At 51.3% G+C, this 54,665-nt stretch overlaps 3 protein-coding genes and 1 non-coding gene across 38 annotated transcripts; 1 reads left to right on the top strand and 3 right to left on the bottom strand.

The window, feature by feature from the left end:
• Positions 1-2,192: 2,192 nt before the first annotated feature.
• LOC102144847 (aflatoxin B1 aldehyde reductase member 3) lies at positions 2,193-8,510 on the bottom strand. Its single transcript, XM_005544596.4, has 7 exons — positions 8,245-8,510; positions 5,892-6,079; positions 5,598-5,702; positions 4,734-4,830; positions 4,401-4,500; positions 3,704-3,833; positions 2,193-2,598 (listed from the first exon to the last, which is right to left on the bottom strand). The coding sequence occupies exons 1-7, from the start codon at positions 8,456-8,458 to the stop codon at positions 2,437-2,439; spliced, it is 996 nt and encodes a 331-aa protein (XP_005544653.3). The 5' UTR covers positions 8,459-8,510; the 3' UTR covers positions 2,193-2,436.
• SLC66A1 (solute carrier family 66 member 1) lies at positions 7,824-54,364 on the top strand. 34 transcript variants are annotated; one of them, XR_006696211.3, is made up of 13 exons: positions 37,002-37,072; positions 37,468-37,627; positions 38,155-38,252; positions 42,251-42,492; positions 48,405-48,534; positions 49,257-49,344; positions 49,580-49,705; positions 49,995-50,137; positions 50,281-50,373; positions 50,558-50,629; positions 50,982-51,167; positions 53,648-53,879; positions 53,983-54,364. XR_006696211.3 is itself a non-coding variant. In XM_074018292.1 (12 exons), exons 5-12 carry the CDS (start codon positions 48,436-48,438, stop codon positions 53,720-53,722), a joined length of 882 nt encoding a protein of 293 aa, XP_073874393.1. In that variant the 5' UTR covers positions 37,002-37,072; positions 37,468-37,627; positions 42,251-42,492; positions 47,528-47,597; positions 48,405-48,435; the 3' UTR covers positions 53,723-54,364. The 34 variants fall into 34 exon arrangements, 25 of the variants coding, with proteins under 25 accessions (XP_045242927.2, XP_073874356.1, XP_073874379.1 ...); XR_012425150.1 differs by lacking the exons at positions 37,002-37,072; positions 38,155-38,252; positions 49,580-49,705 and adding exons at positions 7,824-8,734; positions 29,923-30,024; XR_012425135.1 differs by lacking the exon at positions 49,580-49,705.
• On the bottom strand, positions 28,678-36,841 carry LOC102142158 (aflatoxin B1 aldehyde reductase member 2). Of its 2 annotated transcripts, XM_005544587.3 has the most exons (7): positions 36,538-36,841; positions 33,164-33,351; positions 32,867-32,971; positions 32,024-32,120; positions 31,713-31,812; positions 30,713-30,842; positions 28,678-29,097 (listed from the first exon to the last, which is right to left on the bottom strand). In XM_005544587.3, exons 1-7 carry the CDS (start codon positions 36,833-36,835, stop codon positions 28,936-28,938), a joined length of 1,080 nt encoding a protein of 359 aa, XP_005544644.3. In that variant the 5' UTR covers positions 36,836-36,841; the 3' UTR covers positions 28,678-28,935. The 2 variants fall into 2 exon arrangements, with proteins under 2 accessions (XP_005544644.3, XP_005544645.3); XM_005544588.3 differs by lacking the exon at positions 30,713-30,842.
• LOC123570826 (U6 spliceosomal RNA) lies at positions 29,788-29,894 on the bottom strand. Its single transcript, XR_006695038.1, has one exon. It is a non-coding gene; the product is annotated as a U6 spliceosomal RNA (small nuclear RNA).
• Positions 54,365-54,665: the final 301 nt, after the last annotated feature.

Genomic DNA, 54,665 nt, shown 5'->3' with positions numbered 1-54,665 from the left:
AGTCCCAGCTACTCGGGAGGCTGAGGCAGGAGAATCGCTTGAACCCGGGAGGCAGAGGTTGCAGTGAGCCAAGATCGTGCCACTGCATTCCATGTGGGTGACAGAACTAGACTCTGTCAAAAAAAGAAAGGAAAGGGAAGTGGAGGGGAGGGAAGAGGAGAGGAGGAGAGGGGAGCGGAACCTCTAGTGTTGGAAGAGGGCCTTGTGGGAGGTGTTTGGGTCATTGGGGCGGATCCCTCATGAATGGCTTGGTGCTATCCTCATGATAATAAATTCTTCCTCCGTTACTTCACATGAGACCTGGTTGTTTAAAAGAGCCCGGAACCATCTGCCTCTTGCTCCCTCTCTTGTCATGTGATATACCCGCTCCCTTTTTCCCCTTCCACCGTGATTGTAAACTTCCTGGCGCCCTCACTAGAAGCAGGAACTGGTGTCATGCTCTTTGGACAGCCAGCAGAACTGTGAGCCAAATAAGTCTCTTTTCTTTAAAACGTACCCAGCCTCAGGTGTTCCTTTATAGCAATGTGAATGGACTAACATAGAAAATGGGTATTGAGGAGTGCAGCATTACTGTAACAATACCTGAAAATGGATGCGGAAGCAGCTTTGGACCTGGGTAATGGACAGGAGTTGGAAGAATTTGGAGGGCTCAGAAGATGACAGGAAGATAAGGGAAAGTCTGGAACTTCTTAGAGACTTGTTAAGTAGTTGTGACCAAAACCTACTAGAAATACAGACAGTGAAGGACAGGCCGAGGAGGTCTCAAATGGAAATGGGGAATTTATTGGGAGCTAGACCAAAGGTCACCCATGTTATCCCTTAGCAAAGAGATTGGCTGCATTGTGTTCTTGTTCAAGGGATTTGTGGAAGGTTCAACTGAAGAATGATGACCAAGAGCATCTGGTGGGAGAAATTTCAAAGCTGCAAAGCATTCAGGATGTGGCATTCTTGTTTCCAAAAACCTACAGTCAGATACAGGAGCCAAGGAATGAATTATAGTTGGAATTCATAATTAAAAGGGAACCGGAGTGTAATAGCTTGAGAATTGGCAGCCTGGCCATGTGATCAAGAAGGAAAGAGCATTTCAGCAGGGGAATTCACATCAGCTGTAGAACAACCACTTGCAAGAAAGATGAGCATGACTAAAAGGGAATCAAGTGCTAAATAGCCAAGATGATGGGAAAAGGGCTCAAAGCCATTTCAGAAGACTTCAGGACAAAGTTCACAGACGCTGCTAGGGCAATGCCGGAGGCAAAGTGAGGCTGGAGCCCCCCGCCACAGTCTCCACTAGGGCACTGCCCAGTGGAGCTGTGGGAAAGGGGCTACCACTCTCCAGACCCCAGGATTGTGGAGCCACCAGCAGCTTGTGCCCAGAGCCTGGAAAAGCCACAGGCACTTACTCCAACCAGTGAGAGCAGCCGTGGGGCTGCATCCTGCAAAGCCACCTAAGTGGAGCTGCCCAAGGCCTTGGAAGCCCACCCCTGGCACCAGTGCGGACAGGATGTGGGAAATGGAGTCCAAGATTATCTTGGAGCTTTATATTTATCATGCCTGCCCTACTGGGTTTCAGACCTGCGTGGGCCTGTTGCCCCTTTCTTTTGGCCGATTTCTCCCTTTTGCAATGGGAATGTTACCCAAAGCCGGTACCACCATTGTATCATGGAAGTAAATGACTTGGTTTTGATTATACAGGTTCATAGGTGGATAAAACTTACCTTGAGTCTCGGGTGAGACTTTGGACTTATGATTGAGTTGATGTTGGAACAAGTTAAGACTTTGGGTGACTATTGGGAAATGATGACTGTATTTTGCAATGTGAGAAGAACATGACATTTGTGGGGGGGTACTGGTACAATGATATCATTAGGGTTTTTTTTCCCCTCCAAATCTCATGTTGCAATGTGATCAATGTTAGAGGTGGGCCTGGTGGGGGGTGTTAGGGTTTGGGGGCAAATCCTTCATGAATGGCTTGGTGCCACGCGGACAGTAATGAGCGAGTTCCGGCTTTATGAGTTCATACAGGATCTGGTTGTTTAAAAGAGCCTGGAATTTCCTCCTGTCTCTTGCTCCCTCTCTTGCCATGTGACAAGCTGGCTCCGCTTCCCCTTCTGCCATGATTGTAAACTTTCTGAGGCCCTCGCCAGGAGTAGATGTTGGGACCACACCCCCTTGTACAGACTGCAGAACCGTGAGCCAAAGAAACCTCTTTTCTTTATTAATGACCCAGTCTCAGGTATTCTTTTATAGCAACGCAAACAGACTAACACACAGCATCCTGGGAGGTTTTATTCTTCATTTGGTGGTGACTCTACTGTTACGTTTTTGTTCAAATAGTTCCATTCCTAAGAATGTACTGAGGCAGTTCTAAATTAAAGAAAGCGTGAGAGACAAAAAGAGGTTACAGAAGAGCCTTGGGCAGCCTGAGAAACGATGGGCCTAGCGGAAGTAGTTGGGACATTCGTAAGCAACCAAATTCCAGGCTTGATTAAAGGCGTCCACGACAGCCGGCTTCAGGGGCCCTTCCTCTGCCGCTGCCAAGTTCTGCTCCAGCTGCTCCAGGCTGGACATGCCCAGGATGACTGCGTCCCCATGGGCACCCTGCAAGGGAGATGGCCAGACTTCAACCTTCTGCTGCACAGCAACTCCACTCACAGCCCTCCCAGCCACCTCCCTGCTGAGATTTGGGCACTCTTGTATCCCAGACGTCCAGAAATAAGATGCCTTGGATACCTGTACCTATGTGACTCGAAACTTGTATTCTTTCACCTACTGCCACACGATACTTCCAAACAGACCTACATTCACAGCCCAGTTCTGCCCCCCAGCAGCTGTGTAAACGTGGCTAAGTTATTAAACCTCTCTGAGACTCAATCCTCTTCTCTATTTTCAACATGGTTATGGGTGGGAAAAATTATGTAGAGTGCTTAGCTCCCGTTTATTGAGCACCTACTGTATATATGCCAGACACTATTGCAACATCTGAGGCTGAAGCTGGATACACATTTGAATGAGGACGACATGGTGTACCAAGTGAGGGAAACTCCAGCTCCCACCAAAGGATGAGACTAGTGGGTTTTACAGTTAAACCTGTGTTAAAATGTTAAAATGTCTGCCCCTTTAATAGCTGGGTGAAACTCAGGTTCCTCGTCAATAACACCGGGACAGTCATTTCATAAAGCTGAAGGAATAATGAAATCCCTGCAGCAAAGCCCTTATTACAAAGCCTGGTACTCAGATGCCATCAAGGCCAATGGGAAGGCCGAGCGCAGTGGCTCACACCTGTAATCCCCACACTTTCAGAGGCTGAGGAGGGTGAATTATCTGAGCTCAGGAGTTTGAGACCAGCCTGAGCAACATGGTGAAACCCCATCTCTACTACAAATACAAACAATTACCTGGGCATGGTGGCGCATGCCTGTAATCCCAGCTACTCAGGAGGCTGAGACAAAAGAATTGCTTCAGCCCAGGTGGCAGAAGTTGCAATGACCCGAGATCGTGCCACTGCACTCCCACCTGGGCGACAGAATGAGACCGTCTCCAAAAAAAAGGAACATAGAAAAAGACCAGTGGGAAGAATGTTTGTGAGAGTTGAAAGAAAGATAAATTTTAGAGGAATCAATAAACAAATGTTTTAGCCCTCATCGAAAGACATTACTGGTCCCCCTGGAAGGTAAGGAGCTGAGGGCCCAGGGTTGCTGGTTACCTGCAGCTGTGAGTGGTGGTACATCCACCGGAGGGTGGCCGAGGTCATGCTGGGGGTGCTGGCGCCATACGCAGCCTGCAGGGCCTTCTCCACCAGGGCAATGCCCTCGAAGTGGTTCTCCTTCCAGTAGCTGGGAAGGGGGGACAGTGGCACAGGGGTCAGTACCATGGGGATCACACTGGGAGCCACAACCAAAGAGCCAACGACGGCCACTGCCCCACCCCACACCCTGCAGCCCTGAGGGACAGGTGCGCTCTCCAGCCATGCGTCTCCCACTTTGCTGGGCGTCAGAACCACCCAGGATGCTGGCCCCTCAGCAGAGACCTCAAAGAGTCTTTATTCCTGACGACTCAGCAGCCTGCTCTTATTTTCCTTAGGGACACGAGGGCCACTGGGATGTAACAGGACTCGGCCCCAGGCCTCCTGGACCTCCCTGCAGGGCTCCTTCTTTCCTTCCCAGCAGGTGATTGCTCAGGAAAGAGCTACGACTTCAAGACCCTGAGGTCCAGGGAGCCTCATTTCCTCCTGGAGGTCCCCAGACAACAAGAAAACACACGGAGGGTTTGGAAATTCCTGAAGGAATGCAGGGGAGTAGGTGCAGCAGCGAGGAAAGGCCTTACCCCAGGAGCAGCCAGGACTTCATTCCACATAAAGCCGACCCCACCCCAGCCATCCACACCAAGCACCCCCAGCTCACCGATTCCTGTACAGCTCTGCCCACTGATTCCCAAAGAAGCGGCTCACGGGCTGTTTCCTGTCCTTGTCCTCATACTTGTACCTGCCAGTCAGCAGGCCCCCTGCGGGAAGGCAGCGATCAGCCCCCGGGCCCAGAGTGCCCCAGAAGCTGCCACATCCCTCAGGGCTCTGGTCTAGGGGAGGGGCAGGGACCCAGGAGGGCTGAAGGATGCAGCCTTGACTTCTTTGACCTGAGAGGTCAAAGTTTGTCAAACCCTCCCTGCTTCCCAGGTCCTGGGCTGAGCATCTGTGGGTTGGAAATAGGCTGAGTCAGGGCCAGGAATGCTCCACGTACCAGCCAGAGGGTTGAAGGCATAGAACCTCAGTCCAAAGTGCCTGAGGCAGGGGAAGAGCTCCGTTTCCACCTGCCGGGTGATGGCGTTGTACATGCCCTGCAAGGAGGGGGGCCCAGGGCAGAGAGTGGATGTGTCAAAAGAAGGGACCTCAAATTTACCCTTATAGAACCCTTATTTCAGACCTTAACAATTCTAGGACTTTAACCATCTGGGCATTTACTTATTCTTACTGGTGCTGGTGAAAGGGGCTTATGCCCGAGGAAAATTCATTCACTGAGCCAACTTTCATGAGCACCAACTAGGAGCTGGTTGTCAGATTTAGATTCTTAACCCAAAAGGACAGGGTCCCTTCCCTCAAGGTTTTATAATAAGGTCAAGTATAAACAGTTATAATCGAGTAATGAGGCATTCACAATAGACTAGAAAGTTCCGTGACCAGTGCCTGGCACCAAGCAGGTGTACAAACATTTGTGGAATGAATGATGAGGAGGTAAACGAGGACCTGAGGTCTCAGGGTCTTCTGGGCCCGTGTAGAAAGGCTTCCAGAGGAAGACACCATATGTGAGACCTGAACCGTTCTCCCGGGGAAGGGGCAGTGCAGGGCAGGGCGTGTTCCAGGCTGAGTGCAGGGCCAGGTGGGGAAGGAAGGGTCCAAGATACACAGATAGGCAGGAAGGAAACAGATACCCAGTGGCCAGCCTGAGGAGCTTGAATGGCATCCTGAGGGTATGTGGGAGCCATCTGCAGGGTTTGAACAGGGGGTGGCGGCTATGTAGAGGGTACCGGGGGAGTCAGAGGGGAATAGTGAGCCCAGGATGAGCAGGAGTTCTGGAGACCTTGGCCTCTGCAGCCCCGGCCCTCACCTGGTACACAGTGGGCACGATCCAGCCATTGCTCTTGCAGAGGGTACAGATCTCGGCCACTTCCCAGGCGGCATAGTTGGAGAGGCCAAGCTCCACGAACTTGCCCTGCAGGGGTGAGGCTCCAGTCAGAGCGCAGTGCAGCCCAGACCAGGAAGGGGAGGCCAGGGTGGGGCCCCTGGGAGTGGGGCTCTTCCCTGCTCCACCCTGGGACCGCCCTGGTGCCTCTGATCTCACCAGTGGGATCAGAATGAGAGCAGCAGCGGGCCACCTCCCAGAGCTCAGGGGTCCCCTCACCTCCTGGTGCAGCTGGTGGCAGGCGCGCAGCGTCTCTTCCACCGGGGTGCTGTGGTCTGGCATGTGCAGGTAGAAGAGGTCCACTCGGGGACACTGCAGCCGCTTCAGTGACGTCTCCAGCTGGAACCGGAGACTGTCAGGCTTCAGGGAGTTCCCAAACAGTGGATTGGCCTTGGTAGCAATTTTCACTGAGAGGAGAGAGAAATGAAATTCAGGGCCTGGCACCATGGCTCACACCTGTAATCCCAGCACTTTGGGGTACTGAGGCGGGCAGATCAGGAGGTCAGGAGTTCGAGACCAGCCAGACCAACATGATGAAACCCCGTCTCTAATAAAAACACAAAAATTAGCCAGGGGTGGTGGAACCCGCCTGTAGTCCCCAGCTAGCCAGGAGTCTGAGGCAAAAGAATTGTTTGAACCCAGGAGGCAGAGGTTGCAGTGAGTCGAGATTGTGCCATAGCACTCCTGCCTGGCGACAGAGTGAGACTCCTTCTAAAAAAAAAAAAAAAAAAGAATCTTAGTTCTCAGTGAGTCAGTGAGCTGGACTAACAGGGGCGTGGAGAGTCCTCTTCCCACTTTTCACACTTAGAAAGTCACTTAGGCTGGCAGGAGTGCAGTCACTGGAGCCCTTGAGAACTGGGAGGGAGCAGGATTGAAGAACTATTCATTTGGAATTTTTCCATGCCACCTCCACCCCTCTCCTTCTCAACTGAACTTCACTTCAGATCTGAGATCTGAGGACTTTCACCAGCCAACCTTGGACTCAAAGACAGAAGATAAAGAAGGATTAAAAAACAACAACAACAACAACAAAAAAAAAAAAACAAAAAAAAAAAAACAGAAATAAGGGCCAGGCAGAGGGTGCAGATCTGTGTTGGCTCACACCTGTAATCTCGGCACTATGGGAGGCCAAGGCAGGAGGATCACTTGAGCCCAGGAGTTTGAGACCAGCCTGGACAACAAAGTGAGACTCCCATCTCGATGAATAATACAAAAAATTAGCCGGGTGTGGTGGCACAGGCCTGTGTTAGTCCCAGCTCCTCAGGAGGCTGAGGTGGAAGGATTGCTTGAGCTCTGAGAGGTCAAAGCTTCAATAAGCCATGATCGCATCACTCCACTCCAGCCTGGGCAAAAAAAGCAAGATCCTGTCTCCAAAGAAAAAAAAAAAAAAACAGAAATATGGTTAGAGCTCTCAACAAGTGGCAGCGGGGTGATCTAGAAAGCGTGTGGCACTGAGATGCACGCACAGGCTGGGTTCGTTCGGGATCTACCATGTGGTGAATCAGAGGAGAAATGACTCCACTCAGACACTCAGAGTGGAAGGAGGTAAATGGTGCTAATACTAAGAACAAAGAAACAGCTAACATTTCCCAGCCCTCACTATGTGCCTGCCAGGCACTGGCCTAAGCACTGCACATGGCATCAGACTGAGGGCGGTTCCTCCTGCCCCTATACAAACATCTTCCCCTCAGGCTACACCTGCTTCCTCCAGCACCCGCGGCATTGCCAAATCACATTTGCTTTTCCACACCCGTGCCCACTGCCCTGACACCCTTGCCCCTCGTACTCTTCCTGGCAAACTCCTCTCTGTTCTTTCTTCACGGGGTCCCTCCCAGGAAGGGCTCACTCCGGGCTCCCCAGCCATCTCTAGAATTGGAGCTTCCTGGAGTGGGTTAGTGTCCATTTCTCTCCAGTAGCTTCAGACAGAGCCTCCCACAGACAGGGCAGTGAGAACCTGTACAATCCCAATCCCCCATCCCCCTGAGGGAGCTGCCAAGCCTCCCGGGCACTGCCACCCTGGTGAGGTGCCTTTGAACCTGGTGAGGTGCCCTTGCGAGTACCACAAGGTACTCAGAGCAAAGTCCAGGGAGCGAGCAGGCTGGCACGTGTGCAGGAAGAAGCAGTGTGCTGGGTCCAAACTGATTTCGGACTGTGCCAGGGAGTGCCAGCCGATAAGCACAGAATTTCGGCAGATCAGGCCCGTCAAGGGCACCTGCAGGGCACAGGTGGGGACAGGAGTTGCACAATGCCAGATTCCAATGTTTTTCGTGCTCCAGAGATGGGTTAGCCAAGTCATTCCAGGCAAGACCAATCATCCAGGCGTCAGTGAGGGTGGTGGCTACCTCCCGGAAGAGAAGAGAGACGAAGAAAAGAGAAGACCAGAGAAAAGTTGTCCGGACTTAGATGTGCCTGAGAAGCCTGGGGTTCCCAAGGTTGCGAGGTGGACGGGGGTTGGAGGAGCGGGGAACAAAGCCGTGGGTGCTGCCTGGGGCCAGGGAGAGCTGGGCGGTGCACGGCTGCGGACAGTCTCAGTTCTGCACGGTGCAGGGGGAGGATCAGGGGCCAGTGTTACCTCTGCAGTCGCTGCCCCCCAGCCCGAGTCCCAGGCCGCCCAGGATGGTCTCGGACTGGCCGTCGCTGTACACGAAGGCCGTGTCTATCTCGGTGTGGCCGCGCTCCAGGAAGGCGCGCGTGACTGCTGCGCTGGTGGGCGCGTCCATGCGGCGCCCCATCTCCATAGCGCCCAGCACCGTGGCGGGCCGGGCCAGTGATAGTTGCTGGGACATGATGGCGGCAACGGGATACTCCGATAGCAGCGCGCAGCGGTCGATAGCACCTGCTCCGGAACCTGCAGCTGCTTACCTTTAGGGACTGGCTCGGGCCCCGCCCACCGGGGGGTGGAGCTGACTGCGCCCCCGAAGGTCCTCAACGCCGCCCACGCGCTCGACTCCAGGCTCGACTAGGACCGTCTGCATTTGCACCGAGCAAACTGCGAGATGGCTGTGGCTTCCTACCGGTGACTCTCGTCTTGGAGATTTTAACACTCCTCAACGTCCCCAAGGGTGAGGGGGTCCAAGGGTGGCGACGATCCCAAAGGGCGGGGACTCCTCGGGCCTCCCTGCCCGGTCGTCCCTCCTTCCTCGGCCTTGCCCCGGAGCTGTCCCGGGTCTCTGTCTCCTCCAGGAGGGAGCTTACGGGGTGGGGTGGACCTAGGGCTCTGGCGCCTGCCGTGTGGTCCTGGAGAACGAGGTTTACCAAATGCTCAAGACAGCGTCCTCATGGAGTGACATGGTTAACGTGTTGAAAGAAAAGAACTGTTGGCATTGAATTCTATACCTAAGTGAAAAAAAACTGACTGACTCTGGTGACTTCCGCCTGTAATGCCAACACCTTGAGAGATCAAGGCAGGAGGATCACTTGAGCCCAGGTGTTTGAATCCAGCCTGGGCAACATAGGGAGGCCCTGTCTCAACAGAAAAAAAAAAAAAAGATAGAAAAATGGACCAGTGCCCAGCTGCAGTGAGCTGTGATAGCTCTACTGCACTCCACCCTGGGTGACAGAGGGCATATCTGTCTGCAAATACAAAAGAAAAAAACAGGCCGGGCGCGGTGGCTCAAGCCTGTAATCCCAGCACTTTGGGAGGCCGAGACGGGCGGATCACGAGGTCAGGAGATCGAGAGACCATCCCGGCTAACACGGTGAAACCCCGTCTCTACTAAAAAATACAAAAAAACTAGCCGGGCGAGGTGGCGGGCGCCTGTAGTCCCAGCTACTCGGGAGGCTGAGGCAGGAGAATGGCGTAAACCCGGGAGGCGGAGCTTGCAGTGAGCTGAGATCCGGCCACTGCACTCCAGCCTGGGTGACAGAGCAAGACTCCGTCTCAAAAAAAAAAAAAAAGAAAAGAAAAAAACATCAATAGACAGATGGAACAAATGAAAAACAATAGCAAAACTGATTTAAACCCAATCATATCAATAATGACATAAATATAAATGATGTAAATGCTCAAGGTAAAGGGCAGTGATTGTTAGAATGGATAAAAAAGCAAAACCGAACTATATGGTAAATACCAGAAAGGTATTCAAATATAAAAACAGAGATAGTTTAAAAGCAAAAAGATGGGAAAAGGCATATACTGACAAAACCAAATTTTAAAAAGTTGGAATGGCTAAATGAATATCAGAGAAAGTATATTTCGAAACAAAGACTGCCCCCACAGTGGGCGACATACTGGCCCACATCTGTAATCTCAGCACTTTTGGAGGCTGAGAAGGAAGGATTGCTTGAGCCCAGGAGTTTGAGACTAGCCTGGGCAACACAGGGAGATCTTATCGCTACAAAAAAAAAAAATTAAAAATTATCAAAATGTGGTAGCATGCACCTGTGGTCTCAGTTACTTGGGAGGCTGAGATGGGAGAATCATCTAAGCCTGGGAGGTCGAGGCTGCAGTGAGCTGTGACCACACCACTGCACTCCAGCCTGGGCAACAGAATGAGACTCCATATTAAAAAAATAATAAAATAAATAAGTAAATAAATAAATTTTAAAGGATTCCAATCATACAAAGTATATCTCTGAACGCAATGGAATTAAACTAGAAAATAATAACAGAGGCTGGGCACGGTGGCTCACGCCTGTAATCCCAGCACTTTGGGAGGCAGAGGTGGGCTGATCACTTAAGGTCAGAAGTTCACGACCAGCCCGGCCAATATGGTGAAACCCCATCTCTACTAAAAATACAAAAAAAATTAGCCGGGAATTGTGGCGTGTGCCTGTAATCCCAGCTACTCAGGAGGCTGAGGCAGGAGAATTGCTTCTACCTGGGAGGTGGAGGTTGCAGTGAGCTGAGATCATACCACCGCACTCCAGCCTGGGCAACAGAGAAAGACTCCATCAGACTCCGTCTCAAAAAAAAAAAAAAAAAGAAAAAGAAAAGGAAAATAACAGAATTTAGAGCCTGAGAGGGAACTGAAAGTAAGTAAATAAGTTAATAAATAGAAGAAAAAGGAAAAATAGAAAATAATAATGGAATGATATCTGGACAATCCCCAGATATTTAAAATTAAATAACCCATGAGTGAAATATGTAATCTCAAGGAAAATTAGATCATATTTTGAACTGAATGAAAGTAAAAACAGGACATATCAAATTTTCTGAGATGCAGCCACAGTAATGCTATGAGGGAAATTTATAGCACCACACTGACATATTATAAAAGAAGAAATACTTCAAATCAATAATGTAAGCATTTACTTTTTTTTTTTTTTTTTTTTTTTTGAGACAAAGTCTCACTCTGTTGCACAGGCTGGAGTGCAGTGGTGCAATTTCAGCTCACTGCAACCTCGGCCTCCTGGGTTCGAGCAATTCTCATGCCTCAGCTTCCTGTGTAGCTGGAATTACAGGCATGCACCACCGTGCCTGGCTGATTTTTTTATTTTTAGTAGAGAAGGGGTCTCACCATGTTTGCCAGGCTGGTGAACTGCTAGCCTCAAGGGATCCTCTCACCTCGGCCTCCCAAAGTGCTGGGATTACAGGTGTGAGCCACCACGCCCGGCCCAAAGTGCTGGGATTACAGGTATGAGCCACCATGCCCTGCCCAAAGTGCTGGGATTACAGGTGTGAGCCACTGCACTGGCCGAGGCAGTTTTTTTATTATATTATATATATATATATATTTTTATATTTTTTATTATAAAAATAATAAAAATAGCCAAAATAGGGCTGATATGGGAGAATTGCTTGAACCCGACAGGCGGAAGCTGCAGTGAGCCTGACAGGCGGAAGCTGCGTGCTAGCCTAGGAAACCGAGCAAGACGGCATCTCCAAGAAAGAAAAAAAGCCAAAATAAATGAAATAGAAAACAAAAACATTAGCAAAGGTCAGTAAAACCAGAAGTAGGTTCTATAAACAGATCACTAAAGTTGATAAACCTCTGACTAGACTGATCAGGAATAACAGAGAGAATACACAGATTAACCACACCAGAAACAGCAGAAGAGGCACCGCTACAGACTGTACAAAAATTAAAATGACAATAGGGTAGATGATTAAAACCTTTACGTGAATACATTTAATAAGTTAGATGAAATGGACAATTTCCTTGAAAAACACAAACTACCAAAGCCCACTAAGGAAAAATGAGACAGCCGGGCATAGTGGCTCACGCCTGTAATCCCAGCACTTTGGGAGTCCGAGGCAGGCAGATCACTTGAGGTCAGGAATTAGAGACCAGCCTGGTCAACATGGTGAGACCCCATCTCCACTAAAAATCCAAAAATTAGCTGGGTGTGGTGGTGTGCACCTGTAATCACTTACTTGGAAGGCTGAGGCAGGAGAAACGTTTGAACCTGGGAGGCAGAGGTTCCAGTGAGCCAAGATCACACCACTGCACTCCAACCTGGGCGACAGAGCCAGACCCTGTCTAAAAAAAAAGAAAAAGAAACCAGCAACCTGAACTTTTTTTTTTCTTAAGACAGATCTTGCTCTGTCTTCTAAGTTTGAGTGCAATAGTGCAAGCATAGCTCACTGTAGCCTCAACCTCCTGGGCTCAAGCGATCCTTCTGCCCAAGCCTCCCAAGTAGCTGGGACTACAGGTGCACCTCATTACACCCAGATAATTTTGTAAAAATATTTTTGTAGGGACAGGGTCTGGCTATATTGCTCAGGCTGGTTTCAAACTCCTGGGCTCAAGTATTCCTCCTGCCTCAGCCTCCCAAAGCACTAGAATTACAGGTGTGAGCCATCTCGTCTACCCCAGATATTTAATTCTTAATAAAAAAATATTTCCGGCCGGGTGCGGTGGCTCAAGCCTGTAATACCAGCACTTTTGGGAGGCCGAGATGGGCGGATCACGAGGTCAGAAGATTGAGACCATCCTGGCCAACACGGTGAAACCCCGTCTCTACTAAAAAAAATACAAAAAAAAAAAAAAAAAACTAGCCGGGCGTGGCAGTGGGCGCCTGTAGTCCCAGCTACTCGGGAGGCTGAGGCGGGAGAATGGCGTAAACCCGGGAGGCGGAGCTTGCAGTGAGCTGAGATCCGGCCACTGCACTCCAGCCTGGGCAACAGAGCGAGACTCCATCTCAAAAAAAAAAAAAAAAAAAAATATATATATATATATATATTTCCACAAAGAAAACTCCAGGTCTCCATGGCTTCATTGGACACTTAAGGAAGAAACAACATCAATTCTGCACAATGTTTCTAGTAGATAGAAGAGGAGGGATCACTTACCCACTCCTCTTGAGGCTACATTACCAGATAACAAATGACACAAAGATGTTACAAGAAAGAAACTACACACATAACCTTCATGGATCTATACACAAAATCCTTTTTATGTTTTTCAAAAATCCTTTTAAAACTTAGCAAAATGAATACAGTAGTATATACAAACAATGTATCATGACCAAGTTAGTTTCATCCCAGGAATATAAGGTTGGCTTAATATTTTAAAATCAATCAATGTAATTTACTATACTAACAGGCTGTAAGATAAAACCCATATGACCATCTCAATAGATGCAGAAAAAGCACTTGACAAAATTTAATACCTATTCAAAAAAAACCTCTCAGCCAACGAGGAATAGAAGGGAAGTCCTGAAACTGATAAAAGGCATCATAGGCCAGGCGCGGTGGCTAATGCCTAGAATCCCAGACTTTGGGAGGACAAGACGTGTGGATTGCTTGAGCCCAGGAGTTCAAGACCAATGTGGGCAACATAGCAAGACTGTTCTCTATAAAAAATAAAATAATTAATAAGTGGAGTGCAGTGGAGTGATCTCAGCTCACTGCAAGCTCCGCCTCCCGGGTTCACGCCATTCTCTTGCCTAAGCCTCCTGAGTAGCTGGGGCTACAGGTGCCCACCACACCCAGCTAATTTTTTTGTAGTTTTAGTAGAGACGGGGTTTCACTGTGTTAGCCAGGATGGTCTCAATCTCCTGACCTTGTGATCCACCCACCTCAGCCTCCCAAAGTGCTGGGATTACAGGCATGAGCCACTGTGCCCGGCCAAAATAAAATAACTTTTAAAGGGCATACACAAACACCTACAGCTAATATATTTAATGATGAAATCAGACAGTTTTGCCCCTAAGATTGGGAACCAATGATGTCCACTCTTATTCAATATTGTATTGAAGATGCTAGTTATTTCAACGTATTTCTGTTTGTTTGTTTGTTTGTTTTTTGAGACAGGATCTTGCTCCGTCACCCAGGCTGGAATGCAGTGGCATGGTCTTGGCTCACTGCAGCCTTGACCTCCTCCTGAGTTCAAGAGATCCTCCTACTTCAGCCTCTGGAGTAGCTGGGACTACAGGTGCACACCACCAACCTGGATAATTTTGGGTTTTTTTTTTTTTTGTAGAGATAAGCTTTCACTATGTTGCCCAGGCTGGTCTCCAATTCCTAGGCTTGAGTGATCCTCTTGCTTTAGCCTCCCAAAACGTTGGGACTACAAGGGAGCCACTGTGCCTGACCATGAACGTATTTCAGTACATGAGTAATAATAGACAATTTCTTACATAACTATAATACCCATGTCATGCTAACAAAATTAACGACTCTTTGGTGTCACCTAATACTAGGTCCATATTCTGTCTTTCTTTCTTTTTTTTTTTATGGAGTTTTTTTTTTTTTTTTTTTTTTTTGAGACAGAGTCTTGCTCTGTCGCCCAGGCTGGGGTGCAGTGGCCGGATCTCAGCTCACTGCAAGCTCCGCCTCCCGGGTTTAGACCATTCTCCTGCCTCAGCCTCCCGAGTAGCTGGGACTACAGGCGCCCGCCACCTCGCCCGGCTAGTTTTTTGTATTTTTTAGTAGAGACGGGGTTTCACCGTGTTAGCCAGGATGGTCTCGATCTCCTGACCTCGTGATCCGCCCGTCTCGGCCTCCCAAAGTGCTGGGATTACAGGCTTGAGCCACCGCGCCCGGCCATTTTTATGGAGTCTTGCTCTGTCGCCAGGCTGGAGTGCAGTGGTGTAATCTCAGCTCACTGCAACCTCCGCCTTCCAGGTTCGAGTGATTCCCCTGCCGCAGCCTCCCGAGTAGCTGGGACTACAGGTGTGCACCAACACGCCCAGCTAATTTTTTGTGTGTGTTTCAGTAGAGACAGGGTTTCACCATGTTGGCCAGGATGGTCTTGATCTCCTGACCTCGTGATCTGCCCACCTTGGCCCCCCAAAGTGCTGGGATTACAGGTGCAAGCCACCACGCCCGGCCCACCAGGTGCATATTCAAATATCCCTGAGTGTTTAAAGAAATGTATGTTTCAGTTGGTTCGAGTTAGGATTAAAACGTGATATATTGTATTTCTGTATCTATTTTAAGTATCAGCCATCCTACCCATCTCTCCACCCTTTTCATATATTGGCTTGTTCCAGAAACCCATCATTTGGGCTATTGAATGTCTCGTGTTCTATTTGCATAAGTCGTGTTTTTCTCTAACTTGTTCCTGTCTTCCCTCATAATTCTTGTCAAATGGAATTTAGTGCTAAAGGCTAGATCATCTTCTGGTTCAGCTTGTTTTTCTGTTTTGTTTTGTTTAGTTTTAGTTGTTTTAATATTATTATTTTTTTGGTAAGAATACATTTTCAGTGGTGTGTGTACTTCCTAATACATCACATAAGGGAAGCACACACAGCAGTAATGCTGAGACGATTTCTTACATGCAGGTGTAAGAAACAATACAGAGAGATTCTTATAAACTTTCCCCAGTGATAGGGTTTGGCTGTGTCCCCACCTAAATCTTATGCTGAGATCGAACAGTGGGTTCATGTGGGGTTAGCCTGCTTCCTCCACTGAAGAGCTCCTCATTAAACCTTTCATCCTATGGTTTCTTTGTTTTTAGAGGCAAAGTCTCAATATGGCTGAAACTCCTGGCTTCAAACGATCTACCCATCTTGGTCTCTCAAAATGCTGGGACTACAGGTGTGAGCCAACACACCTAACCTCATCTTATGGTTTCATCTATTGATGATCTTTGCCTGAATCACCAAAATAGAGTTTTAAACTCTGGGACTATGTTTTGTACATCCTCGATATATTTTGTACATCCTCAAAACAGATCTTAGGACTGTAAGATTTATAGGTACAACCTCTGTTATTTTTATTTTTATTTTTTTATTTCATTTTTATTTATTTATTTTTTTGAGATGGAGTCTTGCTCTGTCGCCCAGGCTGGAGTGCAGTGGCGTGATCTCAGCTCACTGCAAGCTTTGCCTCCTGGGTTCACACCATTCTCCTGCCTCAGCCTCCTGAGTAGCTGGGATTACAGGCGCCTGCCACCACGCCCGGCTAATTTTTTGTATTTTTAGTAGAGACGGGGTTTCACTGTTATCCAGGATGGTCTCGATCTCCTGACCTCGTGATCCACCCGCCTCGGCCTTCCAAAGTGCTGGGATTACAGGCGTGAGCCACTGCACCCGGCCTATTATTTTTATTTTTAATTTTGTTTTTTTCTTGAGACAGTGTCTTGCTGTGTTACCCAGGCTGGAGTGCAGTGGCAGAAACATGGCTCAGTGCAGCCTCCACTTCCCAGGCTCAAGTGATCCTCCCACCTCAGCCCCTCAAGTAGCTGGGATCACAGTCATGTGCCACCACACCCAGCTAGAATTTTTAATTAAAAGTTTCTTTAATAAGAAAAAAAAATTGGCCAGATGCAGTGGCTCACGCCTGTAATCTCACCATTTTGAGAGGCCAAGGCAGAAGGATCACTTGAGGTCACTTGAGGTCAGGTACTCGAGACCAGCCAGGCCAACATGCCAACATGGTGAAACACCGTGTCTACTAAAAATACAAAAAAATCAGGTGTGGTGGTGCGCGCCTGTAGTCCCAGACACTCGCAAAGCAGAGGCAGGAGAATCACTTGAACCCAGGAGACAGAGGTTGCAGTGAGCCAAGATTGTGCCACTGCACTCCAGCCTGGGTGACAGAGCGAGACTCAATCTCATAAAATAAAATAATAAAAATAAAATAAAATATTTAAGAGATAAGTTCTTCTCTGTTGTCCAGGCAGGAGTTCAGTGGCAGGAATATAGATCACTGCAGCCTCAGACTCCTGGACTCAAGCGATCCTTCCAAGTCAGCCTTCTGAATCACCAGGACTGCAGTCAGCCTACATTTAAATGGAAAGTACAGTTGTTTGGTTTTTAAAATAAGCTTTAAAATGTTTGAGATAATGTTGGAGTCACGTGCAGGTGTAAGAAATAATACAGAGAGATCCTTGTACCCTTTCCCCAGTGATATGGTTTGGCTTTGTCCCCATCCAAATCTCATCTTGAATTTCCACGTGTTGTGAGAGGGACCCAGTAGGAGGTAATGGAATCATGGGGGTAGATGTTTCCCGTGCTGTTCTCATGATAGTGAGTCTCATGAGATTTGATGGTTATTATAAAGGGGAGTTTTCCTGCACAAGCTCTTTTTGCTTGCTGCCATCCATGTAAGACGTGACTTGTTCCTCCTTGCCTTCTGCCATGATTGTGAGGCTTCCCCAGCTGTGTGGAACCATAAGTCCAATTAAACCTCTTTCTTTTGTAGCTTGCCCAGTCTTGGGTATGTCTTTATCAGCAGTGTGAAAACGGACTAATACACCCACTTTTCCCCAGTAGTAACATCTTTCAGAACTATAATATATCACAACCTGGTTGCATTGATACAGTCAAGATACTGTTGTTGTTGGGCCATGTGTCCTATAAATGCTGATTAGGCCTTGATGTTGATGGCTTCTTTGAGTTCTTCTATATCATTGCTAATTCCGGGCAGTTGTTCTATCAGTTGTTAAGAGGGGGGTGTTAAAGTTCAACTATAATATGAACTTTTCTCTTTCTGCTTTCCAGTCCACCAGTTTTTGCCTGACATATTTTGGGAGCTCTGTTTGGTGCTTACACATTTAAGATTGCTATGCCTTCTTAGTGGATTGACTTTTTTCCCCTCATTATATAATGTCCTTCTCTGTTTCTGATAATTTTCTTTGTTCTGAAGTCTACTTTATTCTAAAATCACATTACAGTATCTCTTTTTTGGGCCTCATTCATGTGGTATTGATTCAGAAAGAACTTATTAAGGATGGGAATGCTGGGTCAGAAAGTCAGAACTTCTTAAATGAGACAATCTCTCTCTACTAGTATCTAGTAATAAATTAGCCAGAAGGGCATGCACTGATTAGCAGCAAGAATTTCAAGTTCAAAGTTTAGGGAACAGTAAATGCCACCAGTGTCAAAATGCCTTAGCCGCCAATTAGTTAAGTGATTATTACAGATATCTGTAAGACTTTAGGGGTCTGAATGAGACAGAGGACCTGAAAGCAGACTTGGATTTACTACTACCTGGACCACTTACAAAGCTTTTTGCTGTAGGAGGCTCCTTTCACATTTTGATGTTTGTCTTATAACTTGGTACAAAACATGTAATAAAATTTCCAGGTGCAGAATATGCTGTCTGCAAGCCTCATGATGTTAGGATTTGTCCTTCATGACTGTGGGCTATGAGCCACTAATTTGTTTTATATGATTTGTGGAATATCTTTAGAAACTGCAAAAATATCCCCACACAAAGATTACTTGAGAGATATGGCTTGGATTTTCTCCTCATTCAAGACCTGTTCATTTTGTTCAGCTGTCTTCGATGGTATGCAATGACAGCATTTTATTCCATGGAGGCTACTATCAGAATCTGCTACTGAATTTCATTCTTATAATGGAATATTGGCAAATATTATTGTGCTAGTGTTTCTCTACCCATTAACCAAAAAATCCAGGGGAATTTTCCATAACTCAGTGAAAGGAGTACCTCTGGCCAGGTGAAAACATGGAGTTTCAGCATTTGTCTGAATGGAAATTGAAAAGAAGACATTAACAAAACACAAAGTCAAAAAGTGCCAGTAGTGGCAACAACTCAATCACTAATGTTCAGTGTTGATGGAGCAAGCTGGGTATGCCGTGCCTATAGTCCCAGCTACTCAGGAGGCTGTGTGTGGCAGGAGAATCACCTGAACTGGGGAGGTGGAGGCTGCAGTGAGTCGAGATTGCACCACTGCATTCCAGCCTGGACAATAAAGCGAGACTCTGTCTCGAAAAAAATAAATAAATAAAAATAAAAATAAAAATTTTTAATGCTTTTGACAGCATGTCAGGCTTCTGGGTTCTGTTCTCCAAGCTCAACTCTAAGCCAATCATTTTAAGGTTTGGGGAAATTAACTTCTCCCAGTTTGGAGGAACATTATAGAAGAAGAGATAGGAGCCATCTTAAATCATGAATGAAGGAAGGAAAAATACCATAGAAAAGTCTGGGAGTTTGGGTGGAAGAATTGGGGAAGGTGACAATATGAAAGCAAGGAAGGGCCAGGGCATCTGGAAGTTGAATTTGAGGGTTTCCTGGGGGTTTGTTTCTCTAGTTTTGAGGAATCATTCCCTTTGGGCCTGTCTGATATGACTGCTGAAAGAGCTGAGTCAATTGTGCAATGTTTGCAAAAGTCTAGTAAGAAGGCCATGCTCTTGTGCAAAAGAAAATGAGCTGCTTTTTCTTCAAAGTTTCAGGGTCAAAGGAGTCCCAGTGCTTCAGAATGCACTCCAGAGGAAGGGAAGGGGAAGACAGTGAGGGCGCCACCCCTACTGTTTTCCCTCCTTGGTTCCTGGGTCCCAGCATCTTGTTAAATGTGTCCCCATGGTTGCAGGTGTGACCCCCTGCCATGGAACCAGAGGAACTAAGTGACTGGGGTTAGTCGTGCTTACCCATGTGACTCTAGTCCTGCACTTGTGATTTCCTTTTGACTTCTAAGACTTGTGTGACCTGTGTGGCTCCCCGAAAAATGGATCTTGGGAGAGGCTATGTAACAGTTGCATTTGGGCAACTGTTGCATTTCCCTCCATAATGGAGGAAGTGTGCTGGTTTGAGCTCTATATCCTGCTATTATGACCCATGCTAAAGTATTATGGTTCCAGTTAACTTCTGGACTTAAATTATCCTTACTATTTAAGTACTATTTTAATTAGAAGCAGAATAGGTGCCTTAAAAGAAAGATAGGAACCAAATGGCTATTTTCCTGCTTATGGGACAGTATTGAGACTAAAATTTGGTTTTGGAGGACATTTTCCTCCTTATTGTTGAAGGCAGAGTTTTCCCATTTATGGAAGTAGCATAAAGGCTGGTGTCTAGCAGAGGGGTGCCAAAAGGGAGGAGAATTGGGAAGTTAGAGTGTTTTGGGAAAGGGCTGACAATGTGCTTCATGGAGAGGATTCCTATGCCACTGGGTGGTGCTGTTGACCTATAAATGTCATGTGCTCTCCAGCCCAAGGGCAGAGAGAGACCTCACTGCGGGGGGAGGAGGGGAACACCCACCGTTCCTAGAAAATCACAAAAATGGCATTGCCTTGAGCTCTACCTCAGTTACTATGGCATTTCCCGATCTTGCCTAACAGGATTACTTCCTTGAACTGTAAAAATTCCCAGTGCTTCAGAATGTTCTCCTCAGCAAGCCTGTCCCCCAAGTCTTGTAAGGCTGCCAGTCACACTAATCAGGTTTAAATAGCTGAAGGGGGCCCACTATTTGATTTGATTTTAAAATGGAGGCCAAGAACCTTGGAATGAACAGACAGGGTTGAGGTCCACTCCTGTCCTCACTGTTCTGATGATGACACCTTGATCCCACCTGGGGCCCCAAAATGAAGCAGTGTCATTCATCTGGGTAACACCCAAAGTTCGTTGCCTCATGCCAAGGAGGTCAAACACGAACACATGTGAAGTGAGGTTAAGAGCAGAGGTTTAATAGGCAAAAGAAAAAGAGAATAGCTCTCTCTCCGGCAGAGAGAGGGGCACCTGAGTGGGTCTTCCGACCTGCAGCAGCATGCACAAGGACAGGCATGAGGAGGCAGTGTCTGATTTACACAGGGCCCAAAGATTGGTTGGAACAGGTGTGAGGTACGAAGTTTACATAGTGCAGAAAGAAGCTCCCTGCCCCACCCTTATCTTCTATTATGCAAATGGATCTTTTTTTTTTTTTTTTTTGAGATGGAGTTTCACTCCTATTTCCCAGGCTGGAGTGCAGTGGTGTGATCTCGGCTCACTGCAACCTCCACCTCCCAAGTTCAAGAGATTCTTCTGCCTCAGCCTCCTGAGTAGCTGGGATTACAGGCGCCTGCCACTATGCCCAGCTGATTTTTGTATTTTTAGTAGAGACACAGTTTCAACCCGTTGGCCAGGCTGGTCTTGAACTTCTGACCTCAGGTGATCTGCCTGCCTGGGCCTCCCAAAGTGTTGGGATTACAGGCATGTGCCACCGCACCTAGCCACAAATGGCTTCTCTACCTGGCCGGCGCCACGTTGCCTGCTCCTTTCTGTACATGTGGTTGATAATGAAAAACGGAAGATAGAGCCATCACTTTGAACATGCCTAGCCTCCAAGGGGCCTTTTCCTATTAGCAGAGCTGCCAGCATTCACCCCTGCAAGCTTCCAGCTTGCTTATCTATGTCTGCAGCTTGATTTTACAGGCTGCACTTTGTTAGGAAAGAAACGATTCGGGGGCTGCTTTTCATTAAAAGGAAAACCTGGCCGGGCGCGGTGGCTGAAGCCTATAATCCCTGCACTTTGGGAGGCCGAGACGGGTGGATCACGAGGTCAGGAGATGGAGACCATCCTGGCTAACGCAGTGAAACCCCGTCTCTACTAAAAAATACAAAAAAACTAGCCAGGCGAGGTGGCGGGCGCCTGTAGTCCTAGCTACTCGGGAGGCTGAGGCAGGAGAATGGCGTGAACCCGGGAGGCGGAGCTTGCAGTGAGCTGAGATTCGGCCACTGCACTCCAGCCTGGGCGACAGAGCAAGACTCCGTCTCAAAAAAAAAAAAAAAAAAAAAGGAAACCTTACCTGAGGACTTCCTTACCCTCACTATCTGCCTAAATAAGTTCTTAGATCACAGGGAGTGTCCAATGTGCCCACTGGCCTCCAGATGCCTGAGCCTGTAGACCACACACATCTCCACCTTCTTCCAGCACTTCCAGTGCATCATTGCACTCACAAGGTTCAGGAGTTCCAGGACAGCCAGCCGTGGAGCCTGTGGACAGGGAGTGCATCGTGAAGGCTGCCAAGGCAGCGGAGGCCCAGGTTATGACAGCCCAGGAAATGAGCTGGGAGGAAAGCATTCAGGAACTGATGAGCATGGAGAAAGAAAGCATTTTGTAGAAACAGATGAGGAAGATGTGTGGGATGATGTACAGAAGTTACAAGTGGAGCTGATATTAAACAGGATTTCGCTGGAAAGAGAAAAAGGCTAGAATGTATACGAATGCTTTTTTTTTTTTTTTTTTTTCCCGAGACAGAGTCTTGCTCTGTCGCCCAGAGCTGGAGTGCAGTGGCGTGATCTTGGCTCACTGCAACCTCTGCCTCCTGGGTTCAAGGAATTCTGCCTCAGCCTTCCGACTAGCTGGGATTACAGGTGCCGCCACCATGCCCAGCTAATTTCTTTTTTATTTTTAGTAGGGATGGGATTTCACCGTGTTGGGCACTCTGGTCTTGAACTCCTGACCTCGTGATCCGCCCATCTTGGCCTCCCAAAGTGCTGAGATTACAAGCGTATAAGAATGCTTTTATCCACACCCCTAAGAAGAGAATTGAACATGTTTTGAAAACACAAGAGGAAAGGCAGAAACTTCATTACAAATATTCTAAGCAGTTTCTCACTTGGTTTCAAGACTGGAACACACATGGGGAAGGCTGAGGAACAAGAGGAACAAAAACTAGCTGAAACTTTTCGAGAGCAACAAAAGAGTTGTCTACAAGCTAGAATGGTTCAGAGAGAGAGAAAGCGAAACAAATTAAACTGAAATGAGCAATTCCTATGGAGTTTGGAGGACCTAGAAAAGAATCAGAGTTCATCTTACTGATGAACAAAGTGACCTTAGAAAAGAAATGGCCAGTTGCAAACAAAACTTATGAAGGAAACTCTGCAGCAAGACTTGGCACTTATTCATTTGTCTCTTCTACCTGTGTTACTCTTGTGACTGAAGAAAGAACTTGAACCAATGTGTAATGGTTAATATTGAGCATCAACATGATAGGATTGAAGGATACAAATTACTGTTCCTGGTGTGTCTGTGAGAGGGTTGCCAGAGGAGATTAACATTTCAGTCAGTGGACTGGGAGAGGCAGACCCCCTCAATCTGGGTGGGTACCATCTAATCACCTGCCAGCCCAGCTAGAATAAAGCAGGCAAGAGAAGATGGAAGAGCCGACTTGCTGAGTCTTCCAGCTTTCATCTTTCTCCTGTGCTGGGTGCGTCCTGCTCTTGAACATGAGACTCCAAGTTCTTCAGCTTTTGGACTCTTGCACTTACACCATTCATTTGTTGGGGGCTCTTGGGCCTTTGGCCACAGACTGAAGGCTGCACTGTTGGCTTCCCTACTTTTGAGGTTTTGGGACTCAGGCTGATCCACCACTGGCTTCCTTCTTCCTCAACTTGCAGACGGTCTATCATGGGACTTGACCTTGTGAATGTGTGAGTCAATTCTCCTTAATAAACTACCTCCTCATTTTGTTTGTTTTTTGAAACAGAGTCTCACTCTGTTGCCCAGGCTGGAGTGCAGTGGCACAATCTCGGCTCACTGCAACCTCCGCCCCCCAGGTTCAAGCGATACAGTCTCAGCCTCCCGCATAGTTGGGATTACAGGCACCTGCCAACATGCCTGGCTAATTTTTGTATTTTTTAGTAGGATGGGGTTTCACCACGTTGGTCAGGCTGGTCTTGAACTGCTGACCTCAGGTAATACACCTGCCTCGGCCTCCCAAAGTGCTGGGATTACAGGCGTGAGCCACCACACCCGGCCAATAAACTCCCTTTCTTATATACATATATCCTGTTCTGTCCATCTAGAGAACTCTAATATGCTATGTTATATGACATAAGCATGACATTAACTACACTAAACCACATGACAGTGTTTTTAAAATTCGTGTATAGAGCAGTATCTCATTAGTTTGTGTGTTAAATCCAAGACTTTGCTTCTGTAGTCTGTTGAATGAACCCCAAACAGTTATATCAGTAACAGCAATTGCACAGTTATATACACAGTCAATTAAGTTTTAGCACTAACGATAATTTAATTTTAGGTGTGGCCTCTGTGGGTCTGTATCAGTCTCAAAATTTAGAAAGCACAGGCATGAAAGGGTATAGTTTTCTCACCTAAGGAAAAACAGTAAGAGAAGACAAAATGTTAAAATAAAAAATCGATGCCACCTCCTTCTTCAGTCTTTCATACAGCACAGAGCAGCTTCCCGAGTTTGAGGATGATTAAATACATGAGATGCTCTCCAGATCCAGTTCTGCTTCTGTAGACTTTTTTGTTCCCTCTCACTTATTTATTTATTACTTTTTTTTGAGACAGAATCTTACTCTGTTGCCCAGGCTGGAGTGCAGTGGTGCAATCTCAGCTCACCTCACTGCAACCTCAGCCTCTCGGGTTCAAGCAATTCTGCCTCAGCCTCCTGAGTAGTTGGGATTACAGGCGCATGCCACCACGCCTGGCTAATTTTTGTATTTTTAGTAGAGATGGGGTTTCACCATATTGGCCAGGCTGGTCTTGAACTCCTGACCTCGTGATCCACCTGCCTTGGCCTCCCAAAGTGCTGGGATTACAGTCGTGACCCACTGTGCCTGGCCTCATTTATTTATTTTTAAATTAACAAATAAAAATTATAAATATCTATTTAAGGTGTACAACATGGTGTCTTCAAGAATCTCTTTATATATGCAATAGCTGAATTCAAGAGACCATCAACTATGTTTGAAATATAGTAGCCGGAAGATTCTAACAGATGGGATGTGACATAGCAGAAAATGCATCTCTGATGGGGATACTCAAGACACAGTCTCCTGGCAGGTCCCGGGACTCACCTTCTCCACTACTCAGGACTGTTGCTCCAAATGTTAGAGTTTATTTTCCAAAGATGACCACTCCATTCTCTCACATGCTCTTTGCACAGGTATCTTTGACTCTCCTCCCAGGACACAAGAGTGATGCTATGGACTTCTGAGGCTGGGATATAAAAGGCCACACGGCTTCTGCCTAGTTTGCTTGGGATGTGCTCCCTTGGAAGCCACATGCAGAGGCCACGTGTGTGCTGGTTGATGACAGCAGCTGATATTCCAGCTGGCCCTCAGTAGGAACTGCCACATGCTTGAGTGAATGTCCTCAGGCGACGCTAGCCTCCAGCTGCTAGATCACCTCTCAGACACTGAGGAACAGATGAGGCTTCCCTGCTGAGCCCTGCCCAAACAGATTTCTGAGCTAATTGATTGTTTTATTACACATAATTGAGGCACTATATACAATTGACCCACTTAAAGTGTATAATTTAATGGTGTTTAGTGTATTCAGAATTGTACAACCACCACAATTTCAGAACATCTTTATCACCTCCCCAAAAGAAACTCTGTACTCAGTAGCAGTGAATCTCCATTTCCTCCCAAACCCCTTCAGTCCTAGGCAACCACTCATCTATTTTCTGTGTCTAATAGATTTGCTTATTCCAGATACTTCATATAAATGGAATCATACAATATGAGGCCTTTTGTGATGGGCTTCTTTCACTTAACATGCTTTTAAGGTTCATCCATATTGTAGATGTTTCGTACTTAATTCCTTTTTTTTTTTTGAAAAATGTTCCATTGTACATACAGATATTTTGTTTATCCATTCATCTACTGATTGACATTTGGGCAGTTTCCACTTTCTGGCTATTATGAATAATGCTGCTATAACATTCATGTAATTTTTAATAAGGACATATATTTCTTTTTCTTTTTTTTTTCAAGACAGAGTCTCGCTCTGTGGCCCAGGCTGGCATGCTGTGGCGAGATCTCGGCTCACTGCAACCTCTGTCTCCCAGGTTCAAGCACTTCTCCTGCCTCAGCCTCCCAAGTAGCTGGGATTACAGGCATGTGCCACCATGCCTGGCTAAGTTTTGTATTTTTAGTAGAGATGGGGTTTCACCATGTTGGCCAGGCTGGTCTTGAACTCCTGACCTCAGGTGATCTGCACATCTCAGCCTCCCAAAGTGCTGGGATTACAGACGTGAGACACCGCGCCCGGCCTCATTTCTTCTAGGTATACCTAGGGAGTGAAATTTCTGGGTCATATAGATGCTTATCTTTTAAAAAAAACTGCCAGAATGTTTTCCAAAATGGTTGCACTGTTTTACAGTCGCAATGGCAGTGTCCTAAGGCTCCCATTTCTCCAAACCCTCAACACTTGTTATTTTCTGTATTTTATTGACTCTGATCATCCTAGTGCTTAGTGGATTTGAAGGGGTTTTGATTTGCTTTTCCCTGATAAGTACTGATTTTAAGCAGCTTTCCATGTAGTTACTGACCACCTGTATAACCTCTGGAAAAGGTCTATTCCAATCATTTGCCCATTGTTTAATTGGGATTTCTTTTCTTTTCTTTTTTCTTTTTTTTTTTTTTTGAGACAGGTCTTGCTCTGTTGCCCAGGCTAGAGTGCAGTGGTGTGATCTTGGCTCACTGCAGCCTCCACCTCCTGGGCCCGAGAGATCCTCCCACCTCTGCCTCTCGATTGGCTGGGATCACAGGTGCCCGCCACCATACCCGACTAATTGTTTTGGTACTTTTTGTAGAGACAGGGTCTTGCCATGCTGCCCAAGCTGGTCTTGAACTCCTGGGCTCAAGTGATCTGTCCGCCTGGCCTCCCAAAGTGTTGGGATTACAGGCGTGAGCCACTACACCTGGGTGGGTTTTCTCTTTTATTACTTTGTAAGAGTCCTGTATCTATTCTAGCCACAAGTTCCTTAACAGATATGTGATTTGCAAAATACCATCCCATTCTGTGGGTTGTCTTTTCACTTTCTTGATAGTGTTCTCTGAAGCATGAATACTTTAAACTTTGATGGTGTTGACTTTTTCTTTTGTCACGTGTGCTTTTGGTGTCAACATCTAAGAAACCACTGCCTAATCCAAAGTCACACTTACTCAAATATTTTCTTCTAAGAGTTTTATAGTTTACCTTATACATTTAGAAGGTGATTCATTTGAGTTAATTTTTTGTTTATGGTACGGGGAAGGGGTCCAACTTCATTCTTTTGCAGGAGGACATCTGGATATTGGTGAAGATGATTCTTTTCCCTATTGACTGTCCCTATTGAGTTGTCACTCAACTCTAAAATCAGTCATTTATTTCTGGACTCTCAGTTTTGTTCAGTTGCTCTATTCTTATGCCAGAACCACTGTCTTTATTACTGTAGCTTTGCAGTAAGTTTTGAAATCAGAAAGTGTGAGTCCTCCAACTATGTGTTTTTCAAGACTGTTTTGGTTCTCCTGGGTCCTATGAATTTCCGTATGAGCTTTAGGATTACTCAATTTCAGTATTAAGAAAAAGCCAGCTGGGAGTAAGAGGAATTATATCAAATCTTTTCATCAATAAGAAGGATTTTTTTTTTTTTTTTTTGAGATGGGGTCTGATTGTGTCACCCAGGTTAGAGTGTAACAGCATGATCTTGGCTCACTGCAACCTCTGTTTCCAGAGCCCAGGCGATCCTCCCACCTTAGCCTCTGGAGTAGCTGGGACCACAGGTATGTGCCACCACACGCAGATTAATTTTTTGTATTTTTGGTAGAGACGGAATTTCACCATGTTGCCCAGGCTGGTCTCAAACTCCTGAGCTCAAGTGATCCACCTGCCTTGGGCTCCCAACATGCTGGGATTATAGTCATGAGCCACTGTGCCAGCCTTGGATTTTATCTTTTCAAGCAACTTATTTTTTTTTTTTTTTTTTTTTTGAGACAGAGTCTGGCTCTGTCGCCCGGGCTGGAGTGCAGTGGCCGGATCTCAGCTCACTGCAAGCTCCGCCCCCCGGGTTTACGCCATTCTCCTGCCTCAGCCTCCCGAGTAGCTGGGACTACAGGCGCCCGCCGCCTCGCCCGGCTATTTTTTTGTATTTTTTAGTAGAGATGGGGTTTCACCGTGTTCGCCAGGATGGTCTCGATCTCCTGACCTAGTGATCCGCCCGTCTCGGCCTCCCAAAGTGCTGGGATTACAGGCTTGAGCCACCGCGCCCGGCCCAAGCAACTTATTAATGTGGTTTGTTGTGCAAAGATAACTGATACGCTCCTCCACATGGGTGAGCATCTGTTTTGTTATGGGTAAAGAGAAAAGATGGTGACAACATAGGGAGACCTCCACTCCACACACAAAAAAATAAAACCTTCTTGGGAGGCTGAGGTGGGAGGATCCCTTGAGCCCCGGAGGTCAAAATTGCTGTGAGCAGTGATCATGCCACTGTACTCCAGTGTAGGCGACAGAGCGAGAGCCTGTCTCAAGAACAAATAATAAATAAAAAAGAAAAAGTAAATTTCCAGGTTAGGCCTCTTGCATCGCTTCAAGAAGCTGCTCCAAGTGCTGCCTGCTGCCCTGCCCATGGCTGGAGGGATTTCGCTGCACTGGGAATGCAGCAGGTTCAGCAACCACTGAACGGAGGATTCTTCTTCTCAGCCTTGGTGCCTCCTGTTTGGAATAGGGGTTTCTAAGGGAAATGGGGACCGTGGCTGCCTATATCCCCACGCCGAATAGAGGCCCAGAGCCCGGGCTGAGAACTTTATGAGTGAAAAGACAAGAGGCTTTAGTTAAGACAAGAGGCGGCTGAGACTGAGAGCGTTCAAGATGTTCCACAGATCCTGGGAAGCGGTCTGCTTGGTAGTGACTCTAATGGTAGTTTCTTTGCCCCAGTTGTTTCATTCCTAAGAATGTATTGAGGCAATTCTGAATTAGAGCAAAGGTACGCAGGTGTACAACCCTCTTTTCTATCGTGCGTAGAAGAGTGAGGCACCTCAGTGTTGAGAGGTCAGGTGAGTATTCAGACCAGGGGAGACCGCGGAGACCCTGGGAGGGCAGTGTGCTTCTGAGGCCCTCCCACTACCCCTGTCCTCTGAAGACTCCAACCCATGGTTCTGCCCTTTCTCAGTCCCCAGGTAGGATGGAAACAAGGTGTCAGCAGCAGAGAAAACAAGTTTTTGGGGTTCACTCAAGACCTGGGCGACAGCCAGGTCAAGTGCCTGCTTTATTCAACAGGGAGTGCTCAAGTGGGACTCACCCCCGCCTTTCACAGTGTAAAGTAAACAGGGAGCAAGGCAGGAACTAGAAAAATAATGCATGGATCTAGACAATCCAGAAAGACACTGCTGAGTCAGCTTAAGGCCAAGACTGGTCAGTGTGAGAGAACAAAAGAGGTGACAGAAGAGCCTTGGGCAGCCTGAGCCACGATGGGCCTAGCGGAAGTAGTTGGGACATTCGTGAGCAACCAAATGCCAGGCTTGATTAAAGGCGTCCACGACAGCCGGCTCCAGGGGCCCTTCCTCCGTTGCTGCCAAGTTCTGCTCCAGCTGCTCCAGGCTGGACATGCCCAGGATGACCGTGTCCCCATGGGCACCCTGCAAGGGAGACAGCCAGACTTCAACCCTCTTCTGCTACACAGCGACTCCACTCACAGCCCTCCCAGCCACCTCCCTGCTGAGATTTGGGGTCTCTGTTTATATTTCTATCCCGTATGTCCAGAAGGACGTAAGGTGCCTTGGATAGCTGTACCCATGTGACTTGAAACCTGTATCCTTTCCCCTACTGCCACACGACGCTTCCAGACAGACCTACATTCACAGCCCAGTTCTGCCCCCCAGCAGCTGTGTAAAAATAGCTAAGTTGGCTGGGCACAGTGGCTCATGCCTATAATCCCAGCACTTTGGGAGGTCGAGGTGGGAAGAATACTTGAGCCAAAGTGTTCAAGACCAGCCTGGGCAACAGAGAGAGACTCTGTCTCTACAAAACACAACAAAACAAAATGAACCAGTGGTGGTGGTGCATGCCTCGGCCCAGCTACCAGGGAGGCTGAGGCAGAAGGATCACTTGAGCCCAGGAGGTTGTGGCTGCTGCGAGCTATGAGTGCGCCACTGTTCTACAGCCTGGGTGACAGAGTGAGACCCTGTCTCAAAAAAATAAAAAAGCAGGCTAAGTTAAGCTTGTTTTGACATTCAATCTTTTTTTTTTTTTTTTAAACAAAAACATTTTTCCTTGTGTTTTGTACAAAAAAGGGGATGGGAGGTGGTGCAGTGCGGTGGTGGCAGCGGAAAAATATGGAACGCTTCACAAATTTGCGTGTCATCCTTGTGCAGGGGCCATGCTAATCTTCTCTGTATCATTCCAATTTTAGTATATGTGCTGTAGACATGGGCACGACATTCAATCTTTTTCTCTGTTTTCAGCATTGGAATGAGAGAAAACTTATGTAAAACACAGCTCCCACATGCTGAACATCTACCGGATACATGCCAGACACTATGCAACATGGAACGCTGAAGCTGGAGGTAAGTTTGTTGCTGTTATTTTCGTCGTTGTTTGCTTGTTTTTTTAGACAGGGTCTTGCTTTGTCACCCGGGCTAAAGTGCAGTGGTGTGATCTCAGCTCACTGCAGTCTTGACCTCCCAGCCTCAAGTCATCTTCCCATCCCAGCCTCCAGAGTAGCTGGGAACATAGGAGCAAGCCATCACACCTGGCTAATGTTTTTGATTTCTTGTAGAGATAGGGTCCCACTTTCTTGCCCAGGCTAGACTCAAATGCCTGAGCTCAAGCAATCCTCCCATCTTGGCCTCCCAAAGTGCTGGCCTACATGTGTGAGCCGCTGCCACCAGTCAGGAAATAAGTTTTAACCAGGAAGACAGGAGGCATCAAGAGAGGGAAACCTAAAGGGTGAGATAGGTGGGCTTTAGTTAAACCTGTGTTAAAATGTCTGCCACTTTAATAGCTGGGTGAACCTCGGGTTTCTCATCTATAACACTGGGATAATCATACTCCATGAAGCCTAAGGAATAAGAAGATCCCTGTAATGAAGCCCTCACTACAAAGCCTCCACTCAGATACCATCAAAGACCAGTGGGAAGAGTGTTTATGAGAACTGGAAGAAAGAGAAATTTCAGAGGAATTGAGAATGCTTTGGGCTTCACCTAAAGGTTCCCCTGGAAGGGAAGGAGCTGAGCGCCCAGGGTCGCTGGTTACCTGCAGCTGTGAGTGGTGGTACATCCACCGGAGGGCGGCCGAGGTCATGCTGGGGACACTGGTGCCATATGCGGCCTGCAGGGCCTTCTCCACCAGGGCAATGGCCTGGAAGTGGTGCTCCTTCCAGAAGCTGTGCAGGGGGGACAGTGGCACAGGGGTCACTACCATGGGGATCACACTGGGAGCCACAACCAAAGAGCCATCCAGGGCCACTGCCCCACCCCACACCCTGCAGCCCTGAGGGGAGGGTATCCTCTCTAGTCATAGGTCTCCCACTTTGCTGGGCGTCAGAACTACCCAGGATGCCGGGCCCCTCGACAGAGACCTCAATGAATCTTTATTCCTGAGGACTCAGGAACCTGCTCTGACTTTCCCCTAGGGACATGAAGCCTGCTCAGATGGGGCAGGACTCCCTCCTGGGCTTTTTTTTTTTTTTTTTTTTTTTTTGACACATGGTCTTACTGTCGCCTACACTGGAGTGCAGTGGCATGATCATGGTTCACTGCGGCCTCAACCTCTTAGGCGCAAGTAATCCTCCTGCCCCAGCCTCCTGAGTAGCTGGGGCTACAGGTGTGTACCACCATGCCTGGCTAATTTTTTGCCTTTTTTTTTTTTTTTTTTTGTAGAGACCATGTTGCCCAGGCTGGTCTTGAACTCATGAGCTCAAGCAATCCTCCCACTTCGGTGTCGCAAAGTGCTGGGATTACAGGTGTGAGCCACCATGCCTGGCCCATCCTGGGCTCGCTCCTTCCTTCCCAACAGGTGATTGCTCAGAAAAGAGCAACGACTTCAAGACCCCAACATCCAGGGAGCCTCATTTCCTCCCGGAGGTCCCAAGACAACAAGAACACGCACAGAGGGTTTGGGAATTCCTGAAGGAATGCAGGGGAGCACGTGCAAACAGCAAGGGAAGGGCTTACCTCAGGAGCAGTCCAGGACTTCATTCCACACAGAGCTGACCCCACCCCAGCCATCCTCACCAAGCCCAACCCCAGCTCACCGATTCCTGTAGGTCTCAGCCCAGCTATTCCCAAAGAAGCGGCCCACAGGCTGTTTCCCGTCCTTGTCCTCATACTTGTACTTGCCAGTCAGCAGGCCCCCTGCGAGAAGGCAGCGATCAGCCCCCAGGCCCAGAGTGCCCCAGAAGCTGCCACATCCCTCAGGGCTCTGGTCTAGGGGAAGGGCAGGGACCCAGGAGGGCTGAAGGACGCAGCCCAGCCCCTTGCCAAACCCTCCCTGCTTCCCAGGTCCTGGGCTGGGCATCTGTGGGTCAGGAATAGGCTGAGACAGGCTCAGGAATGCTCCACGTACCAGCCAGAGGGTTGTAGGCATAGAACCTCAGTCCAAAGTGCCTGAGGCAGGGGAGGAGCTCCGTTTCCACCTGCCGGGTGGTGGCGTTGTACATGCCCTGCAGGGAGAGAGACCCCGGGGAGAGGGTGGACATGTCAAGAGAAGGAACTGTTGCCTTCCACTTTTAAAACTCTAAAGCAACACTAGCCCAGGACTTCAGCAATCTTCTAACATGACTACTGTTAGCAGGGGATGGGGGGAGGGTGTTGGGTCCAAGGACAGAAAATTGAAGTGGAATGATATCTTTCCACAGATATCTGGTGTATCAACTCCATGCTGGACACTGGTTACAACCACAAGTAGGTGTCACAAAATCCCTGCCTCCAGGAGATGTTTACTCAAGTTTAAAAAAATAGACAGGAAGGCAGTTAATTACAATAAAGTTAGGTTCTACGATCAAACAAGGAGCTGGAAAGTACTCGCTGAATGCATGAAGATGAGGTTTGGAGACTGGAGACTCCTGTGGGGCTGTCTAGAAAGGCTTCCAGAGGAGGAGACCTCTATGTAAGGCCCGAGTGCTTCTCCCAGGGAGGAGGGCAGGGGAAATGTGTTCCAGGCTGAAGTACGAAAGGAGGTGGGGAAGGAGGGGTCCAAGGTGCACAGGCCGGCAGTAAGGAAGCAGACGCCCAGTGGCCTGGCTGAGGAGCTTCAATGGCATCCTGAGGGTACCTGGGAGCCATCTGCAGGCTTTCAGCAGGGGAGTGGCTGCTATGCAGAGGGCACAGGGGGCAGTCGGAGGGGCAAAGATAGCCCAAGATGAGCAGGAGTCCTCGAGACCTTGGCCTCTGCAGCCCCGGCCCTCACCTGGTACACAGTGGGCACGATCCAGCCATTGCTCTTGCAGAGGGTACAGATCTCGGCCACTTCCCAGGCGGCATAGTTGGAGAGGCCAAGCTCCACGAACTTGCCCTGCAGGGGTGAGGCAGCAGTCAGAACCCAGTGCAGCCCAGACCAGGAAGGGGAGGCCAGGGTGGGGCCCCGGGGAATGGGGCTGTTCCCTGCTCCACCCTGGGACCGCCCTGGTACCTCTGCTGTCATGAGTAGGATCAGGATAAAGAAAGGGGCAGGAGCCCACCTTTGGAGTCCGGAGGGCCCCCTCACCTCCTGGTGCAGCTGGTGGCAGGCGCGCAGTGTCTCTTCCACTGGAGTGCTGTGGTCAGGTGCATGTAGGTAGAAGAGGTCCACTCGGGGACACTGCAGCCGCTTCAGTGACGTCTCCAGCTGGGACCGGAGACTGTCAGGCTTTAGTGATTTTCCATCCCAAGGGTTGGCCTTGGTGGCAATTTTCACTTGGAGAGAGAATGGAATGGTTAAGTGACCTACTGAAGCCATTTGCCAACTTATGTAACCCTAGCTAAATTACTAATATTCTCTTGGCCTCAATTGTATGGTCTGTAAAAATGGGGTGATAATAATCAAACTGTCCTCATTGGGAGGTCCTGGGGATTAAATAATGTCATATATGTGAGTTCTCAATATTCACCTATTAGAATAACTATCATTAGTCGCCAACCTACTGGCTGTGCAAGGCCTTGCACTAGAGACTGAGTATGCAGAGAGGAGCTGAACACAATGGGTCTCTGCCCTCCTGGAGCCCTAGAGGATGACGGTACAATATGGTAAGCACAGGAGGGAAAGGCACACCGTGCCAAGGAGCCCACATGAGATGCATGAAGCCAACTTGGAGACTCCAGGGAAGGCTTTCTCTAGGGGATCATCCCCAGAGTCCCAGCCAACGAGGAGGAGCAGGAAGTACATTCCAGAGCATAGGAACCCATGCAAAGTCAAAGAGGCAAAAAAAAAAAAAAAAAAAAAAAAAAAAACAACCCAGTATGTGAGGCTCCAAACCTTCAAGTCTAAGTTATAGGAGCATACATTCCAGAGCAAGGAGCAGTGGGACATAGGACAAGACACAGGGACAGACCTGATCCCAAAAGTTCTTAAATACCATCCCACTGAATCTGAACTTGATCATTCCAGCTTTTGTCAGGGTGCGAACCGGTCACCTGTGTTCACACTTGGCTGCAGTATAGAGAAAGAAGTCAAGGGGGCAGGCCTGGAAGAATTTAGGAAAGCGAAGCAGTCACATGAATGTGGCCTAGTGGTAGAGATCAATTTGCAAGCTTAGAAGGCAAACTGAGCAGAATGTAATTATAATTCTCCCCTCCCCTTCCCGACTCACAGAAGCATGAGCATACATCCAACTACTGTAGAGACACATCGCTATGACAACAGTGTTCTGCATCCAAGCAGCTTGGAAATGAGTTAATTTTCCACTAATCTTTCACCTAGAAAGAACCCCAGCTGTTGGTCCAGGTATAGTGGCTCAAGTCTGTAAACCTAGTTTGGGAGTACTTTGGGAGGCTGAGTAGGGAGGCCCAAGAGTTTGAGATAATCCTGGGCAATGTAGCAAGGCCCTCCCTCTATAAAAATATAAATTGAAAAAGAACCCCAGCTGGGCCAGGAAAGGTAGCTCACGCCTGTAATACCAGCACTTTGGGAGGCTGAGATGGGTGGATCACCTAAGGTCAGGAGTTCGAGACCAGCCTGGCCAACATGGTGAAACCCCATCTCTACTAAAAATACAAAAATTAGCCAGGTGTGGTGGCACGTGCCTGTAACCCCAGCTACTTGGGAGGCTGAGGCAGGAGAATCACTTGAACCCGGGAGGCAGAGGTTGTAGTGAGTCCAAATTGTGCCATTGTACTCCAGCCCGGGTGAGAGAGTGAGACTCTGTCTCAAAAAACAAAAAACAAAACAAAACAAAACAAAGAACTCCAGCTGTCTGGATTGGTGGGTGGATGGATTCTGCACTTTTCACACTTGGCAAACTCAGCTCAGTAGCTCAGAGGGGTGTCATGAGATCAGCTGGGATAAGGAAGAGAACAAGTTCCACAGTTCCTCATCCAGATTTTCTCCATTTCCCCACAGCCCTGCAGGCATTCTTGGCATGAACTTTGCCTCAGGCCTGGCTTGAGGACTTTGGTCCAGTGAGCTCCTGGCCTCAAAGATGGAAGTGGGGAAGGGCTGGAGAAGAAAAACCAACTCAGGAACAAAATCTTCATTATTAATAATATGTAACCTGGCTGGGCACGGTGGCTCACACCTATAATCCCAGCACTTTGGGAGGCTGAGGTGGGCAGATCACTTGAGGTCAGGAGTTGGAAACCAGCCTGGCCAATATGGTGAAACCTCATCTCTACTAAAAATACAAAAATTAGCTGGGCGTGGTGGCGTGTACCCGTAATCCCAGTTACTTGGGAGGCTAACACAGAGGTTGCAGTGAGCTGAGATCGTGCCATTGCACTCCACCCTGGGTGACAGAGCAAGATTCCATCTCAAATAATAACAACAACGTGCAGCCAGGTGAACTAGAAAGCGCGTGGGCCTGAGATTCACATTCGCCCTCTTCCCCCAACCCCACCCACCACACGCTACGACTCTAAGGTGGGCGCAGAGAGAGCCTCTCCTCAGGGGTGAGCAGCAGAAGCCTCAGGATAGTCCAGTGGGTGAAGCATGGTAAGGGTAACAGCCCATGTTCCCTGGGTCCTCACTGCGTGCCAGGCACCCTCCCAAGGGCTATCAAGGGCACCAGGCTCACAAGGAACAGTCCCCTCCATCCTCCGCTCAAGCCCCACCTGCCCACTGGCCTTCCTTTCACACATCACACACACTGCATTTCCAAACCAAGTCTTTGCATACACTCTAATGCTCCTTTCTCCTGTTCTCCAACCTACCACTGAGCCTTTAAGGCCAAGCTCCATCCAGCATTTGCTGAGCCTTCCCTAGTGCCTCTCCCTGGCCTGCAGCTCCCCAAAGTACTCTCTCTTCTGGGCTCTCCAGCAATCGTTATTTCAGTCTTCCCCATTAGACTCTGAACTCCCTGTGGAGGGCTGGAGTTACTTTCTCTCCTGTGATCCATGTCAAAGCTTGGCATAGAGTGGAAAGTCCCTACCCCTCACGCGTCTGCACTCCCAAACACCCCTACTCTCCCAGCCAGCCTGAGGCATCGCCACAGTTCTCCCTGAGACAGGCAGAGGTACTGCCAGCTGAACAGGGCAAAGTCTAGCGGTTAAGAAAAAGGCCAGGATGAGAAAAGGCTGCCCAGAGAGCGCATGGGTGATGATGGCAACGAAGGGGTAGAGAAAAGGGGGAGAGCCTGGGTGGAGACCGGTTATGGGCACCTGGCAGGTTTGGAGGCGGGGGCATCAGTGGAGGTGGGAAGCGATGGGCCACACCAGGCTAGGGGGGGACTCTCGCGCTGCAACTCCCAGTGGAAGGAGAGTGGGGGAAAGGAGTCAGGGCAAAGCACTGTCCAGTTGTCCCGGGGTTCCCAGAGCTGCGGGGTGGACGTGGGTGGGGCGAGGGGCGAAGCCGTCGGTGCTGCCCGCGGCCGGGCCCGGGCGGGGTGGTGCACGGCTGGGGACGGGCTCAGCTCTGCACGATGCATGGGGAGAATTAGGGGCCACTGTTACCTCTGCAGTCACCGCCGCCCAGCCCGAGCCCCAGGCCGCCCAGGATGGTCTCGGACTGGCCGTCGCTGTACATGAAGGCCGTGTCCAGTTCGGTGTGGCCGCGCTCCAGAAAGGCGCGCACGGCCGCGGCGCTGGCGGGCGCGTCCATGCGGCGCCCCATCTCCATGGTGCCCAGCACCGTGGCGACCCGCGGTGGCGGTGGCCGGGACATGGCCAGCGCGCGGGCCTCGGGCGGCGGGGAACTAAGCGCGCAGTGCACGGCGGCGCGGGAGACTACGCGAGACGCGGCGCTCAGCATAGCAGCGGCGCCTGCGCGTTGGGAGCCGGAGGGCCCCGCCCACGCCGGGGCGGAGCGCGGAGGTGGTTGGGGGCGGGGACACCAGGCGCGGCCCCAGGGGCGCCTCCAGGCCGGGTCCGCCCCGCAAGCGGCGTGGGGGCGGGTCCTGCGGTTCCCGGGGCCGGGCGGCGGCGCGCGGTCAGCTGACCCGGCGGGCCCTGACCCAGAAGCTGGGCCCTGGCGGCGGATCTGGACGTGGTGAGCCGGCCCGGGGACAGGTGTCAAACTCCACGGTTGGGGGTCGGGGCTCCTGGGCTTCCCTGCCACGTCCTTCCAGCCCTCTCCTCCGGCCGCTGGACTGTCCGGGCTCCTGCGCCCTCCTTGTGGCGCGACATCCTGGGGCGAGGCTCCGGGCCGGGACTGGGTGGCTCTTGGGAATCCGCAGCCCTGTGGCCCCCCACCTCAAGGGCGACCAGCGCGGCCTCTCGAGCTGGCCTGGCCAGGAGCTGGGGGCCGGGTCCCCTTTCACCTCCTGTCCCGGCCGACCGGCCCCTTGGCATCTGATGGCTGCTTCGTTTTTCCCGGGCCGGCCGGGCGAGGGGCCCTCGCGGCGCTGGCCCCAGCAGCTGTCCTATCATTATCCCTCCAAACAGGCGGCCCGCACCGGTCTGAGTCACCAGGAGGGAGCTGTGGCCGAGGACGCCGAGGCCTGGAGTGGGTGGTAGCCCCGAGCCAGGACGCTTCTCCCCCCACATTCTCCCCAGGTCTGCAGGGACGAGTACCCACACTGCCTCCTCCCACGCCGTGCTTAGGGTAGGTTTCCAAACGTGTGCATGGAGAGTCTGAGTCTGAAAGTGTGAGAGGTCCTGGGCCAGGGTCACAGGTCATGTCTGATCAAGGCTTACTGAAGGCACCTGTGTGCCTGGACGCTGGAGGGCCTACAGCGAGAACACAGAATAGTCATTTTGGGCTGTTGGTGTTGAGTGCCTGTGCCAGGCACCCTTGTAATCGCTTGGCCTGGATTGTCTCATTTAACTCTGCAGTCAGCCTAGGTGGTGGGTATTGCATTATTCCCCTACTTTTCAGATGAGCACTACAAAGCTAAATCACTTGAGTTCCAGACTGGTAGGCATTGGGCAGGTCTGTTCCGGAGTGCTTTTCTCCTCAACCCTGGACTGTTCGAGCTCGAAGCTATCCCCTCTTCCTCCTTTCTCCTTTCCTTCCTCTTCTGTCTCTTTACCCCCTTTCTCCTTTCCTCGCCCCTATTTCCTGTCTTCTTCACTCTGTCCTTCTCTCTGCCTCTCTCTCTTTCTCTCTCTCAACATTTGCTGAACCTCTAGGTGTGTTTAGACCTGGAGAATAAGAAATGCACAACCCAGAGTCGGGAGAGTGTGTTTCAAGGACACTGGTCGCAGAGGATGGTGGTAGCGTTCTTCAGGTATGTGGGGGAGGGGAGAGGGGAAGGTGGCAGGCCTTATCCAGCCAGCTCTCACGGGACATCTTTGAAAGGGCAATTTAGAAGTGAGTCTTCTTATTTTCATGACCAGGCCCTTGAAGGGGAGCAGGACACTTCTAGGGGAAGAGATAGCACGTGCAAAAGCCTGGAGACCTGAAATGACTGAAGACATGGGTCAGGAGGCAGGAGATAAGGTTGGGAGGGCAGTTCTTGGAGTAACTTGAGGCCTAGCCTCAGGTAATTTGGACTTGATTCTGCAGACAAAGGTGGAACATGATCGGCTGTGATCATGTGCCTAAAGCATCCCTGACTCAGCTTGGGATCAGGGAGAAGAGTTTGGGTGTGGCAGGAGATGCCATCTCCAACCCAGCCTTTCTCAAAGTGCACCAGATGGAGCAGAATCGCTGGAGGACTTCTTAAACCCAGAATCTCTAAGCCGCAGCCCAGGTGCACTGACTCCAGATTTTGAACATGCACCCTCCAAGGGTGATTCCAGGGTACCCCTTCTGGGGTCCTTGCCATCCTTACAGATGAGGTCAAGCTCCATTGCAACCTTGGACATCCATTTGCTCAGTGCTGTGTGAACGGGAAGTGGGCCCATGCCTGGCTTCTAGGTGACAGGAACTACGCAGGATGGCCCTCAGAGCAAGGCCCTTCTGTTCGGGGATCAGGTGTGTCTCAAAGTGTCCTGAGTTGCAGATTGCATATGGGTCCTGTCCGAGGTTAGGGGGCCACCCACCCAGTATCCTGGATCCATAAACCAAGGTACCTTCCTCAAGACAATTCCCCAACACACACATATTGAGATGTGTCCGTTTCATTTCCTCCCTAACCTGGGGAAAGGGAAGTGAGAGACAGGCTGCAGGCTCCGTAAACCAAGGTACCTTCCTCGAGACAACCCCCCAACACACACGTACTGAGATGCGTCCATTTCATTTCTTCCCTAACCTGGGGAAAGGGGGAAGTGAGAGCCCCCAAGGTGGTTGAGATGCTGGACTCTCATCCTGAAAACAGTCGCTGCCGTGTGTCATCAGGCACAGGGGCTGAGAGCTTTATGTGCATTTAGTCAGGACAGCTGCCCCAAGGAGTGAGTGTCATTAGCCCCCTTTTATAGACAGGCTCAGGCCGGTTAACTCACTTCCAAGGCCGCTCAGCCTCAGCTGTCAAATGAGCACAGTATACCCGACCTTGCCGGGGAGTGGTGGGGATGGCAGTGGATGAGCTGCAGCCTTGTCTTCAGATTCTGCTAGGGGGTGTGGGGTTGCAGCCCAGTTGGGAGTGGTGGCTGAGAACATGAGGACATGATTTGAAATGCCTTTGGCATTGCAAACGTGTAGTTCTTACCTGGACTATATGGTTTTTTTGTTTGTGTTTTGTTTTGTTTTTGAGACAGAGTCTCGCTCTGTCAGCCAGGCTGGAGTGCAATGGTGCGATCTTGGCTCACTGCAACCTCTGCCTCCTGAGTTCAAGTGATTCTACTGCCCCAGCCTCCCGGGTAGCTGGGATTACAGGCACGCACCACCACGCGCAGCTAATTTTTGTATTTTTGATAGAGATGGGGTTTCACCATGTTGGCCAGGTTGTTTTCCAGCTCCTGAGCTCGAGTGATCCAACTGCCTCAGCCTCCCAAACTGCTGGAATTACAGGTGTGAGCCACTGCGCCCGGCCACACCTGGACTCTAGGCTAATTTGGAGTGGCCTTTCAGGGGCTGGAGACGGGGCATCAGGTGAAGGCTTCTAACATCAGCTGTGCTGATGGTCCCCCAGGTGGGCCACGAAGACACAACGAAGAGGCTTTCAGCCTCCCTGCCTGTGCCAGGCCCTGGAGGTAGTCCAGTGACCCGGGGCGCCCTTACCTTCAGGTCTAGGGCCTCTGCCCATAGCGAGTCACATTAGGGCTGAGGGTCTGCGGCTTCCTGAGAGGAGGTGCTGACTCACTTCCTTTCCCTCCTGGTGCTCCCTGGTCTCTGTCCTCAGCAGTTCCGTGGGGCCAGCCAGGGACTAGCTGGGGAGTCCAGGCCTCCTGACACAGGTGGGAATGAAGGCAGCTAGAGACAGCCGCCGCCTGCGTGAGGAAATCCCCTCTAAGCACAGGGAGAAGAGGGGAAGCCCACGTTGTGGCTGTGCCGTCCTGCCAGACCACAGAGGCTTCTCTCTCTCTCTCTTTCTCTCTCTCTCTCTCTCTCTCTATCTCTCTCTCTCTGCATCTGCTTGCTAGGCAGCCACAAAAGGCTTCTGCTTCGGTGGTGACAGATGCACCTGAGGCGGGCGGTGTGGCAGGTGGCCATGAGCAGGGGTGTCGGTCTGAGTCTTGGGTTTGACTCTGTAGCTTCCTGGCTGGGTGGCCTTGGCACATCACTTCCGCACTCTGGCTCAGGCTCCTTGTGGATATCAGTGGTCCCCACTTCATAGTTGCTGTGAAGATGAAACATGAATGCATGCAGGAGGCTTGGCTCGCTGGTCCGAGCTGTGGTGACGATCGCTGATAGAGATGGCCCAGCCGAGCCTCACTTTCCCTCCCTCCTCTAAGGTGTCACGCAGGCAATGACTGCCCTACGCACTGTCCAGGATGCCCGGGTACCGGGAGAGGCCTGCCCTGCCCACCTCTGTGATCAGCCATATTCTGGCTTTGTCAGTGTGACAGTGAGGAGGTGGCTGTGGACTCCCTGCTGGTAGGCGTCCGCCACGCTCTGTGAGCTCCTGGGAGAATACAGGCTGCAGTGTCCCAGACTTGAGTCCTTGTCACTCAGGCAAACCCGGGGATCCCTTGCTCCTCTTCTCCACTTGCCTCATCTGTGTGGGGCAACCTGCTTTATGGTTTGTGTGTGTGTGTGTGTGTGTTTTTCTTTTAAGACAGAGTCCGGCTCTGTCGCCCAGGCTGGAGTGCAGTGGCACGATCATGGCTTGCTGTGCACCCTCCACCTCCTGGGCTCAAGCGATTCCTCCACCTTAGCCTCCTGAGTAGCTAGCTGGGACTACAAGCGTGTGCCTCCACACCTGGCTAATTTTTGAATATTGTTGTGGAGACAGCGTTGCCCAGGCTGTTCTCGAACTCCTGGGCTGAAGTGATCTTTCCCGCCTCAGCCTCCTAGAGTGCTGGCGCAGTGCGTAGCCCTTATCTTTTGTTATTGTTGTTTCGACACAGGGTCTTGCTCTGTCATCCAGGTTGGAGTACATTGGTGAGATCGTGGCTCTCTATAGCGTCTACCTCCTAGGCTCAAGTGATCTCCCACCTCAGCCTCATGAGTAGCTAGGACCTGAGGCGCACACCACCTTGTTTGGCTAACTTTTGTATTTTTTTCTTTTTTTTTTTTTTTATAGATAGGGTCTCGTTATGTTGCCCAGACCGCCAGGCTGGTCTCCGTCTCCTGGGCTCAAGCTGTCCTCCCGCCTTGGTCTCCCAAAGTGTGGGGATTACAGGCATGAGCCATCGCTCCTGGCTGCAGCCTGCTGTAAATTAGATGAACTTGATGGGCCTGGCCTCAGCAGATCCTTACAGAGTAATTTACGATAATAACAATAAATTAGGACCAACCTAAGCATTCAAGAGTCATAGGAAAAGATAACATGGAGGGCTCCGTTCATCACACTGTGTATGAACTCATTGAACCCACACAACATCCGTATGTGGGACGAGCGCTGTGAGGACCCCGGTTACAGATGAGAGGGCTCAGGCACAGAAACGCTGAGTCTTTGCCCAAAGTCCAGCATGAATGCGTGGTGAAGCGGGGGTTTGAACACGCCCGTCCCTTCTGCAGATCCAGCGCGCTGCCTGCATGCGTCTGTAGCTGGCATGTGTTTGCTGTGATCTGTGTACCTGGGGGCTGATCGGGTCCTGGTGGGTGAGGATTATGTCTTTGCCCTTCTCTGGTTCCGGGCGAGGCACCCGGTGAAAAGGCTGGGATGAGCTTCGTTTGGGATGACCATGAATAGGACCTGGACCTCCCAGTGCTGAAAGCCTCCTCACTTCCTCCCTGTAGAACCCTTGCCGGCCTCGGAACACCAGCACCCTCCCTCCCGTGCAGACCCGCCTGGCCGGGCGCCCCTCCTCCACAGCCATGGTCTGGAAGAAACTGGGCTCCCGCAACTTCTCCAGCTGCCCTAATGGCTCCATCCAGTGGATATGGGATGTGCTGGGTGAATGTGCCCAGGACGGCTGGGATGAGGCCAGTGTGGGCCTGGGCTTGATCTCCATTCTCTGCTTTGCTGCGTCTACCTTCCCGTGAGTAGTGTCTGGGTGGCAGGACCAGGGCAGGGCTGTGGGGTTGGGGCAGTGGTTCCAGCTACTGCTCAGAGAGGGCGTGCCTGGTGGGCCACAGGCCTCTCCAGACTGGAGGCTGGGTGTGCTCCCTTGATTTCCTACCCACCCAGGAGGGACCTGCACTGGTCCCTCCCACAGGCCAGACCTTGTGCTGGGCGATGCTGATGCAGAGATCATCACCTTTGCAACAGTTTATTGAGCGCCCGCCACATACCTGGCTTGCTTCTAAGCACTTGCGGTATTTCCACCTCATTTAATCCTCACAACAACCTTGTGAAATAGGGGCAGTTACCATCCATCTATTTTACAGACGAGGGATCCAAAACCCAGAGAAGTTAAGCAATTTGCTTTAGGTGGCACAGCTGGTCAGAGATGGGGCGGGAGAGTGGGAGGGCTGGAACGCATCAAACACAGCCTCTGTCCTCCAGGCTTTGATGGTCAGTTGGTGGAGATAGCAGCAGTGAACACAACATTGCGTGGCTGCTGCTGTGATTGGGGAGCGAGGACACAATGCACAGGGGTCAAGAGCATCCTGACCTGGGCGTGTCACCTCACTGCTCTGAGCCTCAGTTTCCTTGCTTGTGTCATGGAAATACTGTTACCTGAGACAACTGCTATGAAGATGGCATGTGGGTGTGTAGGGAGAGCTGCCCACTCAGGATCTTCACACAATGTTTGCACAAGCCTGAAAGCTGTCAGTGGTGACACTGCTATTATTACGTGAAGCACAGAAAAGGGACACCCACCCCGATCTGCAGAGGTGGAAGAAGATTACAGTCAGGAAGGACCTGGAGGCCAGGCACAGTGGCTCACGCCTGTAATCCTAGCACTTTGGGAGGCTGAGGCAGGAGGATCACTTGAGGTCGGAAGTTCAAGACCAGCCTGGCCAACATAGTGAGACCCTATCTCTACCAAAAAAATTAAATTAAATTAAAATTTAAAAAAAGAAGGGAGCTGGAGGTGTTGGCATCTAGGCTAAAAGCCGAGGATAGGACAGCATTGAGGGGTGAGAGCCAGGGGCTGGGTGTGGAAGAGCAGTTCAGGCAGAGGAAGCAACAGATGTACAGAGAAGGGGCGGCTGCGTTTATATGGCAGACAGAGTGTGTGGGGGTCAGGGCAGGGAGAGGTGAGGTCACAGGAGTCATCATAGGCCCTATGGCCTAAGGGGCATGCTGTGCTGTTAAGAAATGTGCTCTTGGCCGGGCGCGGTGGCTCAAGCCTGTAATCCCAGCACTTTGGGAGGCCGAGACGGGCGGATCACGAGGTCAGGAGATCGAGACCATCCTGGCGAACACCGTGAAACCCCATCTCTACTAAAAAATACAAAAAACTAGCCGGGCGAGGTGGCGGGCGCCTGTAGTCCCAGCTACTCGGGAGGCTGAGGCAGGAGAATGGCGTAAACCCGGGAGGCGGAGCTTGCAGTGAGCTGAGATCCGGCCACTGCACTCCAGCCCGGGATACAGAGCGAGACTCCGTCTCAAAAAAAAAAAAAAAAAAAAAGAAAAAAAAGAAATGTGCTCTTTATCCTGAGGGATAAAGACAAGGGTTTGATCAGGGGCTTGACATTGTTTTCACAGCTTTATTGGGAGATAATTCACATTTCATGCAATTAACCCATTCAATGTACAAGTTATTTTAGTATAGCCACAGAGTTGTGTAACTGGCACCACAACTAATTTTAGGACATTTTCGTTAGCCGGAATGGAGAGCCATGCCCATCAGCAGTCATTCTTCATTCCTCCCGGACCCTCTCAGTCCCTGCCAGTCACTACTCTACTTTCTGTCTCTGTCGATTTGCCTCTTCTGGACATTTCATGGTTCCTATAAATGGAATCACACAAGACCTTTTGTGATTGGCTTCTTTCACTTAACATAATGTCTTCAAGATTCATCCGTGTCATAGAATGTATCAAAGCAGTACTTCAGTCCTTTTTGTGGCGGATACTGTTTTACTCTGTGTATGCCACATTTTCTTACCCATTGGACATTGGGTTGTTTCTACTTTGTAGCTATTACGATTAATGTTGCTATGCACATTCATGTATTTTGTTTTGTTTTGTTTTGAGACAGAGTCTCCCTCTGTCTCCCAGGCTGGAGTGCAGTGGCCATATCTCAGCTCACTGCAAGCTCCGCCTCCCAGGTTTACGCCATTCTCCTGCCTCAGCCTCCCGAGTAGCTGGGACTACAGGCGCCCGCCACCACGCCCGGCCAGTTTTTTGTATTTTTTTAGTAGAGACGAGGTTTCACCATGTTAGCCAGGATGGTCTCAATCTCCTGACCTTGTGATCCGCCCGTCTCGGCCTCCCCATGATTTTTTTTTTGTCGGGTGCAGTGGCTCACGCCTATAATCCTAGCACTTTGGGAGGCCGAGGCGGGCAGATTGCCTGAGGTCAGGAGTTCAAGACCAGCCTGGCCAAGATGGTGAAACCCCCATCTCTACTAAAAATACAAAATTAGCCGGATGTGGTGGCGCATGCCTGTGGTCCCAGCTACTCGGGAGGCTGAGGCGGGGGAATTGCTTGAGCCCACCAGGCGGAGGCTGCAATGAGCCAAGATCACGCTACTGTGAAAAAATTGAATTTTTTTTTTTTTTTTTTTTGGTAGAGACAAGGTCTCACTGTGTTGTCCAGGCTGGTCTCAAACTCCTAGCTTTAAGCTATCCTCCTGTCTCGGCCTCCAAAGTGTTGGGGTTAAAGGCATGAGCCATCGTGCCCAGCATCTCTTGTTCTAAGAGTTTTATAGATGTAACTCTTACATTTAGGTGTTTGATCCATTTTGTGTTGTATTTTGTAAATGATGTGAAGTAGGAGTTCAGTCTCTCTTTTTTTTTTTTTTTTTTTGAGACAGAGTCTTGCTCTGTTGTTCAGGCTGGAGTGCAGTGATGCAGTCTTGGCTCACTGCAACCTCCGCCTCTTGGGCTCAAGTGATTCTCCTACCTCAGCCTCCTGAGTAGCTGAGATTACAAGCATGTGCCACCATGCCTGGCAAATTATTGCATTTTTAGTAGATGGTTTCACCATGTTGGCTAGGCTGGTCTCGAACTCCTGACTAGTGGTCTATCTGCCTCATCCTCCAAGAGTGCTGGGATTACAGGCATGAGCCACCGCACATGTGGATATCCGGTTGTCCCAGTGCCAGGTATTGAAAAGACTGTCCTTCCCCATTGATTTCTCCGGGCACCCTCTCAGAGGCTTGACATTTTTACTGAGTTACCTTGTTCCAGGTGCCATGTTGGATGTGGGACAGGTAAGCCAAACAGACATTGTCCTTGCCTTTGGAGAGCTTCCATTCTGGTACCCTTGAAAAGATAATCTGTGAGTGATGGGGAGGAAGGAGCAGAGTGACAGAGAGTGGAGGCAGGGAGGCTGCCTTGGAGGCTGTGGAAGCCTTCAGAAAGCGTCAATGGTGAGGGGATTGGAGAGGCCCTTACCAGGCAGTCTGGACAGGTGTAGGTGACTGATGGGGCCAAGGGTGGGAGGCTCCATGTCCAGCGGTGAGAGCTTCCTCAGGACTCTCCGAGGAGCTGGCTGAGGCTCCCCCTTTCTGCCTGGGCTGGTTGATTAACCAGGGAGGGGATTGGAGGCCTGGGAGAGAGCCCTAAGTGATGGAGGGAGGGTGGCTGCGCCCTTGGTCTTCCCTAGGACTCCATCTCTCCTGAGTGGGACAGAATCACTTTGCTGCAATTGATGAAGGCAAGTTGAGTCATAGCATCTTAGGAGGAGCTTTACTGTAAGGGCCATGGGATAAACCTTGGTTCAGGGCCTTCTCAGTGCTGGGCCTATGCTCGTCACTCCCCCTGTCCTCAGGAAATTTGAGTGAATCTGGGAGGGACGGGGATGTCAAGTGTTACAAAGGAGGAAGGAGAAGATGCCAGTGGAGCTCGTGTCAGGGGAGGCCCAGAGGAGGAACCGACATTTCCTGAGATGGGAAAGGTGACTCCGAGGCCTCTGGGCCTGAGGAGGGGTGGGCGGGACATATGAGACCAGAGCTGGGAGGAAAACAGGCATCCTGGGGCGACGAGCCTGGGGCCTTGCAAGGGCCCCCTCTCAGAATGGGGGTCCTTGTCGAAGAGCACTGGAAGACTCTGACAGTTTTTGGTGACACTGGGATTTTAGTTTTTTTATTTGTTATTAAAGACAATTTTTTTTTCTGAGACAAGGTCTCACTTCCAGGCTGAGGTGCAGTGGTGCAGTCCTAGCTCACTGCAGCCTCAACCTCTTGGGCTCAAGTGATCCTCCCACCTCAGCCTCCTGAGTAGCTGGGACCACAGGTCCCCACTCCACACTTGGCTAATTTTTTTTTTTTTTTGGTAGAGGCGGGGTCTTGCTGTGTTGCCCAGGCTGGTCTGGAACTTCTAGGCTCAAGTGATTCTCTTTCCTCAGCCTCCTGAAGTGCTGGGATTACAGGTGTGAGCTACCACGCCCAGCCTCCAAAGTGTTGGGATTATAGGCATGAGCCACTGCTCCTGGCTGAGATGGGGGTTTTAGAAAGATTTCTGAAGGGGAGGATTCATCTGAAAGGAGGGAGGCTTGTTAGGAGGCTGAGGGAGGCGGATGGAAGGATTGGCTGTGGGAAGAACCCAGCCAATGCCCGTTTCTTAGTTTCTGGCTTGGATCATGGATGGGATGAGCTGCCATTTAGTTAGTTTCTTTGTTTCTTTTTATTTTCTTTTTTGAGACAGGGTCTTACTGTGTTGCCCAGGCTGAAGGGCAGTAGTGTGATCTCAGCTTACTGCAACCTCCACCTCCTGGGTTCAAGCAATTCTCATCCCTTAGCTTCCTGAATAGCTGGGATTACAGGTGTGCACCACCATGCCTGGCTGATTTTTTTATTTTTGGTAGAGATTCACCAAGTTGGCCGGGCTGGTCTCAAACTTCTGTCCTCAAGTGATTCACCTGCCTCGACCTCCCAAAGTGTTGGGATTGCAGGTGTGAGCCACCATGTCTGGCCACCATTTAGTTTCTTTCTGTCTGTCTATTTTCCTTCATCCATGCAGGTGGTTAAAAAGAAACTGGAACAGTAAATGGCAGTATGTATAATGGTTAAGAGCAAGACCGGAGGCTCAGGTAGGGGTTGAATCCGAGCCGTATGGCACAGCTTCCTCCGGGCCCAGTGAGGAGGTCATCGTGGTAGACTGGACAGCACAGGTGTCTTGAGGACAGAATGAGTCAACACACATACAGAGGGCTCAGAACTGCCCTGGGCCTCAGTGCCACCACCAGCTTTGGCTTCAAACCCGCACCTGACCAGAAGTCCTAAGAGGGTCCCAGCACCGGGGACCTTTGGGAAAACAGCCAGGGGACCAAAAGCCTACCATCTTGATAGTGGAGCCCCAGGCACCTCAGCCCCGCCCTTCTCTGTTGCCCTCTAAAGAGAACCAGGCCGGGGTTCTGCCTGTCTTGGCTGCAGCTGCTCCTGGAGACCCGGCGTGCCCAGGCCTTCGGTCCCTGTGTCCCTTCCCCAGCACCGTTCTTGTTGCGGTGCCCCTCCCTGCATCCATAGGAGAAAGGATCCAGGGTTCTATGCAGCGGTTCTCAGGGCCCAACACAAAACTTCAGGACCCTACATAAGCCCCAGATCCCCACTGGAGACCCCAGGGTGTGGTGGAGGAGAATCTGAGTAAGGCTGGGGCTTTCCCTGGAGAGGGGCATAGCCGTAGAGCCCTCGGCTTAGAAGGGATTCCCCGGGAGACTCCTCCAAAGAGCCGAGAAGGCTCCTGAGGATCCTGCCCATGGGGAAGGTGGGCCCCCAGGCCATCTCCTCTCCATTACCGCCTCACTCCCCCGTGGTCATCTCTGGGCGGTGTCCCCTGTAAGGCGGCATTCCCTGTAAGGTGGCCCGAACATGCGTCCCCTCCTCTTCCTCTTCCACAGCCAGTTCATCAAAGCCTACAAGACGGGCAACATGGACCAGGCACTGTCCCTGTGGTTCCTCCTGGGCTGGATCGGCGGAGACTCCTGCAACCTCATCGGCTCCTTCCTTGCTGACCAGCTGCCCCTGCAGGTGGGCCGGTACCCGGGCAGGGTGGCGCTGACCCTAACCCTGCCTCACCCTGCAGGGTTGCCTGAGGAGATGCCAGGCTCTTTGGCCCGCCTGGTCTTCAGAACCCTGACCCGTCGTTGCATCTTGTGAGGGCCCATCCTTCTGTCTGCCGAACTGTGGCTGTGGACAGGCCACTGCTCTTCTCTGGGCCCCAGTTTTCCCATCTGCAGTATGAGCGTGTCTGACAGGGTTTCCGCTCTTCCACCTCCAGGGTGCTGGAATGCTGGCGAAGCTTCCAGAGGGTGGGCCCTCGAGGAGGAAAGGCGTTTTTCCGTGGGAGGCCCGGGTGCCATCCCGCTCCTGTGGGCAGGCAGAGCTGGGGCTCCCAATCAGGAAGGCATTGTCCTCCCACGTGGGACCAGAAAGTTCTGACTGCCCCGGCGTCAGGCGAAACCAGAGCCATCTCTTCACCGCGGAGTCCCGCTTTGTCCTGACTGCTGGCACTGACCACCAGCTCATTGGCACTTCCTGGGCTAGATCCTTTCCTGGGTCTTTTGCCCACCTGTTCTGTCATTACCAGGTGGGAACTGTGAGCTCTTCCTTGCCAGATAAGGAAACAGAAGCTCAGAGAGGCGAAGTGACTCGGTCAGGGTCACCCAGCTGGGACAGGACAGAGGGCTGCCGGGGCGTGGTCCCAGATCCTGGCACCGCACCAACCCCCGGGCCCCCTGCGTCTCTTACAGTCCTACACAGCTGTGTATTACGTCATGGCAGACCTGGTGATGCTGACGCTGTACTTTTACTACAAGTTCAGGAAACGCCCCTCTCCCTGTGAGTATGGGGACCGCTCTCTGTCAGATGTTCCACCAGCAGCGGGGGGCTGTGGGCGACGGGGGCGCCTGGAGTGTGGGAGGAAGCGGGTTTCCCATGGCTGGGTGATAACCCGAACCTCGGAAAGGCTTCCCCGGGCCTTATCTAAGAGCCTGAGCCTTAATCGGCCAAGATAGAGACTTGAGGGCAGTGAGCGTATCCTGGCCCAGACCACAGGCCGGTTCCTCTCGCCCAGGGGCCCGTTCAGCAGGCACAGCTCCAGCTCCTCCTCTGTGTCCAGCCCTGGGCTTGGAGCTGGGGAAACGAGGACAAGTCACACAGGCTGCCTCTGCCCCAGCCTTCAGGAGGAGCAGGAGACAAGGTCAGCTTGAGGCCATACGGACATGGGGAGGGACCTGGGAAGGACTGTTTTTCTTCAGCATTTCTGCTTCGTATAACCCCTCCTGACCTCCCTGCCCTCAGCATTTCACCTTTATAACTCTAGGAGAAGGGTACCGTTGTACCCATTCAACAGATGAAGAATTAAAGCTCAGAGAGGTTAGGTCACTTGCCCAAGGTCACACAGCCCCTGAGGGGCAAGGCCAGGACTCAGCCTCCCCCCGCTGCCACTCAGCCATCTAACCTCAGCTTCCCTCCTGCCTCGTGTGCAGTGTCTGCCCCCATCAACTCCATGCTGCTATTCCTCATGGGGACGGCGTGCGCCACACCGCTGCTGAGCGCTGCTGGGCCCGTGGCTGCCCCGAGGGAAGGCTTCCGGGGACGGGCGCTCCTGTCCGTGGAGCCGGGCAGCAAGGTGAGCCGTGGGTGTGGCGGTAGAAGGGATGGAGGCTAGCTTGTCCCCAGGGCTCTCCCCTGCACAGCCTCGTGGGCGCTAAGTGGGGAGGGGGATCACCTCTGGCTCCTACAAGGTACCAAGTGCCCCCTTCTGCCCCACAGCCCTTCACCCGGCAGGAAATCATCGGCTTCGTCATCGGCTCTGTCTCCAGTGTGTTGTACCTGCTCTCCCGGCTGCCTCAGATCCGCACCAACGTGAGCCTCCAGCAGGGGCTGGGTGGGGCCAAGTAGAGGAGAGCCGGCCTGGCCACCCGGGCCCTCTGGGCTAAGGAGTAGCACGGCATAGGAGCCTTGGTTCAGAAAGTCTGGGCTGCTCCCACTGTTGGCTTGGGCAAGTTAATCCAGTCTCTGAGCTTCCATTTCTGCTTCTGGAAAACAGGCGCGATGTGGCCTGCCAGCCAGGCTGCAAGAGACCCATGTGTGTCTTGGAGGAGTAGGAGTTCAGGGGAAGGTGAGGGGCTGAGCTCGGAGGCCTGAGGGGAGAGGAGAAGCTGGGGAGTCGGGGAGGGGAGGCTTGCTGGGCAGCTAGAGCCTGTGTGGGGTGGAATGCAGGGTGGCATGGGGCCAGCAGGCCTGGCACAGCCACGGTCTCCTGTGGACCCGGGCAGGGGCCTGGGAGGGCTTGTCTGTGGGTGAGAGGAGGCTCTTCTGTGTGTGGGGCCCATGTCAGATACTGGGCACCCAGGGAGAGAGGAGCTCAGGGCAGGTGCACTGTGGTGGGGCAGGTGGACATGTGGACAGTTACAATCCAGAGTGACAGGAGGCCTGTTCGAGATCTCTGACCCAAACTCCTTCTGCCTCAGTTCCTCCGGAAGTCCACCCAGGGGATCTCCTACTCGCTGTTTGCGCTGGTGATGCTGGGGAACACGCTGTATGGGCTGAGCGTGCTGCTCAAAAACCCCGAGGAGGGCCAGAGCGAGGGCAGCTACCTGCTGCACCACCTGCCCTGGCTTGTAGGCAGCCTGGGCGTGCTGCTGCTCGACACCATCGTATCCTTCAGGGCGTGTGGGGCTGGTGGTGGGGGTGTGGGCAAGGAAGCCCCTGCCTGCGCACAGCTTCAGCACTCACCCGTGTCTCCCTCCCTCCCTCCCTCCATCCGTCCCTCCCTTCATCCATCCGTCCCTCCCTCCGTCCGTCCCTCCCTCCACCCGTCCGTCCCTCCCTTCACCCGTCTCTCCCTCCCTCCCTCCCTCCCTCCATCCGTCCGTCCCTCCCTTCACCCGTCTCTCCCTCCCTCCATCCCTCCCTCCATCCGTCCGTCCCTCCCTCCGTCCGTCCGTCCCTCCCTCCGTCCGTCCCTCCCTCCCTCCATCCATCCATCCGTCCCTCCCTTCATCCATCCGTCCCTCCCTCCGTCCGTCCCTCCCTCCGTCCGTCCCTCCCTCCACCCATCCGTCCCTCCCTTCATCCGTCCCTCCCTCCATCCATCCATCCCTCCCTTCATCCATCCGTCCCTCCCTCCATCCATCCATCCGTCCCTCCCTTCATCCATCCGTCCCTCCCTCCGTCCGTCCCTCCCTCCCTTCATCCATCCGTCCCTCCCTTCATCCATCCATCCCTTCATCCATCCGTCCCTCCCTTCATCCATCCGTCCCTCCCTCCATCCGTCCCTCCCTCCCTTCATCCATCCGTCCCTCCCTTCATCCATCCATCCCTCCCTTCATCCATCCGTCCCTCCCTTCATCCATCCGTCCCTCCGTCCCTCCCTCCATCCATCCCTCCCTCCCTGCATCCATCCGTCCCTCCCTCCATCCATCCGTCCCTCTCTGCATCCATCCGTCCCTCCCTCCATCCATCCGTCCCTCCCTCCATCCATCCGTCCCTCCCTCCATCCATCCGTCCCTCCCTCCATCCATCCGTCCCTCCCTCCATCCATCCGTCCCTCCCTCCATCCATCCATCCCTCCCTTCATCCATCCGTCCCTCCCTTCATCCATCCGTCCCTCCGTCCCTCCCTCCATCTATCCGTCCCTCCCTGCATCCATCCGTCCCTCCCTCCATCCATCCGTCCCTCCCTCCATCCATCCGTCCCTCCCTCCATCCATCCGTCCCTCCCTCCATCCATCCGTCCCTCCCTCCGTCTGTCCCTCCCTCCACCCGTCCGTCCCTCCCTTCATCCGTCTCTCCCTCCCTCCGTCCATCCGTCCCTCCCTCCATCCGTCCCTCCCTACATCCATCTCTCCCTCCCTCCATCCATCCATCCCTCCCTTCATCCATCCGTCCCTCCCTTCATCCGTCTCTCCCTCCCTCCATCCGTCCGTCCCTCCCTTCATCCGTCTCTCCCTCCCTCCATCCGTCCGTCCCTCCCTTCATCCGTCTCTCCCTCCCTCCATCCATCTGTCCCTTCATCCGTCTGTCCCTCCCCTCATCTGTCTTGCCCTCCCTCCCTTCATCCGTCCGTCCCTCCCTTCATCCGTCTGTCCCTCCCTTCATCCGTCCATCCCTCCCTTCATCCGTCCAGCCATCCCTCTCTCCCTCCCTCCCTCCATCCGTTCACCCAGTTGTGCACACCTGCGTGCTGGGCACCCAGCTGGACCCTGGAGCCATGAGTGAGCAAGAACAGCCATGAGTGCCTTAGAAGCTTACAGTTCGTGGGGGGAGGGAGGACACAACGTTATCATCAAAGAATTAAGTGGCACCAGGTACTGCAGAGAAAAACAAAGCGTCTAGCCAGGGGCTGTCCAGGGGCTGTCCTGGTTAAAGTGGCAGCAAAGGCCTCTGTAAGTCTCATTGAAGCTGTGACCTGACAGAGAAGAAGTTAGTCAGGTGAAGGCAGGAGAGGAATGTTCCAGGCTGTGCGAATGACAGCTGGAGTGTGGAGACACACATGAGTTGGGCAGACAAACCTGGGTTCAAATCCTGGCTCCTCCCCTGCTTCCTACTGTGTGATGCAGGGCACAGGGTCAGCCTCTCTGTGCTGCTGTCTTCACCTCAGTTAACAGCTGCTGTCTCGTCCGGATATTGTGTAAGACGAGGTAGCTGGAAACAGAACCCCGTGATCAATGAGGGCTCAGAACGTGTTTGCTGAGTGGCTGGACAGAGCGTTATCTGGGTCTCATTTGGGAGAAAGTAAACATGGCCTTGGTTTTAATATTTGCTAAGTCCCTGCTGGGTGCAGGGAGAAGTGAAAGTGTAGGCTCTTGTGCCCCCAAAATGGCCCAGCCACCTGGCAAGCTCCAGGATGTCACAGGGTGAGAGGAAGAGAAGATCCTGGGCCAGAGTCAAGGGAGGGAGAAGTCAGTGCCGGTCTTGGAGACAAATGGAGCTTGGCTAGGGCTTGAGCAGCCGGACAGGCATTCGGAATGGAGGGCACAGCTAAGGTAGAGGCCAGGAGGGTATGGCTGGCCCTTCCCAGCTGCAGCGTGGGGGTGGGAGGGAGGGGAGGGGGAGGCAGCTTCCGGGAGTGGAAGGTCCCCAGGGGCGGGTCCAACCCAGTCTGCTCAGCTTGGCCTTAACCGCGGCACCCCCAGATCTCCATCCAGTTCCTGGTGTACAGGCGCAGCGCCGCCGCCTCGGAGCTTGAGCCCCTCCTCCTCCCCAGCTGACCGAGGCCGGCTGAGCGCAGGAGGACGGGGACCACCGGAAGCCACACCAGGCAGGGGGAGGTGTGGGCAGTGATGGTGCTGCAGCTCTGCATCAGTGTGTGGGCGGCCTCTGGATCCCCCATGGACCGAACCGTCCCCTCTGGGAACACACCTTCAGGTAGACCCTGAAGCCTCGAGGCCGGGACTGGAGCGGAGACCCCACCTCTCAGGAGACAGGCTGCCCCTCCTACCACCTACCTCATTCTGCCTACTCACCCCAGGGGCCACAGCTGCAGCCTGCGGGACTCAGGACTGTCCTGTCAACCCCAGACAACCGAGTAAACAGGCCGGGTGTGGTGGCTCACACCTGTCATCCCAGAACTTTGGGAGGCGGAAGCGGGTGGATCACTTGACGTCCGGAGTTCGAGACCAGCCTGGCCAACATGGTGAAACCCCGTCTCTACCAAAAATACAAAAATTAGCCAGGTGTGGTGGCACATACCTGTAGTCCCAGCTTCTTGGGAGGCTGAGGCAGGAGAATTGTTTGAACCCGGGAGACAGAGGTTGCAGTGAGCTGAGATCGTGCCACTGCACTCCAGCCTGGGTGACAGACACCATCTCAAAAAAATAAAAAAGACAACCGAGGAAACGGTACCTCCCCGCGAGACCTGCTTCTGTTGCTCCTTCCCCAAGGTGCTGAGGGATCGGGGCTGCTTTGGGGACCAGTGGTGGATATGGATGGGGATCCAGGATGAGCCAAGCAGAGGGGAGCACATCTGTCTGTAGCCCTGGCCCAGCCTCCTGGGGCCTCTGGTTTCTTTAGCCTGCTTGTCTGTGCCCTCTTCTGACAGGCTCCACACCTCACTGTGGGGACGCAGCAGGGAGAGAGACTCCCCACGGGGAGCCTGCCCCTCGGTGCGCAGGAAGCAGCAGAGTGGTGAAGTTTCTGTCGGATCTGGGTTGT

Source organism: Macaca fascicularis, chromosome 1, assembly GCF_037993035.2.
Source record: "Macaca fascicularis isolate 582-1 chromosome 1, T2T-MFA8v1.1".
In the NCBI taxonomy this organism is placed as follows: Eukaryota; Metazoa; Chordata; class Mammalia; order Primates; family Cercopithecidae; genus Macaca; species Macaca fascicularis.
The sequence above is the reverse complement of the archived record's forward strand: the minus strand, read 5'-3'. Positions and strand labels throughout refer to the sequence as shown.

Bases quoted from the DNA above. Each gene is read 5' to 3' on its own strand.
- LOC102144847 (XM_005544596.4), bottom strand. From the start codon at position 8,458: ATGTCCCAGCAACTATCACTGGCCCGGCCCGCCACGGTGCTGGGCGCT. The intron at 6,080-8,244 runs GTAACACTGGCC...CTCTCCTCTCAG, and splicing joins GGGGGGCAGCGACTGCAGAG to TGAAAATTGCTACCAAGGCC. The intron at 3,834-4,400 runs GTGAGCTGGGGG...CCCCCTTCCCAG, and splicing joins GCAGAGCTGTACAGGAATCG to CTACTGGAAGGAGAACCACT.
- SLC66A1 (XM_074018218.1), top strand. From the start codon at position 42,329: ATGGTCTGGAAGAAACTGGGCTCCCGCAACTTCTCCAGCTGCCCTAAT. The intron at 42,493-48,404 runs GTGAGTAGTGTC...CCTCTTCCACAG, and splicing joins TTTGCTGCGTCTACCTTCCC to CCAGTTCATCAAAGCCTACA. The intron at 48,535-48,784 runs GTGGGCCGGTAC...TTCCACCTCCAG, and splicing joins CTGACCAGCTGCCCCTGCAG to GGTGCTGGAATGCTGGCGAA.
- LOC102142158 (XM_005544587.3), bottom strand. From the start codon at position 36,835: ATGCTGAGCGCCGCGTCTCGCGTAGTCTCCCGCGCCGCCGTGCACTGC. The intron at 32,972-33,163 runs GTGAGGGGGCCC...TCACCCCTGCAG, and splicing joins GCCACCAGCTGCACCAGGAG to GGCAAGTTCGTGGAGCTTGG. The intron at 30,843-31,712 runs GTGAGCTGGGGT...CCCCCTGCACAG, and splicing joins GCTGAGACCTACAGGAATCG to CTTCTGGAAGGAGCACCACT.